This window comes from Plutella xylostella, chromosome 14 (genome assembly GCF_932276165.1).
Source record: "Plutella xylostella chromosome 14, ilPluXylo3.1, whole genome shotgun sequence".
Lineage (NCBI taxonomy): Eukaryota > Metazoa > Arthropoda > Insecta > Lepidoptera > Plutellidae > Plutella > Plutella xylostella.
Genome location: NC_063994.1, coordinates 9,609,550 through 9,681,638, shown reverse-complemented (window position 1 = coordinate 9,681,638; position 72,089 = coordinate 9,609,550). Strand labels below are relative to the sequence as shown.

The 72,089-nt window shown below is 38.9% G+C and overlaps 1 protein-coding gene across 1 annotated transcript; it reads right to left on the bottom strand.

Annotated features, from left to right (window-relative positions):
• Positions 1-45,990: 45,990 nt before the first annotated feature.
• Positions 45,991-65,149, bottom strand: LOC105381008. Its single transcript, XM_048625446.1, has 10 exons — positions 64,903-65,149; positions 58,734-58,858; positions 58,108-58,217; positions 55,514-55,682; positions 54,869-55,070; positions 53,245-53,415; positions 52,748-52,869; positions 52,268-52,434; positions 51,681-51,852; positions 45,991-46,396 (listed from the first exon to the last, which is right to left on the bottom strand). Exons 1-10 carry the CDS (start codon positions 65,053-65,055, stop codon positions 46,099-46,101), a joined length of 1,689 nt encoding a protein of 562 aa, XP_048481403.1. The 5' UTR covers positions 65,056-65,149; the 3' UTR covers positions 45,991-46,098.
• Between the last annotated feature and the right edge of the window lie 6,940 nt (positions 65,150-72,089).

The following is a 72,089-nucleotide window of genomic DNA, read 5'->3' as shown; positions in this document are numbered from 1 at the left end:
AGGTGAAAATAAAAGAAAATTTAAAAATTTACCAATAAGTAAATCATGTAAAACTTAGGGAGAGGCGGTTACATTAGGAGCTATTTAGCTAATGTATAGGTACTGCCTATGCCAGTCTGGTTTTACCACATATATTAAAATAATACGGTGACTTTGAAAGTAACTTTTGTGAGCTTCAAGAACAGCTTTACTGAAGTATGATTTGTTTTGTAGCCTGATTAAGTCATTATTCTAAATTGGCAAATCCCATTATCTGGAGGCCCGGCACGACCAAGAGTTCCCTCGTTGCGGAAAAGGGTTTCAGGTGATTTAGCCCGTAGTCAAATATATTTGCCGCTATTTTTGTACCTATGTGTTAGTATATAAGCTATGTTATTTATTTTCTTGTTATATAGAATAATATTCTATCTATCTATTCAATCTTTGACTACGCCCACTGACCGTCACGCCTAAACCCCCCAAAAATTCCCATCACCGTTGTAAACCGGCTGTAAACGACGTGTCCTGTTCTCTAGTGTGGACATTTCGCGTGAAGTAATCACGGCACATTCCTTCAAATGACCGCCATTATGGTCAGGGGCGCTCATATAGACATTGTGTTTTAGAGGTATGTCGTAGGCCTATGCGGGGGTCAGTCGGGTGCTTACCTATGTAAACGTTATGTTTAATTTATGTATAAATATAATTTATGTAGTTAACTTTATCAGTATTGCTGTCTGTGTCAAATAAAGTTTTTTTTCTTTCTTCTTCTTCTTCTTACGCTTGAAATGTAGTACAGTGGCGAGCAATCAAAATGTTCCACCTGTCATTGCCGTTCTATATGTCAGTGGAACTTTTTCATTGCTCGCGAGTGTAGTAGCAAAGAGAGAACTCTCCGACCGGGAGCCAATAGCAAATGAGAGTGAATAACTCAAACGCAGCCAACGAATCTTTTAACAATTAAACAAAACTAAACTTATTAGTTCTACAAGTTAACCGATGGTAGGATTTCCAACCTCACAATGTACTAAAATGATTATTATTTTTCTTTTATATCTATACAAATTAATCTTCATCTAATCCATGACTCAATCTACAAAATCATCTGTTCTGTAATCAATATTCATCCATAACTTACAGGTACACCTACAATGCAAACAGGTTCTAACCTAATTTTCTTTCAAAAGCCAAAAAATCCAACACCGCGCACCGTCATCGCTCCAAAAAAAACCTTCAAACATAAAAAAATAGCTTGCATAAAACCCCGGGGTTTAAATAAAACCCCAAAAAGTGCCGTGAAATGACCAAACCAGAGCTCTCATAACATAATTGTCACATAACATGGTGCCGTAAGTTGGCATTCTCATGCAGTATGCAGAGGTTATGCTAAACTATGCATGCGCGACGGACTGCGGAGAACATGTCATTTTGCATGGGTTTAATTTGAGTATCTAGCTGGCTAGTTGCGAATGAGAATTAGATACGATAGTGTTGATAAAATATGATTGTAAAGTGAAAGTTCCTAATAAAGCCTCTAGTACGGGTTTTGCAATTTACGTAAACGAAAAAAGTGTAGGTTTTCTTCATCAGTACGTCTAGTACGTACTGACTTCGCCTGTATTCGTTCATTGTGTCCTTTTATAATATTTTTATTTAGATGCCTTTTTACGAGCAATGCATTCAATGGTTGCATGTAGGTACAAATATTTTTTTTTGTTAGCACTTTTTCCTGTTGCCTACCTTGCGTTGTATCATCCGAATCCATGCTGTTCTATGTAAGTATTTCTACAATAAACACGAATTTTAATGTTTACATTTTGACTAATATTCAAAACTCAAACTACACCTTTAACATCTTTACCATAAATAGAAATGTTACTGACTGAAATTTCACTGGCTTGTTTTCACACTGTACAAACAAGAGGAGTACCTATATTGTAACTAATTACGTTGGTCCACAGTGGAAGATCCAAAAAAAACCAAAATTTATCTTAGAGATTTATTCCCAAAAAGTTACAATTAATTCTTAAGTCTAATTATAAGTTGACTCTAACAATGCAAGTATAGAAGTGAAGCTAGGTAATCGCAATCGCGGTGATTCCGGGGAACGAAGCACGTTTTGCAATTCAGCATACTCGTGACCGCGGGCGACGCATGTCGAGGTATCGAGGGCATGCGGCGTCAGCGCAATGCTAGGTGAGCGCGAGCGTAACACCTCCCCCCGAAGATCAGCAACTATTTGAGGGTGGTTCTCGAAAATGTTGCTGTCACGAAGTGTGGATCGACTTTGGCTTTGTCCTGGATTTCGGCGTATATCCCTTCTGATACATTTGATGTCTCTGGGTTATCTTTTCTTTCAGCAATCGTTGCTTTGTTACGACGGTTACGAAGAATAAGTGCAATGATTAGTGCACTTGCACTGAATAGGATAGCGTAGATCGGTATAGTGGTGTGGTACAGGCTGTAGTCCGTCACTTGTTCGGGTTGAATTGGGGGTTGCAACGACAGTTTCGTGTTGGTTGCTTGTAGGGCTTCCAGATTTATCGAATGCAGTTGCAGAGTTGGTCCATCTGGTCCAGAGGTATTCTGGTTTTCTGGGAATATTTGGCTAATTTTTATGACTTGTCCTTTGATTCTATCGCATCGGTTTGAGATTGTGAATTCAGGAGTCTGTAGATAGCAGTTCTGTGGTATTGTAGCCAGATAGCTGCCTTGGAGGTTGTGGAATTCGTCTTGGCTGCAGGATGTGTGGACTCTGGTTGGCCTTGGGAAACTTAAGGTGTAGTGTTTCTCGTCGAGTTGCTCGTGGGCTTCCATGGTCAGGTTGATGCGGGTTGGCTTGCAGGTGTCGTAGATTCGCTGCTCCGCGAGTAGGTGGCGGATGCAGTCGGGTTCTTCCCGTAGTTGATGGTTGAACTTCTCCTCGCAGAGATACCATGGATTGAACTTCGGACATTCTGTCTCCATGTACACGTAATCTTTCTCATGAATTGCTACATAGGGTAGGGGTGGAATAATGGATTCGTGGAATTTATTTGGGATTATGGATAGTTTGAATAGGGAATATACTTTAGGAGAGACAATCGGAAACTTAAAAACTAGTATTACTTCGCTATTTGCGTAATATGAACCTACTTTTATTAGGTCATAGTACTCTCTAATATCTACGTCTAATAACTCATCTAAATTATATAAAGATTTTAATCTAATTAGCATTTCTTTCAAAGAGGCTCTGCTCAGTGAAGAATGGTAAGTGCTCGATGCACGAACAAAGGCTAATATATTATCAATTCTAAGTAATTCAAAAAATAGCTTATCTATATTATCCCCTAAAATAAGTAAAAACTGAGCAAAGTGAGCATACCTCACGAGTTCATCATCATGATGGTAATTACTAATCATGATGGTGTCTAGGACCTTTTTTATTTTTGCCTGATTATTAGCAATAGTGTTAAGTATATTTGAGTGTCTGGACATCCACTCCTTACTTAAACTTATATGATTATTAAACTCGGAAAATAATTTGTTCTCGTTACTTGAAAGTATTTTTAATGCAGTGTCGTAACGCAGAGCGTCAGTGTAGTCTAAATTCCCTGATATCCCCTTTATAATGGAACCCAGACCGTTAATGAGTCCTCTCTTGGCTCGACCCGGTTCAAAAGTCAACAGCTGTTCAGATACTTTTTGCAACTTATCATTAAGATAATCTAAGTGGGGTTGGAAAAGAGATAATGTTTTATTATTTAATTGAGGCTGAAAACTATTTAATTGATTTTGTACTAGGTCTATTTTAGATTGTATGTCGGCTAAGTTTATAGGTTGGAGGAACGAGTGATAGTGGGATATTATACGTGCTGGTCCGATTTTAAATGGTAGTAGTCCCGGTCCGTTATCCAGTCGATCAAGTGTTATCTCTTGCCCGTGGGTCTGGTGCAGGAGAAGGGTCAGTAGTATCCTGTAACAATTTAGGGTTCTTAGGTACCCGTTTTAAACGCGATTTAGCGACGGGTCCACGTTTCTTTTTAGTATATATATGAATAGGTAAATCGGCTAGCACCGTGTCTTTAGTGAACCGTGGAGCTAACTTTTGACGCGCAGCGAGGGGGTTTTTGACAAAGACTGGTTGGTCAGGGTTGTACGTGGGTTCAGGTTCCCTGTTCTTGTTAATATTTTCCATTATATTTTCTCGGCGTTCGGTACAGGAATCGTGGATTAACTCATATACTTTAATCATTTTGTCTCGGTGCTCCTGGGTATACTGTTGTAACAATAATTCGGATAGATCGATACTTAGGGGGTCGCGAGGATCGAAGTGACCGTTAATTATCTCAATTGGGCGGCATTTTGTGAAGCTATGGATAGAACTATTGTATGCGAGGATTGCGTAGGGCATAAGATTGATGACAGATTCATCTTTCCGTTCGAGTTTCAGTATTCTTAGATGTTCTAGTATGGTTGAGTGAAACCGTTCAACTATACCGTTTTCATTAGGGGCGTGAGCTAGTATTTTATGGTGCTGTATCTTATGAAGCCGTATAAATTCAGAGAACAGCTGGTTGGTGAATTCCGTACCGCGGTCCGTAACCACTATCATAGGTACTCCGTGATGAGTACAGTACCCTAGGAGAGCTTGGATTACGCTAAGGGCTGTACCATCCCTCAGGTAATAAGCTTGGGCGTATTTAGAAAACGCGTCGACAATGGTTAGGTATTTTTCGTTGTGAGCTGTAAAGAGATCTAGGTGGACAATCTCAAATGGTTTCGTAGGTGGTGGCACTACGTGAAACTGTTGCCTTACTGGGTTTCGGTCGTATTTAACCTGTCCGCAAATAGTGCATTCATTTATGTATTTGGTTACGTGATCCTTCATTTTCGGCCAATAGTATTTTTTGGATAGGGCCAAGTAGCATTCAGTAATGCCACGATGATTGGTTTTACCTTCGTGGTACTTCTGAATGATCTCCTGCTGTTTTAGGTAGTCTTTAACATTATCAAGTTCAATTTTTGTTAATACTAAGTTCATAGCTGAGCTTTTGAACTGTTCCTGTATAATGGGGATGATAGCGTACATGGCTAACGGTGGATTTATAAGAATGCCTGTTTTTACTTTGGGGTTGACGTACTCCTTTACTGCGTTCACTAAGTCCTGCTGTAAGTTTGATTCTGAAAGCTGAATGTTAGTTCTTGTGTGCGTTTCAAATGGTTTAGATACGGTCGGTCGACTTTTAATGTCACCTACTATTGTAAAGACTATCTGACGGTTGAATTTATTAAGTGGCTCGTCAGTTATGGGAACCTCTAGTATTGGGTTCTCCTCACTTGTATGGGCGGTCTGTGTAGTGGATCCTATAACACTTGGTGGTTTTTCCGATGGGTTGGCTATAATGGAACTTATTTCCTCGTTATTGAGTTCTATTCGGCTCAACGCGTCAGCATTCGTATTGTACTTGCCCTGCTTGTACACGACCGAGAAGTTATAATCGCTTAATTTTAGTCTCCAACGAGTGAGACGTGCGTTTGGCTCTTTTAAACTCATAACCCACTGGAGTGGTTTATGGTCAGTTACAATTTGGAACTTACGGCCGAACAGATAAGGTCGGAAATACTTAGTAGCCCACACGATCGCTAACAGTTCTTTTTCGATCGTACTGTAATTGATCTCGCTAGTGTTAAGTGTTCTAGACGCGAAGGCTATGGGACGATCTGAACCTATAGTTCCTTGCGACAACACAGCTCCGATAGCCAGGTTGGAAGCATCGGTTGTAAGCACGAAGTCCTTCGTGAAGTCCGGGTATTGAAGGATTGGGTCGTTAGCGAGTAGGGTTTTGCATTTTTCAAAGCAATTGACATATTCCTGATCTAATGTAATTTTTGAGCCTTTTTTGAGACATTGAGTCATCGGTTTTGTTATGCGGGCAAAATCCGGGATAAATTTCCTGTAATAGCCTAATAGACCTAAAAATCTTTTGATTTCGGTGGAGGTTTTTGGAATAGGGTAGTTCTTTATAGCTTTTAGTTTCTCCGGGTTTGGTTTTATGCCTTCCCTAGTTATAACGTGTCCTAGGTAGGCTGTTTCGAGTTTTAAGAACTCCGACTTATCTAACTGGATTTTAAAGTTAGATTCGCGTAGTCTTTGGAAAACCTTCTCAAGGTTGCCTATGTGTTCCTGTAAAGATGTGCTGAATACGATAATATCGTCCAAATACACTAAACAGATCCTGTTCTGAAGATCCCTAAGGACGTTGTCCATTACTCTTTGAAAAGTCGATGGAGAATTTTTTAATCCCATCGGCATCCTCAAAAATTCAAAGTGTCCATGGTCTACATTGAACGCAGTTTTTGAAATATCGGCCTCATTCATCTCGACCTGATAGAAACCTGATGCCAGATCTAGGGTTGTAAAATACTGACAGTTGCCTAACTTGTCAAGGACTTCCGTGATGTTGGGTATAGGGTATTTGTCATCGATGGTTTTCTCGTTAAGTTTTCGGAAGTCCACTACGAGTCGCCATTTCGTTTTTCCTGATGCGTCAGCCTTTTTAGGCACCACCCAGATGGGTGCGCTCCAAGCGGAATCAGAGGGACGTATGATTCCCTGTTCTAACATTTTTTTTATCTGATCGCTAACTTCCTGTTTATGAACGAACGGGTAACGATAACTTTTTGTATAAATTGGAACTTCGTCGGTAGTCCGGATAGAATGTTTTATTTTATTTGTGAATGTCAAAGGTTCGCCTTCAATATAAAATACGTCAGCATATTGAGAACAAAGCGATTCGAGATTCGCGCGTTCTTCCGCGTTAAGGTGGTCGGTTCGCAACTTAGAAAGTACCTCTTTCGCTCGTACTGAACCGCTATAATCGGTGCGCGTGCACTCAACATTATACAGTTCAGCTTGCACTGGTCGGTCCATTGAAAAGATGACGTCATTATTACTCGTGTTTGATACCTCTAAAATACCACGGTTATTTTTTACATTCGTTACACAGTCTTGTATCTTGCAGTTGGAAATTATTTGTTCCGAAACGTATGCGTCACCGTTTTGAATGTTCACCGGTATTCTTATTAACTTGGAGGAATTAGCGGGAATTATTTCCTCGTATAAATTCACGTTTCGCGAGTCGTACATTTTGATAGGTATTTTAGCGTTTTGGGTTTCGAGTATTTTTGTCTTATAGTTGATGTTGCATTCGAGTCTGGTAAGAAGATCTGAGCCGATTAGACCATCGAAATAGTCATGAAAGTTATATACGAATAAAGTTAATTCGTTCGGGTCATTTAATTCATCGAAGCTAGGAATCGTTATTGAATAATCATTTTTCGTAGTGGCGTGAACATTGGTTACTTCGAAGGGGTCGTAGTTTAAGGGTAGGTGTGGAAAATGCGTATTGACAGATTTTGGACTGATAAATGACTGGTTCGCGCCGGTATCTATGAGTAGCTTCAGAGGTGGCTCAGCTATTTCTATGTAGGGTAGTTGACGTTGGGTTTGTAAATTTATTTCTATTTTGGTTTGTCTGATCGGGAATTTACGCGAAAATCCTCTTCGTTTTCAGCGTACGTGGCATTATTTTCGGAGGCCTCATCGTGGGAGGTCTCGGTGTATTCGATAGACTCTTGAACGTAGTCTGATGGATATTGCGGTTCGTAAGGCTCTGCCTGATAATAGCACTCATAATAAGGATCGTAAAATACGGGTTGCTCCTGGTTATAACTATAACAGTCATTAAAATTCATCTCGCGAGTTTTAAAATAGTTACTCGGGGGTGGATTACCGAATTTTCGCCAATCGTGACCGGTGGGTGGTAATGGTTTAGTTGAAAAGTGACTGACACCGCTCATCGGCTTGGGTCCAGTAAAATTTTGAGTGGGCGGATTACGCGGTTGCATGCGGAAAGAATTATTCTGTTGGTTATTGTTATAACTGATGTGAGGTGATAAGAGAAACAACCGATAACGTTTAGCTCGTGTATTCGACTGAGGTTTCGCCGCCAGAGGGACGCAGCCGCTCTGTCTACTTATCACACTACCTACTTATAGATATAACATCCCTCCCACAATAATTAAAAGAACTGCTTATAATTAATCAAATTACGAGTGCGCTTAGGTCGCTGTTGAGGAGCCACATCGGCAGGTTCATCCTCACAGTCAGCCCAGGGCTCGGCGCCCTCGGCGCGCGTTGGCGCGGCGCTAGGCTCACACGCCGCAGCTGGTACAGCTGATGATGATGATGACTCAGGGTCAGCGCTTGCCGGGCGAATAGGCATAGAACTACTACTAACAACAGAAGATGGCATAACAAATGCCGGAATAGGAACTTCCTCACTATTAATAACATCTTTAGAAGTACAATTATTCTTATCATCTAATTCCTCCCCCTTATATTTTAATAATTGGTTTACATGTTTTTTCTCGGTACACTGAAGATCATTGATATAAACTAAGTATAATGACGAACCAATTTTACTTTTAATAACACCTTTGGTCCATTGAGACTTTTTGTTTTTATACACTTTTACAAGCACTGTCTCATTCACATTGAAATTGACGTCACGCATTCCGTTATAGTTCTCACATTGTAAGGACTGGTTTAATTTAACATTTTTGTTAAGTGCTGAGTCAGTTGCTGAAGACGATGTACCCGGTGTAATGAGATCTAATCTACATCTCAAGTTATGTCCGAATAATATTTCAGAAGGAGACAGGTTGGTTGTGGAATGTTTGGAATTTCGGTATATTAGTAAAAACTCTTGTAATTTTAAGTTTAAATCCCGTAAGTTGGATCCAGATAAAATAATTGATTTAATTGCTTTTTTTATAATTTTAACGTAGCTTTCAGCTTGGCCGTTGCTTTGAGGATTGTAAGCTGGAGATGTTAAATGTGTAATTCCATTTCGATAACAAAATTCCCTGAATTCCGAAGAGACAAAGGATGTACCGTTATCCGAACAAATTGTATTTATCAGACCAAACCTAGCCATTACCTCGCAAAGCTTTTCAATAACAACTCGCGATCCGAATCCCGTAGAAACGTCAAAACACTCCACCCACTTCGAATAGGCATCTACTATTACTAAAAATGTTTTGTTATTGATCGGCCCAAGAAAATCAAGATGAACGCGGTGCCACGGATGAGGCGGGAACGGCCAGGGGGTGAGCGGGGCGCGCGGGGGCGCGGGGCGCAGCGACGCGCACACGCCGCATGACGACACACATCGCTCAATATCAGCTGACAGCCCGGGCCACCAAAAACGATCTCGTGCTTCGGCTTTCATCTTAGACATACCTAAGTGACCACGATGTAATTCGCATAAAATATCATTTCGCACGGACTGTGGAATTACAAGTTTATGTCCTCTCATAAGACACCCGTCCTCAACAGCAAGTTCATTACGACACTCATAATAGGGCCTCAGAGTTTTATCTAACACTTTAGTAGGCCAGGAACTTGAGGCGTATTGCAATACTCGTGAAAGATCAGAATCCAACAACGTAGCACTATGTATTTGTTGAATAGTTAGAAACTGATTACCCTCACATATAAACTGAATGTAGGTTGCATTGTCGCGAACATCTGTGTGAGTGTTGGCATGTTTACCTGCGTATTGAACCTGTTTGCTACTTTCATGGTCAAGGGCTAATGACACCGAGCGACTTAAATAATCAGCTGAATTACGGGCGCTCGGTACATATTCAATAATGTAGTTATAGGCAGACAAAAATATAGCATAGCGCTGAAGCCTGTTAGCCGATACTTCGGGAATGCCTCTGTCGGGATTAAAAATCGACAATAATGGCTTATGATCCGTTCTCAGAGTGAAAGGATCCGCACGACCGAATAAGTATTGGTGAAACTTCCTAACGCCAAAGATAATGGCCGTTGCCTCTTTCTGTATCTGACTGTACCTACGCTCAGCTGTAGTTAGTGAACGAGACATGTACGATATAGGTTTCTCCTCACCATGTTCCACCTGCGACAATATAGCGCCTAGACCTGTCGGAGAAGCATCTACAGTGAGGATTAGTTGTGCGTTAGGATTAAAATGAGCTAGCGTAGACTCTGAGGACAACTCACGCTTGATGGTGGCCACAGCTGACTCATGCTCATTGTTCCACTGCCACGGTACATTTTTTTCGAGTAATTTAAACAATGGGCTTAAAATCGATGATGCGTTTTTGACAAAATTACGATAATAATTTATCATGCCTAAAAACGACTTGAGCTCGCTTACATTTTCGGGAGTCTTCGCATCTAATATTGCTTTAACCTTCTCAGGTGACTTATGTATACCATGACGGTCTATTATAAATCCCATCCTCGTCGCCACTTGTTATAACTGATGTGAGGTGATAAGAGAAACAACCGATAACGTTTAGCTCGTGTATTCGACTGAGGTTTCGCCGCCAGAGGGACGCAGCCGCTCTGTCTACTTATCACACTACCTACTTATAGATATAACAGTTATAGTTAGGGGGACGCGCCGCGAACATCTGCTGAGTCCTGGTTGGGCCCTGGTTTTGATTAAAATGCATAGGCATCGGCTTCCAGTTAGGCTGGTACATCTGTGGCGGGGCTCGCGAGGGTCCCGGCGGCATGTTATATATGAATGGTTTAGACATGGCATTCATAGGGGGCTGGTTAGGCATAATTTTAAATCCCTGATTAAATGAATTATCTGCTCCTGTGGATTGTGGCTTCCTTTCAGGAAAATGTTGGCTCCTCTGTTGCAAATAAAGGACATTAGACTCTTCCTGAACAAACTGAAGAGCTATTTCGATTGTTTCGGGTCGCATACAGCGAATGCGGGATCCCAGGGGATCTTTTAGCCCGCGCAAGAATGATTGTAAAGTTAATTTCTTATAGAGGTCGCGTTTTGCCTCGATAGTGGTGGCCACATTTTCATGCAAGGAAATATATGTCATTATAGTGCTAAAAAGACTCTGACAGCGTTCGTAAAATTCATGGGGGGTGTTTGAACCTTGGGTCAAAAGAGACAAATCATTATACAGTGCGGTCTCGTCGCGATGATCTGCAAAATTATTAATAAGTGCACTGCGAATGCTAGCCCAATTTTCGGCAATACCATTGCTATTAATCGTGCGTGCGGCTGGTCCGGTAATCTTATTTAAGATTCCGTTGATAAGACAAAGATTAGACAGTTCATAATCTGGGCCTGGTTTAATATGTGCCGCAACGAGCTGGTCACACAAATGTATAAAGCGAGTTAAGACGTTCGTGTTACCGTCGAACTCTGGGAGAAGTCGTAGTGACTTATACACACCATCAACTTCGGCATTGGCATTGGCCATAGTGACTGGTACTTCTTCTTCTTCTAAGATCCTAAGCCTGTCTTGCGACTGGGACCTATTAATATTCCTAATATCTAACTTAGAGCTAGAAGCTCCCGACTGTCGTGGGTGAAAAATTTTGGAGGTAAAAGTTAACTAGGATTAAAAGAAAGGAGAGCAAACATAAGATCGATTCTGATGTACTCACAATATCATTTTGGTATCTCTGGGCGTATCAATGTCCGGATACTCCTCCACGTGTCCAACTCGTAGATTCGGATAAGACGGCGTGATCGATGCTGGAACCACTGACTCGACTTATCCTACCGACTGCGCCAATTACGTTGGTCCACAGTGGAAGATCCAAAAAAAACCAAAATTTATCTTAGAGATTTATTCCCAAAAAGTTACAATTAATTCTTAAGTCTAATTATAAGTTGACTCTAACAATGCAAGTATAGAAGTGAAGCTAGGTAATCGCAATCGCGGTGATTCCGGGGAACGAAGCACGTTTTGCAATTCAGCATACTCGTGACCGCGGGCGACGCATGTCGAGGTATCGAGGGCATGCGGCGTCAGCGCAATGCTAGGTGAGCGCGAGCGTAACAAACTACTATAATAATAATAATAATAAAAAACACCCTTCCAAGCAATTTGCGCCCGTAGAAAGTTGTTAAACCATAATTGCTTATTTAAAATGCAAATGTCTGACACGTCGCTGAACTAAAGTGTGTGTAGATTAGAGCAGCGGCGATGTGCAGATTTAATTTAATTTCTAGCTCATCCGTTGGCACCTAGACTAGATCTAGTCCTGAAAAGTTTGACCGCTAACTAGGAATGCGGGCGTTTTAAGGGAGCGAAAATGAAGTTAAAAGCGCACGGAATAAGATTATTTGGATGAATAACCTATGAGGGCGACTAAATACATTTAGCGTTTGGTGAAATTCCATCTTAGACACATAACAAGCTGAAGCCCAAGAATTTTTAATAGTCGTAAAACAAAAGATATTCAGAACCTCGTTAATCCCCTTTCGTCTCCCTCTATCATCGGTCTATACGTCTAGTACAGGTTACATAGTTTGTCAAAAACTATAAATACATACTAAAGTTTCAGTTTTTTTTGCATACAAAGAGGCGCCTTTAGCGGAAACTATCATGAAACTTTTGACAGATACCTAATGTATGCAGATGACAGAAGAAAACCAAGACTTTTGTCTTTTTCTTACATTGCTAAACCCGTACTAGAGGCTCTATCAGAAACAGATCATACGTCACTGGAGGAGGCTCCTTTGACCTTCACGGCACTTCAGACCTAATGAAGTAGGTACGTAATTCAATTTACGGGACTTACGCTAATTAAAAACCAACATGCCGACAGCATAATTAAAACCTGTAATGTATGAAATTAAGCGTAATAAACGAAGGGTTTGAGCTATTGTTAATTTCACCCATGAGTGGGAACACCCTGTAGATTAGAATCCGATAGAGCGGATGTTTCCGCTACATACGACAATGTGGCTAAAGGTGAGGTTATAGGCGGTGAATAAGAGTTTTTATTATGTAGATAAAGAAATAAATATGTGGGGGGATATCTCACACACGGCTAGCCGGCTCCAAGCTAGGCAGACCCTGTGATATGAGTGTCGGACAGCTGATATATATACATAGATACTGTGTGTGTATGTTTGTTACTCTTTCATGTTAAAACAACGTGTTCAGAACTAAACAACTAACACTACTTTTCCCAAAACTTTTCGGCTGACTCCAACAAAATTATTAAGAAACATAAAATGCACAGTAACGTCAGGACTATTTACAGTCAGACCCCAAACCATATTGAGCTTGGCTCCCAAATATTTAGCAGCCCTGTGCCCCAGCCCGCTACCTCTTATCAACACGCTCGCTACCTTACAAGCAATTATTCCGTGGCTTCTAATTACGTTGGCCGCTTGTCACATTATTACATATACAGGGTGATGCTATTTATACGCTAATGAAGTGTTATTCACTCCACTAATAGTTTACAGTATAATTGAATATTAACTTTTATGGCCGGACCCACTGGATTGTGGCTTTTGTTTAGAAATGTAAGGTTTAATAGCGGTTCGCGGTTTTGATAAATGTGCCTAGCAGTCGCCCTTGGAGTTTCAGTTTTCATGAATTATGTAAAATATTTCGTCACGATTAAACCTTAGGGCGATTAGAAGCGGTGCTAGCTCAGTCTTGTAAGCGCCCGCTTCGCACGCCAGAAATGCGGGTTCAAATCCAATGGGTTCATGTAAAGACAGAAAAACATCTTGGAGAGTTTTGTACTTATCTACATAGATTTAGCATATCTATATCTATCTAACACCTTGACTAGTTTAGCGTTTTCTCAATGTACAAATTAATATTCCCTAAAGGGCAGTTCTTGGTTTGTTTTATTAAATTAAACGGTTCGATTACATCGGGAATGAATATGCTAATGTAATTTGTGGTCTCGTTTCAGGTAAAAATTATATGATTCCTCTGAGAGGCTGTGACAATTAATCAGATTGTCCAATCGAGTTAGTAGAGGTATTGCGGAAGCATGGCATTCTATTATGTTCTTATTCTATTCTATTCTTGGAGGGTAATGGTACAGGATTTCTTTGAAGTGAAATATCTATACAACAACCTGTAAAAAAAACCTGTCCATCTTCCTAGTGCCTACGTTATAATTATCAAGGGTTATGAATTTGTGAAAAAATAATAATATAATATAAACACTCACACCTTGTACTAATCTACTCCCTTGCGGGGTAGGCACGTAGGCAGAGGTGCATTGCTGCACCCACTTTTCGCCTGTGTTTATGTTAGCCCCAATGTAATTTGTGAAAAAAATAAATATCAACATAATAGGTCACAAAAATAAAATAATTGTGATTCTGTTAAAATAGAACAATGAATATACAGCAGTCACAATCAAAAAAAACATTTTACAAGTTTACACTGTCATGTCATACCAATATTAACGATATTGGCAATTAATCAAGTAGCTAGGTACTTTTAAGATAGGTACATAGTTTAATTAAAATATTTAACTGAGCTATAGTTTATTTATTAAACTATCGGGTTACTTTGTTATCTGAAATGGGATCGGAGGGTCGAATTCCGAATAATCCAATCAATTGTAAAATTATATTGATCTAACCCTTGGGTATGAGAATTATGAATTAAAATTAGTTGAGCCTACATTATTACTAACAAAGTGCTTAATACAAAAGGTAATTAATACCTAATTACTTTGTGACACACAAAAAATCGGCCACAAAAGTGAAAGTCGATATAAAAACGTGGTTCAGAATAATTGCCACCTAACCCATATTTCGGTTAACAAACTCATTTTTACAATTACTGAAAAAAAACTTACCTACTTAACTTAGCTTAAAATCTTTTCGCAGCTGTAAAATTTGTCACAAAGAGCATTGTCGTTTGAAACTATCGCCCGGTTCCCGAGGCGCCCCCTACCGGCCTACTTGCTAGTTGTCACATAAATTTTTGTCTAAAGCCCAATAACAGTTAAGAGGCGGCACGTTAATTAATTTCTACTCCGGACGCTTCTCGGCTCGTTTTAGGGAGTTACAGTGCCTTAACTGGAAAAGTAATGAAGGTTTTTATAAAATAAAATTACGAATTTTGGAGATGAAAACCATAGCTTCATCCTATCGCGAATTCAAAACGAGATAACATACGAAGTAATAATGTCAAATGGAACTCATTTTGAATCCGATTATAGTTATCCAATCCAAACAACCTCGCAATAGGTAGAGAAGAGAACTAACAGTTCGACAATGCAAATCGTCAAAGCATGGACAACAGCATGCAGCGTCTGTGAGAACAGATCATGATATACAGGGTGTTGCAAAATTGGTATACTAAGCCGAAACCTACATGTGCAGCATGGTATATCTAAGCCGGCTTAATATACCCTTTTTGCAACACCCTGTATTTCATCGGAGAACACAAATAGATAGAGAAAGGATGCTCAGGGGGTCTAAATTGAAGGGCGAACGAACGAGAATCGTCACTCAATCGGTTTAATACAACTACTTAGAGAGAGGTCGTGGTTTTGAGTGTGACCCCCCAGAACCGATGACCACTACGCTACGTCTTCAACATGAACACAGTGGAATATCTACAGGGTGTTGCAAAAAGGGTATACTAAGCCGAAACCTACATGTGCAGCATGTTATATCTAAGCCCAAAACTGAAATCAGAATTTGAAAATTCGCGAAAAAAAAAATCATTTTCCATAGAAACTTTGTTGGTCACGTGACTTTTACTATGGAAAAAAAAATTTTTTTTTCGCGAATTTCCAATTTCGGATTTCAGTTTCGGGCTTAGATATAACGTGCTGCACATGTAGGTTTCGGCTTAGTATACCAATTTTGCAACACCCTGTATACTATACCACCGTTACAGATAAACCAAGGTTCGCAAAATATGAGTCGACGGGTACAGCAGTAACAGAACGCCATGACACTTGCTGCTTTCCTATCACGGAGAGATGTGGGACGACTAGTCGGACTATTTGGAGACATAGTCGGTCGAATAGCGTAGTGGTTAGTGGCCCTGACTGCTATGCCGAAAGTCCCGGGTTCGATTCCCGGCTGGGGCAGATATTTGTTTAAAGACAGATATTTGTTTAAAGACAGATATTTGTTTAAGACAGATATTTGTTTAAAGACAGATATTTGTACTCGGGTCTTGGGTGTTGATATTTATATTTATTATGTATCTATCTATGTATTTGTGTAGATATATCAGCTGTCCGATACCCATAACACAGGCTCTGCCTAGCTTGGGGTCGGATGGCCGTGTGTGAGATGTCCCCACATATTATTATTATATAGAAGCTTCGTTTCCAGTAGGCAACCTGATCGCCGACAACTCAGGGATGCAGCTCGAATCCCGGCGCTGACATGTACCAACGAGTCCTTTGGAATTTAAATACAATGTATACCAGCATCGCACTTAGAAGGTCGACGGTCGTCTTTCGGTGAAGGAAAACATGGAGAGGAAACTTGTATAGATTAAACACATCTACATATTGGTATATGCACCCAGTCGCCAACCCGCAGTGGACCAGTAGTGGAAAATGGTCGAAGCTTAGGCAGGCAGTTTAGACCTTGGGGATATGCACAAAGGTTCCACTCGAGAGAGCCAGGCCGACTTTCACCCTCTCAGAGAATAGAATAGAATACCTATACTTATATACGTAGGTATATGTAAGATATACAAAAATTGCTCATAACCAATGATTTTCCTAATATCATCCACGCCACGAGTCACAAAATAACAGAACTGAAACTGAAAACCCTAATCAACGAATTGCCAACAGCAAATCAAATGAATATAACCCAAGATTCTGAATTCAGTTTAAACCTCTTTACTTACTAAATGGCTCAGCACTGCCTACTCGCTGCAGGCGTTGGCTAAACTCGGGTTTAAGTCCCAAGATTTCCGGCAGTCGCGGCGTAGAAGCATAAATATTTAGTTAAGACCGCAACTGAGCTTTGCTAAACTAAGTTAATCTTGGATGGTGTTGCTGACCGCGCGAGCGAAATTGCTTCAAGATATTAATAGCATTATGATTTTATTTTCTTGTGTCTCACTTTAATAAGGCACTATGGATTCCACATTCATTTGAACTTGAATCCATCCAAACGGATCCAACCATCCGAGTTGGATTCAAGTTCTAAAACAAAATAAATAAATCAACCTAAATTATGTAATTTAAGCTTTTAAAACTAAAATTTTCCTTAGATTTTGTGTTTTGTTTTCATTAAAGGTAGAAGATTATAATACAACCTGAAACTATTTTCTATATTATTACAAACATTTAGGTATTACATTTCATGATAATGAATGATACCTAATTACGTTGATTTCAGAGTTTTTCCGCAACAGTACAAGCAAGAAAAAACCCTGTAACGCTGTAAGAAATGGTTTTCTTCGACTTAACTTTTCATCCGGGCTAGGTAAATAAAGCCGTAAGCACACTGCGATCTAATACGTACCTCCATTTGATCCCGGTGTGTTACCGGCTTAAGGGTGCTTTTCCACCAGAGATGTGCTATGCTACGATGCTATGGATGCGTTTGATATCCACCAATCATATTATTGGTGCACATAGCTTAGCACTGGTGAAAACGGATTCAACTAAGATATGTTTTTTGTATGCAATGATGCGTGCTATGGATGTGTGCTATGGATGCGTGCTATGGATATGTGCTATGGACCATCGCGAGTGGTGTAGCTATGTATGTGCAGAGCAGACCTACGGCAGGACGCGTGTGCGCCTTTCCCCTCACCGCGCCGCCGCCCCCGTCGTTTCCCTACTATCGATACATAGCATAGCTCGAGATGCGCATCTTTCTCGCACAGCTACCTAGCGTAGTATTGGTGGAAACGGTCACATATTTTCGTAGCGTAGATATCACATCTTCGCAGCATAGCTGCATAGCACATCTCTGGTGGAAAAGCACCCTAAGTCGGCTCTAGTTTTACTGATATGACTCCCAACTTGTTGCGACTATGATGTCGGCCTACATTTTATAAATATACCTACGAGTATATACAGGGTGTTAAATTCACTTTGAATTTTTTATTCATGAAATGGCAGATAAAGATATGATAATAAGACATTAAGCCCCTGTTCCACAATGTCTGCTTAGTCGCTACCTGTCGGATAAAATACATGCTGTCACTGTCTAAAAAATAATAACAGAGAGTGACAGCATGTATTTTATCCGTCAGGTAGCCACTAACCAGACATTGTGAAACAGACCCTTAGACCCAAACTTATTTTGTTTTATTAGCTAATATGGACAAAGGGGACTCAAGAAACTCACAATAAGTAGAAGAGGTAGTGAATATAGTATTTAGTGTGCTTGTTACAGTATCTTAATCCGAAAATGAATAACAATTTTTAAATAGCCGTATCCTATTGAGGATTAAAAAACCGGCTCATTGCAATTCAGTCTCGCACTTCCCCAAAATTACAATTTGGGTCACCCCCTTTCGGCTTATCGACTATCCTACCACTTTCACACCACCCTGTATAGAGCTTGCGATAAATTCGGAGAACGCTAAAAATATTCAAAGTTCTGCGAATGACAGGATTTCAAGTGTTTCTTTTGTCGAAATAAAAGTTAGTTATATAAGAAATCCGACCTATTTTTATTCCTGTTACCTACTTCGAATACCGTAACGATATTTATTTTATTCCTTACACAGATCACGTGTGTCTATATTTAAATAATAATAATATACTAAGTGAAAATACATAATAATAAGGGTATCTAACCATCTTATTAACTTATACAATCCAGGCACCATGCATATCGCAAACTTATTTAGAAAATGATTTTCGAATTGAATTTGACACTAATCACTTCGTAAATGGCCCCTGTCCTTTGATGATGTGTAATCTCCAACAAAGCATATAAGTACTTTCGGCTAAAAGTAATGTTAGTAGTCAATAAATAGAGTATATTGAACGGAACCTTGCAAATTGTCTGACGAGACCAAAATGCTCAATAAAATACTAACTTAATCTGTGATCATAAAATCTTAGTACCAATATAAAAGTTTAAATATTTCCTCCATACATAAAGTACAATGTCCGTTTACGTTCTTCCAGATGATAAAGCAGATAATAGAATTAATACTACGCTTTTCTTTCGCCTAAAGATATTTTATGGTTCGCTGGCAGAAGTTCCGATGCGGAAGTCTTTGACCATCAAAATTTGGTGAAGTATAAAAGTGCCTACCTATACAATTACTTACATAAATATGTAACTTGGAAACGTAATAAATTATAACTTTAATGTCTGAATATTAAAAAATACACAAACCAGCCGCTCTTAGGTTACTTTATTTTGATGAATCAAATAAGTGGTGATAGGATACCAGCATAATACTAATTTACATATGTATGGCACAGAAACTTTATATGCAAAAAATTCTAATATTAATAATTTTATTGATCTATATACTTATGTTCATTTTTATTGCACAATTACATTGAGTAATTGAATCATACACACATCGGCATCGGTATGTTAAACTCATATTTATCTCAATAACATGTAATTAAAGATAATTTTAAGCATTATTCTGGAAAATGAAATGGAAGAAAATCCTCCTAACAAGATGTCCAATGAGGCCTCTAAATAATAATTAACAGAGCGATAAAATTTCCCAGAAAAAAGCATTTTTATTTCCCATGTAAACAGGGAATCGTTATTCTACGAAGTCAAAATGTCTGCCATTTCTCTCGATGTATTTTCGGAGCAAAGTTTGAGATTTTTCACATGTAGCTTTTTAACCATCGATGCAGTAAAATCGAAGTTATTAATTAATATTTAGCGTTGTAGCTGAGCTATCGAAATGGATGAGCCAATTTTAAGTAAGTGTGTTCTCATTATTTTGAGAACTTTTCAGTTTAGAGGTAAAAAGAAAGATGCAAATGAACCTATAATATCTAACAGGGTTAAAGACAAGTGTACACTGTACATCTGAAAAATAGTGACAAAACTCCTGATTCCAAACAAGTTTTGTTCTCAGAGCTCCAATAATTCGCGTATTTTTGGGCCACATGACTTTTTTACTTCGGAACAGAATTTATTTTCACGAACGCGTTTTCAAAAGTCGTAAAACTATAGTTGTTTAGAATGACGAGTTCTACGTTTATACCTACCGGGAGAGCAATTTAACGTGCAACACCCTGTATTTTATTGTTAACTAAATGAGCACTCTCACAAAGATAATACCTGCAGAGAGCCAATAAAGAATATCCTCGGGTGATTCCACCATCAGATAATATGAAAGTTGACAGTCCACTGAAACTGAAACATACAAAGAGCATGCACTTACAGAGCAAACCGGCTGAAATTTCAGACGCACATTGTGTCTTCTCTCGTGTCCTATTGAAATGCGATTACGTCTTGTCCCGGTCGCTTTTCAGTACTGAAATTGTTAGTTTTCAAAAGAATGCTATCATGTGTTCAATGTTCAGTTTTGTACTAACATTAAAATAATCACATACAATAGAGTGTGACTTAAGTCAATAGTAATTCTTCTTTCTATAGTTTACCTATTAAAGAGATTCGCACACTGAATACGAGTACAAAATTTATAATTTCCATCATACAAAAATCTTTATTAGTTGTCACTTGAAGTATCTGTCGAAGAACTTATAATATACTAGCTGTTCCCGCGCGCTTCGCTTCGCCTTAAAAAGTTTTCCCGTGGGAATTCCGGGATAAAAAGTAGCCTATGTTTTTTCCCAGGGTCTAGACCGTATGTATACCAAATTTCATTCAAATCCGTTCAGTAGTTTTGGCGTGAAAGAGTAACAGACAGACAGACAGACCGACAGACAGACAGACAGACACAGTTACTTTCGCATTTATAATATTAGTTAGGATTAGGATTATAGTGTCCTCCATCGATCATCGTGTCATACTAGTCGGGAGCTAGCCTGGCTGAGCTGAAATCAAGGGGATATGTATAAAAGTTCCACTCGAGAGAGCCACGTGCAGGAACTTCGCCCACTCTCAGAATAGAATAGAATAGTGTCCTCCATAACAACTGCAATTCAGAAAAAAAAACATATTAACATATTTAGAAGCTGTTCAAATATTTAAGCTACTCATATTACTAGCTTTGTTCGAACAAAGAGACTAAAGTTATTCTGTGTACTGAGTTGTGCAAATAGCCAGTTAATATTTGAAACATCTAGAATTATTACAATTATACCTAGGGCAGCCACAAGTCTGAAGTCTAGACTGAATCTGCGAGGTTATAATGTTATTTTGCCACTGAAATTTGGGGTTATTTTCATTTCAATATGATATTATGTTTATTTTTATCGTTACTTGCTTAAGTAGGTATAAAGATAGGTACTTACAATTATTTTATGGATTTGTTGTTCAAAATAAAAGACTAAATTTACTTCTAGTTATACAACACAGTTATTATAATATGAACAGGAGTATTGGAGTTTTTAATTTTTTTTGTACAGTACTTAACTACAAAGTAATAACGAACGCTACGCTATAAACATCAATGTGACCCAAAAAGCAAAATACTTTGTAGGTTGAGATTGAAGACACTTACTTTTAATGTAGAGTAATTACCAAAAAAAATATGGACGGAAATAAAACAATATTCCAAAGATAATTTACTGAAATAATATGAAAATAATATTAAGAAATTAAATATTTTTCCAAATGCAGTGATAACGAGACCAAACAATCCTCTTTGGAAGCCGAGTGGCGAGCTCCGGGCAAATTGCGGTATCCTCCAGTCGCACACCCCAGCCGGCACTCATTATGCCCGCAGACAGACGATACTGCCGACTTTCACTTTCACTTTAGTTTTTAAATTCATATGTTTATTTCTTGTAAACCTGTGTCTAATGGTGTCAATAAATGTAATAATGATTTAATTTGATTTTATTTGATATATGTTTATAAGTTTATAGGTTTGAATCGTTCACTGCCGGACATAGGCCTCTCCCATGGAGCGTCACAATAGTCTATCCTCTAACTTCCTCATCCAACCATTACCCGTCACCTGTCTAAGATCGTTAGTCCAGCTGGAGGGCGTCCCACTCTACACTAACCCCGCTCGAGTACTCATGCATTTCATAAAATTATATTCCTATTTATGAATGTTATGAAATCACAAATTCCAAAAATACCAAACCAAGCAATTCAGACACGAACAAGATTTTCCTACCCTAAAGTCAGAAGTCAAGATAAGCAGAAAAGTGCTTTAACAATCTAATAATAAAGTGCAGATTGCAACGAGCCGCGTCTAATGCGGTTGTCTGCCGCAACGGCGACGGCTGCGACTAATTAGAACATTTCATTACTGAAACCTGAAGGCTTAGTTAGGTGATTTAAATATCTATAGCTATCACCTCAATAGAAAATATACGTTTAACTGCCAGTTTAAATAACTCTATCTACCGATGACTGGTAGTTACTGTCATACTATTTTGACAAATTTAAAGCTACGACCTGTCAAAATCGTATGAAAGTAACTACCAATCATCGGTAGATAGAGTTATTTAAACTGGCAGTAAGGCGTTCCGCCAACTACACGAGAGTCGTGGCGACGTCGGTAAAGAGGCGCGAATTCCGTATAATTATTTTATATGCGAGCCGGTCGACTGAAACAGTCGAGGTGGAGTCGCGGCGCGGGCGAGGCGCAGGCGGGGCGAGAACTTGACATTGTAAATGAGAAATTCCCTGCGCCTTAAAGTTGATGCGACGCCACCGCGACGCCACGTCGACGCCGCCTCGACGCCACCTCGTCTTTAGCAGTGGGCGGAGTGCCTCAAAAATTCATCGACGGCTATTCAACTCATGTCAAAGTATCAGCCATATTCTGCCTTTTTATTTATAACGGAGAGTAGTTTGTAAAAATTGACGTTCATCAGAAAATTGTATACTTATACGATGAACAAAAACATTTGATTTAGACTTTGACTTTATCATAATAAAGTAGTACTATGTAGCTTTAAGATTAAAAGTGATCGCGATAGATATTTAAACTAAAGGATAGCGCTTCTGAAGTTATAGTACGCGACTCGCTATGATATTTGTTCATCTTTGGCGCCGAGCAAGTTTGCTTAAGTGCTTCTCTGCTTCTAGAATCTAAGACACAGTTGCCAATCTTAATTGTTTGCAGTTTGCTACTTGCATAAACATACAGAAATAAAGCTAAGGTAACATGTTTTTTTCTCAACTTAAGCAACATTGCACTTCTTCTTATCCTGTCGGTGACAAATACTAGAACTGGCCCTGTAGCACAGGGCGCTATTAAGACGTGATAAGAGTTCTCCGTCGCGCTCGCTCTTGAGGCAGCGCGATATGAGTAAGCGCGATACAAAACTCTTGTCACGTCTTAAATGCGCCCTGTACTAGCCCTTCTGGAGTATGTACATAGTTTGTCGCTGACTAGAGAACGGAAAAATGCTAAATCAACCTACAAGTATTTGTTTATGCAAAGAAGCTCACCTTTTCTCCGCGAAAGAGTAACAAATATTATTAATGACAGATTTATGAGGTTTTAGGGCCAACGCGAGGGTGTCATTTTCTAGAGCGGTTGGGCCTGTCCTTACGCTAGTAATATATAAGTCAATGGTCGCTAGTCACTAAATATTTGAAGACGAAGACGAAAAATGACGACGCAAACAAGAAACGACGGAAGAAGTAATGCGATGCTTGGTAGCATGGTGTCCAACGACAAATTCTGCGGAATTACAAAATTCAGTGGAGAAGATAAGACGTATTCTTCGGCGAAGTGGGCCGCCGATATTGAAGATAATGCCGAGATATTCGGATGGAGTGCCCGGCAGAAACTGGACACCATTATCCAAAAATGGAAGTGTGTTGGAGCTCGTAAATTTCCATTTGTTTTTAAAAAAAAATCCGAAACGCCACTTCCATTACAGTACGCCACCACCTGAAGGTTCTATCGATTTCCAATGTCCACAGCTATCTGATGGTCATGTGAAAATGTCGGGTAATTTTAGATTTAAACACGATAATCGTATAGGAATACTCGACATGATTATTTTACAATATAAAAAATATCTCGTATCGTTTTATAGCCGAGACGACGTTTATTTCAGCTTTGGAAACTTGAAAATGCTATTCTGCAATAGATATTAGCTGATTGGTAGTATATAAGGGGGCAATATAATAAATTTCTGCGTAGTATGCATATCGCTATGATATTTCCCACCATTGAAATCTAAATTCAAGGAAATCTAAATTATTATTACTTGTGCTAGGTACTTATGTGTAGTTCGATAAAAAAAAATTGGAACTGTTTATTTCATAAAAAAGGTTAATTGGATAAATTAGTAATTCCCGGGTTTAATCTTTACATGATGGATGGAGGTAGCTTTGAGTCATGGCTTGCTATTCCTAGTGTTCCTAAAATAAGCTAGCATCTAGCTCACATCGAGTGAATCGTAAGTCACTTATTACTTAGCAAATTGAACGAACATCACACACCTCGAGTGCGCAGTGAATGCAATGCTACAGCACATGCTGAGCTGTTGCATTTTGACTCTTGAACTCCAGTTGTAATTTTAATCTGCGTTCTGTATTGTATTCTTTGCTTTATATTACGTTGTTGTCTGTTAGTCAAATAGGTGCATGAGCTACAAATGGATGTATCAAGGTATAAATTACAGCAACCCTTTTTGGTCAGAGGTTAAAAATCAAAGAGCATAACACCGCAACTTTAACACAAAGTACCACAATAAGGGTGTGAAGCTAATGACCTATAAATAAACGAGGCGCAGATTTACACCGCTAATGTTATTTTAATGACACCCTGTATGTATTGAACTGTCATTTACGTCGGATTTATGATGTTTTAGCAAAGTTGTATTTTAAAAATATGACACAAATAATACATTTATATACACATATAATAAAAATGACTGACATATACTCTTCGTACTGCGCCGGTCTGGCTGTGCGGAGAGGAGTCCTTGAGGTATGACAACATGCTCAGAGAGTTGCTTGAGAGTGTTCTCAACGTGGGGATGTCAGACCTCCAGTGGTCTCAGGCGGCACTACCCATCAGGCATGGGGGTTTGGGCATTCGTCGCCTTCAGGACGTCGAGCTGCCGGCTTTTCTGGCCTCGGCGAGCGGGGTGTTGGAGTTAGTCACTCGTATCTTACAAGTCAATGGTGATGACTTTAGCATTCCGTTCGCTGAAGAGGCCTTGAGTCTCTGGCGTGCTCGTTGTCCTGGCTGTGATGATCCCGACTTTCCCGAGCGACAGCGCGCTTGGGATGAGGAGATCTGCCGAGTATCCCTCGATGGCCTCCTAGGGCATAGCTCGGGGGCTGAGCGTGCGCGTCTGCTGGCTGCTTTGCCATCGCCGCACTTAGGGACTTTGTTAGATGACAATTCCTTGCGTGTGGCGGTGGCACTTCGTCTGGGCTGTGACGTATGTCAGCCGCATCGCTGTGTCTGTGGTGCAAACGTTGACGTGCAGGGGCGCCATGGGCTTCATTGTGTCCGAAGTGCAGGCAGAATCTCACGGCATCACGCAATAAATGATATCGTTCGGAGGGCTCTCATTTCTGCTGACATTCCGGCGGTTCTTGAGCCGCCGGGGTTGAGTCGCAGTGATGGGAGGCGTCCGGACGGTCTCACCTTGATACCGTGGGAGAAAGGTCGGTGCCTGCTCTGGGACGCCACATGCGTCTGCACATTTGCCCCGTCCCACGTGGGGCACACTGCTGGCACGGTGGGTGCGGCTGCCGAGGCGGCTGCACGACAGAAGTGCGTCAAATACGGCCAGTTGATTGCGGGTGGCTATATTTTTGTGCCTCTTGCCATTGAGACCACTGGGGTTTGGGGGGAACAGGGGAGGCAGTTCGTCAGGGAGATTGGGCGACGCTTGAGGAGCCGCGGTTTTGACTACCGCTCTGGGGCGTACCTGGCACAGAGGATCTCCCTTGCCGTGCAGCGCGGCAACGCAGCTAGCGTTATGGGGACTTTTGGGTCGGGTGCGTCCTGGGGTGGTTTATTTAGCTAAGTAAGTTGTGTTTTGTTTGTTTGTTTATTTTATTTTATTTTGTATTTTATTTTTGACGAAGCTAGGGTGGATTTTATATTTAATGTTATACACATATTAATACATATAATAATACATATCATCATTATTAGCTTGTCATCGTCGGACTCTAGCTTGGGAACATATACATTTGTTCTATTACGTTGCATTAAACTTATATATTATTGAATGCTGATTACAGTATTCCCGATAGTTATATATTTTTTTCGAACTGCAATAACCCTCCTGGAGATCTGTATACATGTCTATAGATTGGCAAGTTTCTTGGCGACCCTCCTTGCGGGGTGAAAGACGCGGAGGGGACGAGGTACCCAAGACGACAGCGGGTAGCGGGAGGGTAGCGGGGAAGGGCAACGCGTGCACTGCATGTTATTGTTACGGCAGTCTCGGCCGCGCAGCCGAGGCGGCCACATGTCTTATATAGTCTGTCATAATTTGAGTGCGACCCACATGAGATCATTGATCCTGAGACCATTAGTCTTAGGAAGAGTGTTGAGGCCTTTTTGATATTATCATTATATTATTATTTATTAGGTATCTATAATTCGTCAACAAAATAACGTTAAAAACAACAAATCGTATAATGTCTCAATATGTGACAAGGGGCAAGGGGCTTCTTGTAGAACAGCGTACCGGATCAGTCATGCTACGCGGCTAAAGGTTGGTACTGCGCAGTCAGATACAAAAAAGTAAACAACAAAGACGAAGAGTCCATATGACAGTGCGTCAGTTGTCAGTTCTTGTAACTAGGAAAGCAACCAAAATTTATGTGATTTAATGAAAGTAATTAATGAGCAAAACACAGAGAAAAAATACAAAATTGATGAAATTTTGAAAGAAAATGGTCATATCGTGCTTCGCCTATCCCCATACCACCTGGAATTAAATCCTATTGAACTTGTTTGGGGGTACGTGAAAGGCGAGCTCGCAAGAACGTCGATTGAATCTAACTTAGATAAAGAGATAAATGACTTTGAGTTGCTTTTCTCTAATTATTCGCCTGAAAAGTGGAGAAATTGTGTCGACCATGTCATAAAAAATTAAGACGAATATTATAAATCTGATAGAGTATTTGACGATGTATTGGACAGGTATGTTATTGTTTAATTTTAATTTAATGTAAATTAAACATTAAAATATTATAGGTGTACACTGAACTAATATGACTGGCGTACTCTAGTACATTATACTTCAAAGTAGGTATAATGTTTTTTGGTTTTTGTCTTAGATTTATAATTGAAGTTAATTAAAACGATGATGAAGATGAGGACGACGACGACGATGAACAAGTTCAAACAGAGAGTGAACATGAAAGTGACATGGAAATTGATTTATAAAATAAAACACTTTTACATAAATAAATTCAAATTGGTAGATATTCTGAAGGTAAACATCCAAATTTTAATGCTGTCAAACTATAAATTTTAAGCTAAATATGACATTTACGGGAACACTCATAGAATAAAATTTTACTTACGTCAGAAATAGTTACAAGCTATCGCGAGATTAATCCGGGCACACTTTTCTACGTGTGTAGCATGTCGTGCTACCTCGCCCCCGCCACTTCTTTCACCCCGCAAGGAGGGTCGCCAAGTAACTTGCCACACTATAGTATAGGTTTGATAGTTAGCTGAAAAATATAAAAGTTTACGTTTTCTCGCATACAAAGTGGCGCCTCTATTGGAAACTCTCATGAAACTTTTGACATGATAATGTGTGCAGATCACAGATGAAAACCTAAACTTATTTCGTTTGTGTGAATTACAAAATCCGTACTAGAGGCCCTGGATTAAAAAGGTTGAAGATTTGTTCTCCGTTCTCGGCGTATCCAAACAATTCCAATTTGTCTCAATAAGAGGAAGAGCGACGGGTAATGAGTAAAGTTTGCTAATTTTTTATGTGGATTATTCTTACTTAGAACACTTCCTTGTGCGTCCATCATTTGAGCCGACATCATTTGTGAGAGGAAATTGGGAAATAACGGTGTTTTTTAGACGGCCGACTGGTGTAGTGGTTAGTTACCCTGACTGCGGAGCCGAAGGTCCCGGGTTCAATTCCGGCTGGGCTCGGGTATTGGGTGTTGATATTTATATTCATAATATATATCTATCTATGTATTTGTGTAAATATGTTAGCTGTCCGATACCCATAACACAGGCTCTGCCTAGTTTGGGGTCGAAAGGCCGCGTGTGAGCTGTCCCCACATGTTATTATTATTATTTCTATAATATTACACTCGCCAGCAAATTACTCCTAAAGTAACGTGACCATTTATTTTTTTTGTCAGAGCGGGACACCTGCGGATTTATGTTGCCAAAAAATCTTATTGGTATTCATTACAATTTTTATGTAGTCTATGCAGGGAATGAAATCTCGTACGAGATTTCCACCTAGCGAGATCTCGCGAGACCTGGCAAATTACTTACGGAATCTCGCGAGATTGGGAGAATCGCTGTTAAAACATAAATGCAAATGCTTATTTTTAGTAGGTACTAGTAACTGACATAATGTTGCTTAGTTATAAAAATAAAGTGACTTTTATTTAAAAAATTAATGAAAATATTAATATGTCTCTAACTCCAATTAATAAAATGTTTATGTCTATATTTAATACTAATCAGGCTAATCAGTTCAAATTTATGCAATATTGGTAAAAAAAACATTATACCTTTATTTAGTATTTTGTAAATTTATTACTTTACTTTCAACCATTAGGAGTAATAGGAAAATTAGTAATAATTTACAATAGTAAATAAAACAAAAACTTAACTTCACAAGTTTAATAAATGTTGTGAGATCGTATTAAACAAATAAAAGAAGTTCAAAAGAGAAGTCAGATCAAGTTATCAAGGTACGGAAAGGCAAGTTAATTTTTGTGAAAATTATTTCGATTCTGAAGACATAGCTAAATTCTAATTTTAGACCTGTCAAAGACCTTATTGTATTTGTTTAAAATTCGACTCTATGTGTGTTTCCGTAATTGTCATTTTTTTGTGCTTTTTAGCAAAATTTATAGTTTGACAGCGATAAAATTAGAATTTCTGCCTTTTGAATCAACATTCTGGCTTCTCAAAAAACTCATCATGTCGAGAGAATCATCTGATAGACGACTTCTGATTTTGCATGAAATACACGTCGTCACGCTGCATTTGTCGATCTCGTTATCTCGCGAGATCTCGTACGAAATTTAAGGAGTTTCAATCTCGTTAAATATGGCCAGGATCTCGGTGGGACGAGATTGCATTCCCTAAGTCTATGTGAGAGGTAAGAAGATATATAGCTGTCTCAAGTGATTAATGCAAAATGTAGGTAATTTAAATTATTGTTTGGCCTGTTTAAGAAAGCGGGACATTTATGCCCTCGCGGGGGACAGCGGGACGGACAGCTTGAAAGCGGGACTGTCCCGCCGAAAGCGGGACGTATGGTCACCTTATCCTAAAGGGAAAAGACTCCGTCTGCAATTATCGTACATTTATCAGGGCATCGGAATTTGCCAAAAACGTTCATTTGTATTCAAATTTTTATTATAAGAATAAAAATATTAAGGCCATTAAAATTTAGTGTCGGTGTTTTGTTAGTGGAACTTTTTCATTGCTTGTGGGTGTATATCAGAGATATGTGTGGTTTACTTGTCTAAGGTGTATATTACTTATACAGAGGCAAAAATTATGTTTGACGTTCCAGTGGAAAGGTCAATGTACTTGTACATGATCACGCAAAAATATAACATAGAGTGATTGGTGTCACAAAGTTCGTTGTAACTTCTCAAACTCACCTTTTCCGTCTTAACAATTTAGATTCCAGCCGAGAAAATTCGCCAAGTCTCCATAAATGTCAACAGAGACTACTTGACTACTATTCCACTAAACGCACCTTTTTTATTAAGTCTGAATGTGTTTTTAATGAATGAATGATATTTTTTTTCGCGAAGTCATTCTGATTTCATTTTCAAGTTTTGATATGACATAACATGCTGCACACGTAGGTTAAGTAAGACTTAGGTTTTGGAACACCTGTAGAATGTAAAAAGGTGGGCTTAGTGCTAAAAGCATATTCTACCTAGCTGGTACAGGAGGTACAACAAAACTATTAAAAAAAATCTAGATATGTTTTAAGGTTTTTAAAACACAGTTAGTAGAACCGTTCCTTGTCGTAGCCTCGGTGTCTCGTATATTTTTGTTTATCACGCAATAAGCACGAGGGATCCGCTCTTATTAATGTTGCTCCTCACTGCGCTTTACTTATGTTGGCTGTGCCACTTGCTAATTGTATTTTACATTTAGCACGGTTCTTGACTTGGAAGACTTTTTAATTTGGTCGCATTAATTTTTAAATGATTCATTTTTTTGTATAATATTATGTGCTTATGGCGTTTTTCTTAGCGGGTTGATTTAATTCAAATGGCAACGTTTCATATCATACCTTTCCGATACACGCTTATTTTTCATGACCTAATGTACATATGTAAATTTGATTTTCATACCATGAAAACTACCCTATTTTATTGACAGACCATTCCCAAAAATACTCCAAAACAAATGAACACGAGCAACAAATTATAATGAACAAAATGTGCTAGCACCGCGAGTACAGGCGAGTACAAAAGCGGAGAATATTTTAAACAAACACACAGAAAAGTGGATAATCCAGCTGTACGGGGTACAGTTGCGAGCAAAACGTTTTATTTTTCATTCCACTGACAGCCGCAACGGTTTTGTACTGAGTGTTGCAATGTCGGTTCGCATTGTTTCGCGCTTTGAAAATTGTTCGTGAAAAACACTCATTCCATACAGTTAGTTTCGATAATTTGTCGTCCTTTTCAGGCAGTTTCAATAGAGACGACATGAGGCTGCAGGTTTTTTATGTACTTATTTCTATGCGCTTTTTTAAATCAGTCAGGTAGGATTGTACCTAATAAATCTCAGAGTAATACTAAGTAATTTTTAGTTTTTATTCTGTAATGAAATTATTTATTCCTGTTATTTATTAATGTGTCTAATTTTATTTTGAATTAAATTTGGTTACGTTTTAAATTTGATAATGTTTTCATGGATAAAAAATATAACGAAGCCAACCATAGAATCACGTACCGTAGGAATGTGCTTGTGCCAAGACCAAGACTACCAATTATGCCCCTAAAACTAGATAGAGAAGTAAGCCTGGGTATTGAAGCTTAAAGGTTTTGTATAGAGTAGTAAGCTAGAGGTCACTCTAGTTCTACAAAAACCAAATTTTAAACAGCCGCCGCTGGGCAAACCACGGCCCTATCTCACTGCAGTAAACGTATCGATTGCTTGACAACTTTTTCGCATTTGTTTATCTACAGGGTGTTGCGAAAAGGGTATACTAAGCCGAAACCTACATGTGCAACATGGTATATCTAAGCCCGAAACTAAAATCAGAATTTGAAAATTCGCAAAAAAAAAAAAACATTTTCCATAGAAACTTTGTTGGTCACGTGACTTTTGACTGTGGAAAATAATATTTTTTTTCGCGAATTTCCAAATTCTGATTTCAGTTTCGGGCTTAGATATACCATGCTGCACATGTAGGTTTCGGCTTAGTATACCAATTTTGCAACACCCTGTAGAGTAACCCTCCAGGGATGAATGCGTATAAGGTATAATAGTGACTGTAGGGCAGCCGGTATCTCAACCGAACAGACGCCATTAACTCTGTACGCTGTGAGTTTAGGAGACGCGGACAGCGAGAAGAGAATAATAAGAATGATCTTCCCTTTATTATAAAACGTAGACTAAATTATAATATACTCAGTTCTGGTGTAGAATCGATTACAGTCGAGATTAGTAGTCTAAAGAGGGGTTTAGTTTTTGTTTTATTATTAAGAGGGAAACTATTTAATACAAGCGCAAGAGCGAAGTTATAACTAACAACCTACTTTACAAATGTTTGCTGTCGTAAAAATAATGTTTGGGTTAAAACTAATGACAATCATTGTACCAATGAATAGAGTTACAAGTCTCTTAACCGAACTAGTTCAAAATAAGAGCTCAGTGTTAGAAGTGGGGTGTTATTAGTCGAGACGTTTTCTAACTGATGCTCTGTTAAAAATGTAGGTACTTCAATGTTGTAGAAGACGTAATTAAGCTAGCCTTTTCCGTTTAGAATTAATTTTCTCAGTGGAACCTGTAGGGTATGCTTAGTGAGTTACGAATATTGATTGAGGGTAGCATATGTGTCATTCATTCTGGAAATAAAGTGCGCTCGGTGAACATCAGCTCCCTGGTTTTATTGGAAGATATCCCCCAGGATAGGGACTTCACAGTGGCGACGAAGAAAAATCGGTGCCGGGACATTTGTGCGCGTGTAACGAAAAAAATTCGCGTCGAAAACAATGTCGGTCGGCAAATTAGCGGAGTTCCAAGTGCGCGGCGGCACGTGGTCGTCATACGTAGATAGACTCGAAATGTACTATAAAGTGAATAAAATAAGTGCCGACCTAAAACTACCTATATTAATTGCGAGTATGGGTGATGAGGCCTACGAGTTACTGGTGAACTTGGCGTGTCCTAGTAAGCCGTCGGACATAACCTATGAGGCCGCGTGTGACCTACTACGTGACCATCTGCAGCCTTCCCCGTCGGTGTGGGCGGAACGGTTCAGGTTCAGACAGAGGCGGCAAAGCGCAGAAGAAAACGTTTCGGGTTACGTGGCCGCACTCAAAAAGGCGGCACGTCTTTGCAACTTTGGAGATAAGCTGAACGACAACCTCCGGGATCAGCTCGTGTGCGGGCTGAGGAGCGACGTCATTCGTCAGCGCCTGTTCGCCGAGGACGACACATTGACGTTCACGAACGCGGTGAAGCTGGCCACGTCACTGGAAGCGGCGGAGATAAACGCGGCAGCGGTGGAGGCGCCGGGAGCCAGTGGCGGCGGCGGCGGCGGCGGGGCGGCCAGCTCCGGGGGCGCGGTGCATGCGCTCGAGCTGGCGCAGCAGGGGCGCGCGCGCGGGCCGCAGCGGGGCGGCGGCGGCGGCGCGGGCGGCGGTCCCCACAGCAGCCGGGGCGCTGGTAGCTACAGCAGCAGCGGCGCGGGTGGAGCGGCGTTCAATGGAGCCGACGGTTGGCGTCAATCGCGGGGCCACGAGGCAGTGACGGCAGCAGGGCCCGGCCGAGGGGCATGTCGTGCTTGTGGTGCGCGCAACCATTCGGAGAATAGTTGTCGTTTCCGGGTCTATGTGTGCAGCCGGTGCAGGGAGACGGGCCACCTGAGGCGGGTGTGCCCGCGTGCGGCGGGGCGCGGGCGGACCGCGGGCGGCGGCGGCGGCCGCGCCCCGGGCCGGGTGCACTACGGAGCGACCGCTGCGGAACCTGACTCCTGGGAGGAGAACCTCGGCGAGGGCGCCGATCTCGAGGAGGCGTTACACAGCTTGTGTCTAAACGATTACAGAGCGGTGAGTGTACCTATGTGTTTAGACAACAAAATTGTAAAAATGGAAGTTGACACAGGAACAGCTATATCCTGCATTAGTAAACAACTGTATGAGGAATTATTTTCACATAGAAAAATTGAGAAAAATAATATTTGTCTCAAGTTTATTGATGGCTCTAAAGTTCGTCCTTTAGGTATAATAAAACCTTTAGTTAGGTATAAAGATAAGGAAGCTATCTTAGATTTATTCGTAATCGAAGGGGCAACAACGTCTTTATTAGGTCGTCAGTGGCTGGCAGAACTAGGTGTAGTGATACCTAGTTTCAATTGTAACAATGTTAGCGGTGACTCACAGCCTTTGAATAAAGACATATGTGTTTTGTTGGGCAGGTATAAGGAGTTGTTTTCGGGCGGACTGGGTCGGTACACTGGCGGCGCGGCGCGGCTGCGCGTGCGCGAGGGCGCCCGGCCCGTGTTCCACCGCGCGCGGCCGCTGCCCTTCGCGCTGCGGGAGCGCGTGGACCGCGAGCTGGACGCCATGCTGGACGCCGGCGTCATCGAGCCCACCGACTGCTCCGACTGGGCTTCTCCTCTGGTACCCGTTACAAAGGCTGATGGTGGGTTAAGAATTTGTGCTGATTACAAAGCGACCTTGAACCCCGTCTTACTGGTTGATAGGTATCCGTTGCCTAGGATAGATGAGGTACTCGTAGGACTCAATGGGGCGCAATATTTCTCAAAAATTGACTTGAGTCAGGCTTATAACCAGGTAGAACTCGATGATACTAAGAAATACACAGTAATAAACACTCATAGAGGTTTATTCACGTACAATAGACTAGTGTACGGCTTAGCATCGAGCTCGGGCATATTCCAGCGTATTATGTCGACGTTATTAAGCGGTATTCCAAACGTAGAAGTTTTCCTTGATGACGTCATCATAGGCGGACGGACGGAGGCGGAGCATTTAGAAGCATTAGACGCGGTATTCCAGCGGTTGCAAAGTAAAGGATTAAAACTTAAAAAGTCTAAATGCATTTTCTTAACCGATGAGGTGTCGTATTTAGGTTATATTGTTTCAAAAGACGGCATTAAAACGGATCCTGCTAAAGTTTCAGCTATTACTAAGATTCCCCGGCCGGAAAACGTTTCCGAATTACGATCGTTTTTAGGTCTAGTAAACTTTTATGCAAAATTCGTCAGAAACATAAGTGCTACTTTAGTACCGTTATATGATTTATTAAAAAAAGGCCGTGAGTGGCGGTGGGGCTCGGAATGTGAGCGGGCATTTAAAGAAGTGAAAAATTTATTGGTCAGTTCGTCGGTACTAGCACATTACGACCCATCAGCTGAGCTGATAGTGACGTGCGACGCGAGCGCCAAGGGGGTGGGGGCGGTGCTGTCGCAGCGGGGCGCGGGGGGCGTCGAGCGGCCGCTGGCCTACGCGTCACGCACACTCACGGACGCTGAAAAAAATTACTCACAGATACACCGTGAGGCGCTCGCGATAATATTCAGTATGAAGAAGTTCCATCAATATATTTACGGGCGTCATTTCATTCTGCGAACCGATCATAAACCCTTGGTTTCTATCTTCGGTTCCAACGCCAGTATCCCGGTAATGGCCGCGAGTAGAATGCAACGTTGGGCTATTATTCTATCAGCTTACGATTACGATATAGAATACGTACGGACGGACGTCAATGGTGCTGATGGTTTATCGAGACTACCCGTGTCTAGTAGTGAGAATAGTAAAAACTGTATACTGCCGGAGCAGACATATTTACATTTTGCTCAGGAAGCCTTGTTATTAGAATATAATGAAATTAAATGTCAAACTGCTAAAGATCAGATTCTAGGTCGGGTTCTAAATTATGTTCGCAACGGTTGGCCTGACAGTTGCGACATAGTGGGTATGCAACCCTATTTTAATAGGCGAAACGAGTTGTATGAGGAGTTGGGTTGCGTAATGTGGGGACACAGGCTAGTAGTACCAGAAAAATGTCGGGAAAAAGTATTAAATATGATACACGAGCCCCACATGGGCGTCGTGAAGTCGAAGGCGATAGCTCGCAGCTACGTGTGGTGGGCAGGAGTGGACGAGGCGGTGGAGCGGGTGTGTCGCGCGTGCGCGGTGTGCGCGGCGCAGGCGGACGCGCCGCCGCGGGTGCCACACTCGCCCTAGCCGTGGCCGGCGCGCCCGTGGACGAGGCTACACCTCGACTTCATGGGACCAATATTCGGAAAGACTTATTTAATAGTTGTAGACTCCACTTCCAAATGGATCGAGGTGTTTCCGGTACCTAGCACAGCAGCCAATTGGACGATAGACAAGCTCGTTGAATTATGGGGACGATGGGGCATTCCTAAGCAGTTGGTCAGCGACAACGGCCCGCCATATTCTAGTAGCGAATTTGCGAAGTTTACTAGATCATACGGCATAGATCACATATTTGCGGCACCGTATCATCCATCCTCCAACGGGGCAGCGGAAAACGCAGTTAGGACTATCAAACGAGTTGTCAAAAAGGCCATGTATGAAAAACAGTCGATAGATAGGGCTTTGCACACATTTTTGTTGTATTATAGAAATACGGAACATGCGACGACCGGACAGAGTCCCAGCATGCTGCTGCAGGGCCGGCGCCTGCGCACGCGCCTGGACGCGCTGCGGGCGGACGTGGGCGGCCGCGTGAGCCGCCTGCAGCGCCGCCAGCTCGGGGGCGCCGCCTCGGGGGCGGCCAATCGCGAAATACACGCGGGGGAGGATGTGTGGTATAGGCAATATCTTAGGGGCGAAAAGTGGGAACCGGGAAAGGTCATTAATAAATTAGGTCCTAAAAACATGGAGGTTAGGGGCATAGATGGTTCTCAGGTTCATAGGCACGTAGACCAGTTAAGACGGAGATCTAGGAATTCGCTTGTTTTCCCAGCAAAAGATAAACAAGAGAACCCAAACGTTGTGAACACTTCTGACACAGCAGATGTTGTAACGGTGGGCGTTTCGCCTCGAGGGTCGGAGGCTCAGTCGGAGCGGGGCGCGGGGTCCGTGACGCCGGCGCGGGCGCAGGCCCCTCCGCCGGCAACTCCGTCCGGCTCGCCGGAAGAATCAGCTGATCAGTTCTTATCGCCGGAGTCATCGCCCGCCAGTGTGCCGCCCCAGTCTCGTCCTATACGTACTTGCAATTTGCATAAAAACCCTAAATATAGATTTTAGAATAAGTCAATTGTTATTGCTATGTTCAACGTGTATAGACGAAGAATACTTACATGTAATTATGTGTTTTATTGGTTCTTAGATTATTGTGTAACTGATAACAACTAAAGTTAAATAAATAGGTAATCAGTATTGCCCAGTATAACTACAAACGTTGCTTATGTTTTTAATTTTACGAATGTTAAATGCTATATATATAGGATTAACTTACGTCTTTTGTTTGATTGTTAATGCATTCCTTTGTTATTGTTAAAGATAAGACAAACGCTTTAAATTTAGAATTAGTTGTGTAATTGGTGTGGGGGTATTGTAGGGTATGCTTAGTGAGTTACGAATATTGATTGAGGGTAGCATATGTGTCATTCATTCTGGAAATAAAGTGCGCTCGGTGAACATCAGCTCCCTGGTTTTATTGGAAGATATCCCCCAGGATAGGGACTTCACAGAACCTTTTCACTGACACTCCATCTTGTTCGTGTATCGTTAATCTAAGGTAAAAACGCTCTCTCCTACATTCTAAAGCCTCTTCCAGTGACTCTGACGGGGCGTAACCAACATCGTGATGAGCTAATGACGCTGACGCGCGCATCGCGAGCGTTCAGACGATAGAAGAACGAGTGCGCAAAAACTTGACGTTTTTACACAAAAAGAAGAGCGGTGGTAGCTCAGTCGGGTAAGCGCCCGCTTCTCACGCCAGAGATGCGGGTTCGAATCCCGGCGCTGACATGTACCAATGAGTTCTTTTCTGAATTTAAGTACAATGTATACTATCGCTCTTACGGTGAAGGAAAACATCGTGAGGAAACCTGCATGTCTAGATTTAGCACATCTAGATATGTGAACCCACCAACCCGCAGTGGACCAGCGTGGTGGGGAAATGGTCCAAGCTTAGGAAGGCAGTTTAGACCTTGGGGATATGCACAAAGGTTCCATTCGAGAGAGCCAGGTGCAGGTACAGTTACCCCCACAGAGAATAGAATAGAATACACAAAAAGAAAATGCATAAGTCAACTTAGTTAGCAGTTTCCACTTCCAAACATAATGCCCCGCGTGCCCTTAGGGTGTATTAAGTTTGAGATTCAATTGGTATACTTAACGTTAATTTTATATAGGTAATATCAAATTTCAAGCTTCGCACATTCCATGAGGCAATTTTATTATATTAATTAAAGTTATAAGCAGGTACTATTTTTTTGTATACAGATAATGAAATATACTATCATTTATGTCATACCTAATTTGTGTTAAATTACCCAATACTTTCGATCATATCCCATTACCGTCAAAACCTTAATGCTAGGATTAAAACCTACATATTAAGATTGGAATAAAAAAAGGTTTATTTTAGGTTAGTGTGTGTGTCTCGTATCTTCAATCTTGTTACAATAGAATATATATTTTTGTATTTCGTTCCTATCAGGCAATAATTTTACATGCACTCCATGGAAATTATCTAGTATTATCCAGTTTAGTTTTATGAAAGGAATTCCATTAATCGATTTATTGGAATTCGCACAATGCCTGGCCCGCCATTGTTAACGAGGGTTTTAGAAACCGGCCACAAATTTTGATTCTAAACATCATTTAGCTGGCTATTTGTAGTATGTTTTAATTTAGATTTCCGGATTAATTAACTATTTAAGAAATTGTATCATACGGGAAAATTGCTTAAGGCAAAGCGGAGCTTGCAGGCAACTTAGTCCTTAAATATTGACTGTTATAAAATATCTGGAAATCGAGTATCAATATTTCTAACAAGTAATTTTATATATAAATATAAACACTCACACCTTGTACTAATGTACTCCCTTGCGGGGTAGGCAGAGGTGCATTGCTGCACCCACTTTTCGCCAGTGTTTATGTTAGTCCCAGTGTGATAGGGAGCGGGTTTATTGCCATTTTACGGGCACATCCAAGACCCGAGAACAAATATCTGTGTTTAAACAAATATCTGCCTCGGCCGGGAATCGAACCCGGGACCTTCGGCACAAGAGTAAGTAATTTTATACACATCAAATAATGGTGGTCATAAACAGAACAGAATAGCTAATTTATATCTATGACAGAACCATAGTTTCAGGCGGCAATATTACGATCCGTTTTACGCGTATCCCTAACTTGGCCTTCCTCCAATCACCATCCCGTATCACCTAACTAACCTATTCTATGCCGTAACAGCATAGAAATAAGATCCCTAAGAAATTATCCCGTCATTCTCAAGTACAGTGTTGAGTATCATTATGGTAATGTTATCGGAAATTTACAAAGATTCAATATAAACTGAGGTTGATTCGAAGGGAAATTTCGAAAATCCCAAACATTTTACTTCACAACATTTGAAAACACTAATAAAACGGAATGGCAAAAACAGTAAGAGCAAAAGACACGGCATGAATGAAAGGTTGCAAATTCCCTTAGTCAAATTTTGCGTCTATACTACGTCTCATCATCATCCATCATCACACCCCATAAGGTCCACACTACTGGAGCACGGGTCTCCTTCCAATGAAGGAAGGGTTTTAGGCCTAGTCCACCACGCGGGCCCAGTGCGGGTTGGTGGGCCCCAACACAAGCAAGCTTTTGCGTCTACCCCACTTTATATTAAAGGTGTTGGTAAATTTCCTGTTTCAGTATTCCTCTGGGTTTTAACATGTCTGACAGACTCTTAAGGTGTTTTGAGTGGCTCATTAAAACAGCATCTTTGGATTCGCTGCGTTGCGTTAAGGCTCAAGTGTATGTTAGCTATGGGGAGAACACCTCCTCTCATTCACTGATGTCCTGGTATTTACATAATGGTATAGTTTGTGCGATTATGGGGATTAACTTCGAGAGTATGCGTAGTGTTTAATATAAAAATATGTGATATACTTAGATAGATATAGAAAGGCTAGTACGGGGCGCATTTAAGACGTGACAAGAGTTTTGCATCGCGCTCACTCACATCGCGCAGCTTCAAGAGCGAGCGCGACGGAGAACTTTTGTCACGTCTTAATAGTGCCCTGTGCTACACTGGTAGATAAGGTGAAAATTTTTGTTTTTATATTTTTTTATTGCCACAGTAAGACAAGACGCCGTAGTGATCACATAATAAAATAGCTGACGTTACTCGTACTAACGTATTGATAAATACTCCAAACAATACAATAGAACTAAATTAATAATGTAGGTGTGTAAATAATCAAAACAAACTAATTAGGTAGTTATTGTATTCAAACTCCAGTACAGTTTTTGAAAGTGGCCATCGAACTTTAAATTATTCGTTGTTCCTAGATATTGTTATACCAAATAAACAAAACAATGCAAAAACCATTCGACACTGCAATAATGTTACTTCTTCTTCTGTTACAAGAAAATGGTGCGCCATCCATACCAGATGTCAACGTCGTCAGCCACTCTTCCCACCGCAACCAAGAGAAGACTGTCGCTAGGAGCTACCGGCAGGTGACCCGTGTGCTGTGCTGGGTGCTGACGTGTCCGTGGAACCATCAGGCCAAGGCGCTCCATGTGAAGAGGACTTGGGGGAAGCGGTGCAATGTGCTGCTGTTTATGAGCAGTCGAAGAGGTGGGTGTCAATAGTGAAATTCCACATATGCACTCATATCTATGAGAACCGGGCGTGCCAAATTTGAATAGGACACTGATAATGACAGCTGGACGGAACTAAATGTATAAACCAAAAGTTTATCATAATGATCAACCTTTTGACATGTCCTGTACGTGTACACTTGAGGAATCTAGTGTCATACGTGTCTGTTAAAATTAACAATCCATAAGGCCGTGTATTTTATGTTAAAAAAAATCGATATTTTTTCCGCAAGTGCGGATACTCCTATAGTATTCGATGTGTTACAGAATTGCGAATTAATTTCGCGCGGAAAAATATTCGCGGTCCGGACACGGCCTAAGCAGCGTCGCTCGCCTGTCAAAGATCTGTCAGATCCATACAAGTTACTTCAGATTTAACAAGCGACGCTGCATCATCACAGCCCATCAGGTCCTCACTGCTGTGGCACGGGTCTCCTTCCAAGGAAGGGTTTAGGCTTAGTCCATCACGCTGGCCTAGTGCGGGCTGGTGGACCTCAAGACATGTAAGTTTGTGTTGAGAGATTAGTCGGGTAAGTGGGCGACCCTACTGTCAGATGTTTTCAAGCTCCCCGAGGCGGGGCGCTGCTAATGTTCGGTGGTGGTAACCCCACAGATGTTCAAAACGTATCTCTTTTACAGACAAGTCCATCCCGACAATTGGCATCCACGGCCAGGAGGGCAGGGCGCATCTGTGGCACAAAACTAAAGCAGCTTTCCACTACATACACAAACATTACCTCGACAAAGCGGACTGGTTCTTGAAGGCTGATGATGATACGTGAGTAATTTATTTCAATAATACGAATATGATAATATTCTCTATCACTCCATTATAAAGTCACATAGCCGCACACATTTAAATTCGTTTATTAAACTAATTAATAGTTTAACGCACCAACAATCACATCGTCGTATTAATCGTGATATAGTAAGGTTTAGCTACGTCCATAATGGTCCCGTGGAGCCTGGACAGGATGTTAAATCCAGGTATTTCTTACATAGTTACTCATTTTAACACGCTCGATAAAAGTTAGCTTACTGTCCAAAATTAGAACTCATCGGACTTAGCACTGTATAGTCAGCTACAAAATTATTTACAAATAGATTCAAATTTTCAGATCTTCGTCATAAAAAAAATCTGAATAAATCTTCTAAAGCTACAACTTTAGAAGTAATTCGCAAATGCATCGATTCTTTAAAAAATCATAAATATTATGAACTAGCTGTTCCCGCGAGCTTCGCTTCGCCTTTAAAAGTTTTCCCGTGGGAATTCCGGGATAAAAAGTAGCCTATGTTCTTTCTCAGGGTCTAGACCATATGTGTACCAAATTTCATTCAAATCCGTCCAGTAGTTTCGGCGTGAAAGAGTAACAGACAGACAGACAGACAGACACAGTTACTTTCGCATTTATAATATTATTTAGGATAAAAGTCTTTGCTGCTGACCGTACCTGTCAAGCCTCGTACCTGCTTACACAAGTTCCACAAACAATCCCAGGTTTAGTGCCTCACTGTTTCAGTCTCACATTGACAGATCTTGGGTCTAACGGGGGTTGTTGTTGCTTACATAACGGGGACTTAAGGTGGCCTTACGGGGGTAACCAAAATGTTAGTTACTTGGCTCGGTAAATACAGGTTTTGCCAAGCAAACGAAGAGTCTGCGTCACCTGTATAATTTTGCTGTCAGTTGCTTGCTTAGATTAACAATATACGAACAAGATGGAGTGTGAGTGCAAAAGAAACGTCTCAAAAATTAACACCCCTCTTCTACCACTGAATTTTGATTTAGTTCGGTTACAAGATTTGTGACTTTGTGATTTATACAATAATAATGGTTGTCATTAGGGTGAATTTGAAACAGTTAGACAGTAAACAAAATGCGAACAGTAATTATTTAGGCAATAATTATATTTGACACTCGATCTCGTTCGTATAGTTAATCTAAGGTTGCATCCCTTTATCGTAGTTTCCGGTTCCGGTAAGTTAACACGTTTAGTGTAAATACAGGTTTCATAGATTTTCTAACCTGCTAAAACCTAGAACCAGTGCCGTTAGTATAAAGTCTTACTATATTAAAAAGTGATTTTCATGATTTTCACACTAAATTTTTCAGGTATGTCGTAGTAGAGAATCTTCGTTACATGCTGCTTGGATATGATACCAACAAACCCATGTACTTTGGTCATCGATTCAAAAAACTGGATAAGGTATTGTACAATCAAATAATAAAGTTTAAGTAACTACTTATCTAACGAAGCATTAGATTGTCTCCAGGTCGATCACTTATAAAATTGTACTCTGTTTTCAGAAAGGCTACATGAGCGGAGGAGCAGGTTATGTGCTAAGCAAAGCGGCTCTAAAAGTTTTTGTCAAAAACGAAAAGAAAAAATGCTCTTTTGTCAACAACCAAACCGTCGAAGATGTATCGATTGGTACATTGCTAACTTTACTTAGTGCTAATTTCTCCATAGTTGGTTAGAGCATAACCAGGAATTATTGCTTGACTTTTGACACATCTGTCAAGAATTTAATATGGAGATGACGTATAATTGATCAATCTTTCTCTGGTTACAATCTAACCGACTATGGAGAAATTGGAGCTTAAGGTGTCAAGTTGCTCAATTAGAAATGTTCAACATCATAGTGGTTCAACGAGAAACCTAAGTTGCTAAATAACCATAATACTGGGCCAGATAATTGTTTAAAGACAGATATTTGATTATATCGTTAGGAGAGGCCTATGTCCAACAGTGGACTATATAAGGCTGAGAGAGAGAGATTTGTACTACGGTCTTGGCTTAATATGTGTATTTATTTATTTTATTTATTTATTTAATTCTTTATTGCACAAATATAAAAATACATGTACAAAAGGTGGGCTTAATGCTAAGAGCATTTTCTACCAGCCAACCTACAGGAGGTGCAGGAAAACAAGTACAAAGATGTGCAAAAAATATCTATTATCTGTGTAGATATATTCTGACACCCTGTATTACCCACATAATGTAGTCCCCACATAATCATTATTAGGTATATATTCAACTGATTTTAGGAAAATGCCTCAATCATCTTGGTGTGCGTCCCATGGACAGTCGAGATCTGTACACCCGACAGAGATTCCTGCCGTTGTCTGCTCACGATCACTTGAGGAATATAAACAGTTCTGATGGCTGGTTCCAGAAGTTTACTTACTATCCAGTTGCTTGGGTAAGTCTCTGGGGGTCACTCTATATGAGGAAAAACATAAGTTTCCGAGCGTAGCTGCGGGAGACACGACTGAATCTCGCTGTTCGATTGTTTTTCGTCAGTATAGAGTAATCCTCCTGATCATATTTGTTAGCTGAAAAGCATGAATCGAAAGTCTTATGAAAGTAAAATGAGCTGAAGTAAAAACGGAGAAAATAGTACTTTAGTGTCTCTGAAAAACGCATGTAGGTTTTTCTTGAACGTTATTGTACGAAGAATTGCTCAAAATTAATTTTACCTCCTTCTTAAGCAGATTTTACATGCATGCTTTTTCGTCTGGATTAGGTGATGTACTTGCAACTGTTGCTAACCTCGTTACATCAAATCAAGTTCAACCTAAAAGCTCTATCTATTATGGTTTTCAGGGCATAGACTGTTGTTCCGACTACGCCATATCGTTCCACTACGTGGACCCAGGAGCGATGTATCTGTATGACTACTTAATCTACCATCTACGACCGTACGGCCTTGACTACCTTCACCACCCATCTGATGCTTATGAACAGTAGTCAGTCATTATAGTTACCTTTTATCTGTATTATAGACTGTTTTCACGAATGGTAGGTAAATAAAAGTGCATTTTCCCAACAATTCCTTCCACCTTTGTATGTATTTATGCTTTTAAAATCCGCAGTTTATAATGGTCCAAATAAGTGTATTAAATTTTAATTAAATTTACTTATATAAAATGTATTAATATACTTAGGGTGCTTTTCCACCAGAGATGTGCTATGCAGCTATGCTGCGAAGATGTGATATCTACGCTACGAAAATATGTGACCGTTTCCACCAATACTACGCTAGGTAGCTGTGCGAGGAAGGTGCGCTACGAAGATGCGCCGCCGCAATGTAGCTGTGCGAGAAAGATGCGCATCTCGAGCTATGCTATGTATCGATAGTAGGGAAACGACGGGGGCGAAACGACACCACTCGCGATGGTCCATAGCACATATCCATAGCACGCATCCATAGCACACATCCATAGCATGCATCATTCCATACAAAAAACATATTTTAGTTGAATCCGTTTCCACCAGTGCTAAGCTATGTGCACCAATAATTATGATTGGTGGATATCAAACGCATCCATAGCATCGTAGCATAGCACATCTCTGGTGGAAAAGCACCCTTACGCAATATTTATTTCGAAATATGATAACTGTACTCTCAAAGAGGAATCCTATACAGAAAATTAATTATAATTTTATACAATGGTATTAATTTTAATCAAAGAATACACAAAACTACGTACCAACTATAGTTGGAACTACCCAGATTTTCCCCAAATAAAGGGTAAGAGGCTGAAAAAAGTATTTTAATAGCATAAATTCCTTTACATCAGCCGGTAATTCGGAATGCTTGGGTATTCGTAGACATTCTGCAGAATTCAGCTTTCTACTGCTCTCATTAAGTTTAACGTCTGTGAGCTGGTGAACAGTATAGCGAGGGTGAGGAACTTCAGACACGACAAATGTAACAAGCCACAGATACAACTCTACAGTAATCGTCATCAGCGAATAATCATCCACTGCTGGACATAGGCCATCTATACAGTAATAAAATATAAATAAACTCTAACACATAGATATTTGCACCAACCACGTTACTCTATTTTGGTTTACATTTTTGAAGAGTGATCATTAACTCGACACTATAGCTCGCCAATTATGTTCGACAAAAAATCGTAGTGCGCGCAGGCCCTCACAAACATTCTTATCGTGACCATAATGATATTCAAATGCATGCAAACATCGTTAGAAAACTAAGGAATACCTACTTTAGCTATAGCATTGTACTACCAATCACTGTCTTGACATCATCAAAAGTTAACTGGTAGAGAATGCTACTAGTATTAAGTTTGCCTTTGTAATTTTTTTTATGTGCAATCATTTTGATAAAATATAATAATAATAGGCCTATTTCACATATTCACACCTGTACCTCCGCTATGAAGATTCATTTTCGTTTTGAGTAGATAATTTTCCTTCTAATTAACTCTTGCTGAGTCACGGTGGACGCCGGTTGGGGACGTGTCTCAATTTTAATAGTTTTAATTACAATTGTGTTTGTCTTGCGTCGCCAGCAGGAATATTAACGTTTGGAGGTCCCAGCTTTTGCTTCTGGTAGCCAATTCTCAACTCCACGCGTTTAGGGCTGTGTCTCCAGTTAGCAAACTGTTTACTGCCGACTGAGTTAGTGGGGCATCAGTTCAGTACGCCCTTTTTTAAAATTGAGTGTTCAGAGTTTGATAGTTTAGGGCTCACTCTACGCAAACACTATCTCAGTTTACGGCAACCTTACGTTGTAAGTAATCTGCCGACGGAAAACTGTTTGCCAACTGTAGACGCAGCCTAAGGCCTAATAGCGTGTCATGGAAATGTAATAATGCAATAATAATAGTGACTATTATCTTTGCGTTATGTCACTATTGCCATCAGTAGTGGCTATACTTACCTATTATGATTTCAAGCCCTAAATGATTGCGTTTTTCATAATTCCTGAATTCTGAAATTCTTATGTATAAGGAATTTACTTTGTGAAATCATTGAACCAGTATTGTAGTAGGTACTTTAAGATAAATAACGAGGATGATTAAAATCGGTTGTAGGTAGGTTACAATATAAATAAAAATGCTCTGTAAGTAAATATTTACTGTTTATAATCACAAATTTTCTTACAGTTTACCTATATACATGCATCACAAAATAGCTTAATTAAATAAAAGTTACAAAAAACAAAAGAAAACTTAAATTGAGAACTGCACCCGTTTTTTCATTAAAAGAACTCCAATCACTAACCAAAGAGAAACAATCCAAATATTTTGGAACAACATTTCAAAATGCGTTCTAAATGTGACCAAGTTGCCGAAATTTAACGGAAAAGATTTTGAAAATAGAACATGGCCAGAGAGAACGACCAGTGACGTCACGCCGACGGACCTCAGAACATTCATTTCAATGATTTTCATGTACTCCACTGCTACATAGAATACTACGAAGATCAGCATCGCTGTTGTTGAAAGCAGAATGAGTGTTGATAACGGCCTGAAAAGAAAAAAAAAACATTTAAGTTGATATAGTTTTTTGCGATTGTTAAAATAACCAAAAGGTTTGGTATCTTTTTCATTTTTTAAAGGATATGGAACCAGAACCAGATGATACAGGGTGTTAACTAGAATGCGTTTGAGCGGGAAATGGGGGTTAGTATTAGTCTAACCAAGCACGTTTCTAAGAAAAAAAACATCAGAATCTCGAATATTTATGTTTAAAGTCTAAAGTAAAGTGGAAAGTTTTACCTTAATCAAAAACATGGTCACCCTACACAAACACATAACCAATGAGACATTCGATTGCAAAAGAACACACACTATAAATTTGTTATCAACTTCACTTTTCATAATTTATTTGATGTAACTATGATTGTAATTAATTACACAGTAGGTAATAACAATTATTAAATAAAATTGAAATTATTCATGGTGATTAATGACATACTAATCAACAATTAAACAGCTGATGTGCATAAAGTTTCATAGATCGTACAGAATATAATTTATGACTTTCTAGGAGCTCAGAACAATAATTAAACCTTTTTACTCAGAATAAGGTAAGCGTTTAGTATTCACCCGTGATACTCACCACGTTTTATTTTTCTTTTATTACCTAAAGATGCGTACAGACCGGCCCAACGAACGCCCACCGATGGACATTTATCATACATAATACAGGGACAGATTGAGCAACGAAGGTCAACAAAACCCGTTCGTTGGCGTTCGTTTGGCCGGTCTGTACGCAGCTAAAGATAAAAGACCACAATGCATAACAGGATGATAACAGGGTCTACTTCAATGACGAATTGGTTTACTTACACTCGCTCATCTCGATTTGTGTTGTGTACTTGCGATTGAGACGTCTTTGATGACGAATAGTACGGAAATCCTCATAATAAGTATGGCCTCACTTTGAATACCAGTAGAATAATAACAATCTCGCGTATCATAACCATCGAGTATTTATGATAGTCATTACCTTCTCTGTGGATCTAGTCTGTCAGTCAGTCATTGTTGTTTACTTGTTTACAATCATTTTTTACAATTATTACCTAAAAGGGAAAAGGTACCTACAATTCTATCTTTTGATTACCTTGCCTAAGCCTAAGCCTTGTTCCTCATCTCGTTTTATGTTGTGCTGTGCTGTGAATACGTGTGACCTATGTTATGAAGCATAAAATGAAACTGTTCTGTATTCATAAAAGATAATTATTGTGTATCAATAATGTGATACTTATGGAGTAAAATGAAATGTCTACAATGGATTGGGTACTTTGAGTACCCAAAATCTCGGTAGGTACCTTGACGATGTGGCTCCAAGTGTGGTGCTGATGCACGCATACTTTTTTATTGACCTTGGCTTTGATTATTTTGGCCTTGACCTTGGCTTTCAAGTTCATGGTCATTCTGTCAAACGTACCTAAACATGAATAGGGTGACTATGAAATTTTAAAATGAACTAAATAAAACTGTTTTATGTTGGTCAGCTTAAAGCAAATAAAATACGTTTTTTAATGTCGTATCGTGTTCAGTATCGTCAGCTGTATCTACCATTTCCCGCTCCAACGCAATCAAGTTAACACCCTGTATATTATGTACGTAATTAGCATTGTGTTGTACCTATATACGTTAATAAATCCATGTTTATGATCTGGATGCAATTATATTGATCTGTTATGTTATTCATTTAGTTATAAATATTCATATTATAATTATTTTTTTATGACAGATAACCACAGGTAGTTATTACTTTTAGTGCCTTATGATTATGTGAAGAGAATCAGAAAACAGTAAAAAATCTTCTAGGTACAACTATATAGATGTTTCTAGAAATCCATCTAATCTTTTGTCTCGTGTAGAGCTATACCTAATTATTACAATGAAAGACTTCCACATAAAAAATGCCGACAACAAATGACCCCAATATTTTAAAACATTTATAGTTGCTAATAATCATATGCGCTGTTAAATGTACTTCAATACAGACGGCGTCATTAAGCAAGCCTTTTCCGTTTAGAAAAACCGGCCAAGTGCGAGTCGGGCTCGCGCACAAAGGGTTCCGTAGCTTAAATCAACCTATCTCAAAAACTATAAGAGATACTTTGATCAAACCAAAAATCGTTGAAAGAGTTAATTAGCATGCATCACCTCTATTTTTTTTAGAATTTTATACCCCGTAGTTATAAAAATAGAGGGGGGGGACATACTTTTTACGACTTTGAGAGCTGATATCTCAAAAACCGTTCACTTTAAGAAAAATGATTTTTAGAAAACTTTATATCATTTTAAAAGACCTTTCCATTGATACCCCACACGGGTATGTACATCGAAAAAAAAAATTTCATCCCTCAGTTACATGTATGGGGGGCCCCACCCCCAATTCTTTTTTTTACTATTTAGTGTCATATTTTTGTAGCGGTTCATAAAACACATATTCCCATCAAATTTCATCACTGTAATACTTATAGTTTCCGAGTAAATCGGCTGTGACAGACGGACAGACGGACAGACGGACAGACGGACATGACGAAACTAGGGTAAACTACCCAATTATTGACACTTTAAGACGAGTTGTCTGCAAAACTGGCCATAAATACGCATAAAATATTAGTATTGTGGTATTTTTTTCTGTAGCGGTTTCAGGTGTATATTCATTTATAATATTTTTGACAAAACAATGACTCTATAGTCTTAGTTTTTTATTATCAGCTATAAATTTGAAAGAACCCCTATTTCCCAATTATTGACACGCGTTTTCCAATTTATGACACCTCCTGTACCAATTATTGACATGCTTGATATTAGGTAATAAAAACCGTTTTGAACAGGAATTAAACCTTTGGGAGGGTACCATGGGTCCGGTTCTCTATTTGGTATATCACGGTGATATATTGAAACACCATAAGTGTCACATACCATAAGTCGTCAGCTAGTTATCTGACATACCATATGTACTGCATCTAATACTGATGCTAGCAGTAACTAGTCCCACTGAGTTAGGCTGCTTCGTCTCATGATCTCCTGGGCATTTCTCAAAGGTTCCAGCCAGTGCGTCCTGCTGCTGATGCCATATGGTTCAGAAACGTGGTCACGGCTGGGCTATCAGGTCCACTGATATAAAGTCGTAATGCGGACTGAAATGGGGTAATCAATCCATCAGAGAACCAATGTGAGATGCCAATAGGCCAGCCACCCAAGAAGAAAGACAGTTGGAGTAATCGAGTTCTCGAGTGGAGGTAACGAACAGGCAAGCGTGACATAGCACGCTTTTTGGCCATCAGGACCAAGGCTGATCTTAGACATGTACCTGGTAAGTAGCTGCTGGAAGAGAAAGGCCAAAGAAAAAGTGTGGTGTAGCTTTGTCACATCTGTATTGATGAAGACATCATGAATCATGAATATGCCTCTGATATCTCCAGTTTATGCTCGCAGAACTACACGTAGCATCCTTAAGGGTTGGCCTGTAGATAAACATGTTCAAGACTAATTTTCTAAACATGTCCAGTGTCCCAATCGAAACGAACGATACCGCTGGATATCATTCAATTTTGTGAATCTTAACACCTATCTTGATCATTGTTTACCCGCCGGGTCAGAATCCCAGTTTTAATAGATTACGAGGTGGATTCAGCTGGGTGGGAAGTGTGCAGGACACTTTTGGACAGGCAAAATGATGACAGGTGGACGTAGAGCAGTTGGCAGGCCACCAGCCACTGATAGTCAGACGACTTCGTATAGATTGCAGGAAGGCAGTGAGAGGTGAAGCAGGAAAAGTTATTTTTTGAGTGTCATAGTATAGTAAGCTCCCATAAAAATATTTATCGTTTATGAGACTAATTATTGACACTTTGCCTATATATAGACATGTCAATAATAGGGAAATAGATTACTGACACTATGTCGATAATTGGATTTCACTGTATTGACACTGTGTCATGAATTGGAAATTCGTGTGGGATAAATGATTAAATAGTGTTAACATGATCATTATAGGATATACTACCGGAAAAAGCAAAAATATTAACATGAAAACAAAAAACATTCCTTCCAATTATTGACCCAATATGTCAACATTAGGAAAATATACCAAAAGTGCTACCTATAATTGACACCACCTAAATTCGAAGTTATAACCGAAAATAAGTGGTTTTTGAGGTAAGAAATGGAAAAGGAATTTTGTTCACTTTTCAGTCCAAATAACAAATTTATAATTTTTTAAAAGAAATACTAGCAAATTTCTCCTTAAAGTAGCCACTGTCCTTTGCAAAAAGCGATCCAAGATGGCGGAATTTGAAGAAGCAACGGAGAGGCACGAATTGTCTATGTTTTATTGGTCAGCCATTGCTGTAAAAAGGACTGCCGAGTGTTACCATTACAGAATAACTATTACTGCTGCATTCAAAGATAAATATCACTAAATAGAACGAAGCGTTGTCTTGTTTTCTTTAATTATTCCGCGCTGTGTCAATAAGTGGAGGGGTGTCAACAATAGGGTAGTTTACCCTATAAGGGTTCCGTTTTTGCCATTTTGGCTACGGAACCCTAATAAAATGGTGCTTTTATCACTGGAACTTTTTCATTGCTCGCTCTTGTATTATGTATAGTTATTGAAACTGGCAGTAAACAATTTATACCTTCCTCTGACACACTGAAAGTAATCTATGTCATTGAGTTCTCGGAAGTGCTTTCACTGATCATTAACCTGGAGCACACTCTGTGACTCTCATAAAGGCAGGTTTCTGGTCATCAAGCTCCGCGTTAAAGATAATGCCTGTGACACTTCATTTAATACGACGGTAGTAGGTTCTACTCGTTGGAATAAAACTCTTTCTGTAGTCAATAATGAAATCTACCGTGTTTAGAGTTGGCAAAAAAAAGATTTAGGAAATCAAACTTTACTCGTAATTTTTACAGTGACGGTTTCACGTAGGTACTTATATGATACTTAAAATGATAGGTGTAACAGTTTGTTACTTTTATATGCCTATAACTCATGTTTATTTCTTTCAAACTAAATAATATTATAATAAATAATATTATACCATCGCCACAAAATCAGCATCCCTTACATAAACTGTACCAAAAATCCTTTATATTTAAATACATTAGAACCTCTACAACTCCATAAGTTTCCAAGAAAACTCTATTCTTGGAAACTTATTTAGTTGTCGAGGTTACATACTCGTATAAAACTTTTTGCCGCATCACTTATCTAATATCTCTATATTTTTGGATATCTTGAACTCCTACCAACTCTAAACATCACACTTCACACTCACCACAAGTTAAACTGGAACGGCACAGCCAGCCCAGCGATGACCACCCCTCCGGCCGCGAACAGCGTCGCCCAGATGCCCCACAGCATCAGCCGGTCTCCATGGTCGCTGTGGTGCCGGTACACCGCGCCGGCCTTCAGACCCATCATGCACTGGATGATGGTGCCGAGGATACCTGGTGAGGAGATGTAGGTGTTTTTATGTGATTAGTTACGAGTGTTCTTCATTGTTTGTCATAGAGATATTTTAAAGAGGAATTAGTATTTTTGTGTGTAAGTACGTAGGAACCTATGCAAATTCTTAAGCTGGAGTTTAGGTATACTTATCACTGTTATAGTGCTACATTATCCCTGAGTGCTATAAGGCTACTTTTATCCAAGATTTATAACGGATAAACTTCTGAAAACCCTTTGAAGGCAATACGAATCGAATGGTAGACTTGGTCGAAGTCATAGAGTAATAGCCCTCCGTGGCTTATGATCAACAATGGACAGTATACGGGCTGATGATAAATACACTAATACAAACTAAACCAGCCCCAAACTCCTCGGAGGAGTAGCGGTAGTGACAAAGAAGTAGAATAAACTTACCTAAGAAACCCTTAGAGAATCCATAGTAGCTGTTGACAAAGATGATAGTGGTCGGGGTGGCCATGAAGACCTGGTTGACGAGCCGGGTCATCTCGTAGTGACGGGTGCAGCTGTTGGACTTGTCCGTGATCTCCAGGTCCAGGGTTGGGTTCTTGAGACCGAGGTTCCTGAAACAGATGAACAAGAGTTTGAAGAGCAAGAGTCTGGATAGCAAATGTTTGTGGTAACCGCAATGATGAATAATGAATCTAAATCTGAAAAATATGGAAATGAAAAGGCAATGTCCTGACCTTTATCACTTGAGGGTTTTGTCATATTCTCCATGCTTGGTAAGCTGGTTGGAGATCTCTTAATAGGCCGGGATTCGAATCTGGGTCCTTCGGCTTAAGACTCAGTGCTAAGGTACTAACTGCAGCGTCATTGTTTGAACAACATCTCATAAAAAAATATGTATAAATCGAAACGAATGTATAAACTTACGATTCACAGTTGAAAGAGAGGAAAGTGGAGATGGCGATGACTTGCACGGCGAAGAGGAAACCGGTGATGATCCAGCACCAGATCAGGGACACCACGTTAGCTATGGCCTTGCACAGGATACTCTGGAGAAGGAAGTTTTTAATTTACTTGATAGCAAAATTTAGGACGAGCTGCTGGCTTCTCTGTTGGATTTACGTTTAATCTCACACCTTACTATGTGGTGGCTGAAAATTACCCAGGATCAGGAAAATATTAGTGACGTCAATTTGTGTTGCAGTGGATGTGTATTTTCTACTAATGATGGCGTAGATTCAGATGGTGATAAATATCATCACCATTATTATCATCAATAGCCCGTTATCGTCCAATGCTGGACACATGCCTCCCACAACACTCTGTCCTCGGCCTTCCTCATGCAACCATTACCCGATACTAGTCTATGGTCGTCAATCCAGCGGACTAGAGGGCATGATAAATATAATGGTGATAGTTCTCACCTTCGAATCCATTTCAAACTTCTGCACCGTGACGGCGTATGCAGTAGCAGTGACCAGGTAGGCGATTCCCATCCTCTGCAGCGGCCACCAGAGCCCCTGAGTGTCCGCTGTCAACTCACTGGCCACTGTCGAGTTGATCACTGTGCCTATAAGAATTAGGCAGAAGGACCTCTGGAAAAATAAAATAGATATATATTTACAGGGCGTTAAAAAAAGGAGCAAAAGTCAGGTAAAGTTGTGCAGTATGACTACCTCCTCGCCTTAGCCTCTTTCGGTTTACTATACCTACTACTTTTTCAATACCTTGTATAATATAAATCTATCTATGATTCTAGTATAAAAAAAATATGTATAAAAGTAAATAAATTGCACCTATATTCCCTACAGACAGTTTAAAAGCTGTTGCTGCAACAGGGTATTCCCGCTAGATTTAACTATGTAGTTATTTTTATAAACCAACTGTGAGACCAAATTAGTGCGACCATAGCGAGTTGTAATGATTGCAAATTGCAAAACTGTGTCTGGTTTTTTGCTACAGAGAGCTAAACTATGTGGTTTTCATTTTTAATCCTTACCTATAAGGTTGCCTGGAAGAAACTCTAAGTCACCCTTTCAGTATATCACAATATATCTTTAAAGAATATTCTATTCTATTCTATATCAGAGGAAGACAAACGCACCTGTTATGTAGATTTTTGCTATAGTTTTAACATATACTAATACACTAATAGTGTATTAGTCTATGGTTTTAATGAAACAGAAAGTCATTTTGTTTGTTTGCATCCTTTTTGCATCTTAAAACAATCTAGCACTGAAAGCCATCTCATTTGCATTCGTTCAGAATTATTTGCAACGCGCAGTTGTAAATTATTACAACCAAGTTGCAGAATCAAAGCTACAGACTTGGAGGTAGTATAAGTGCTTTATATTGGAAATTTCTAGAGGCAATTCGAGTAAGTTTGATTTGATTTACAGATATAAGTATGGATTGAGTGTGTCGACGAGAGATTGCAATCTTGAGTTATGACTTGAATGTTTGTCTTGCATGTGTGTTGATTTCATCAATCTTGGAATACATACAGACATAGTATGTGAGCTAGAGTTGAGGTGGATTATATTTGTGCTCGAACACAGTTTTGAGAGTATCAACATACGGGAGTATCTTAGAAACATAATTAGGTAGGTAATTATTCTAAACCGTAATTATAGTTCTCCAGAGGTTATAAATAAAAGGCTGTGTAAGATTTTTACGACGACAGATTTTATACCATTACCCAGGCATTGTGCAGGTTTATGTGAATAAAATCAGTAGTACTTCTATAAATTAATATGCAAATAGGTACTCACCGTATCATATTATAATAAGAATAAAAGAATGGCCATATGGCCATCTGCTCATGTTGCATTTATGAATTAATTAGGTACCTATGTAAGAAAATAAATAACTTAAGCTCCTATACTGAGTGCCCTGTCTTCACGAGGTAATAAGTATGACACATTCCACTGGTACCTAAGAGTATCTTCAATGATTTCAAGATTACTAAAGTTACTCATTCAGAAAGACACACGCCCAGCAGGGGACAATTACGGGCTGATAATAAAAGTTACATTTCTAATGACTTACCTTCAAGATATCAGTAAACACGTTGCACTTAGTGTACCCCAGTGCATACGCCTGGTCCACAGTGGTCGGGATCTTCACTCCCACAGTCCACACGTACGCGTAGAACAGACACTCGGCTAGTGTGTAGCCGAACCAGTCTCGCGTGAGCACTGTGTAGCCGCCGCCGCCCGTGGTTAGGAAGATTATTGTGGATAGGAGTAAGCTGGAAGGTAAAGGAAATAGCTGTGAATAAGTGGCAGTGTAGTAGGTATGATGGTGAAAAAAAATGTCATAGAACTTTGCCTAACAGGGTAGAAATTAGTCAGTGTGATTCTGGTTGGTACCTAGGTTATTGTACCTGACATACTGAGCACGACACATTCTAAGTCGAAATAAGGGGTATTGTAGAACAATTCAGATACATTAGTAGCTTTTTCCAGAGATACCACCTCAAATTCTAAAATACATAAAACATGTTGACTGCGTCATGGTAATTTCAAAGGTAAGCGTCCAACTTTCATCGTTGCGTCTCACGCAACGGATGGATCGCATTCAGTATTCATACGTTTATAAAAATCCGTTTGGTCCAATACGTACGTTACCGACAGGTAGACGCTTACCTCAATCCACCTAATTTAACACCACAAAAACAGCTGTACAACTCACCCCCTAACCACATACAGGGTGGGCATCTTAACGACCTCCACAGTGGGCTTGATGGACTTCTCGTCTCCTTGCTCCGGGTCCTCTGCGCTCCGGCGTCTGTTCAGCATCACCCGCGCTGCCACAGCCAGCCCGTAGCCGGCCGCTATGAGTAGGCACCAGCATACTAGCGCTGGAATGGGGGTTTGAGGTTAGATGGTGCGTACTTTACATTACAATACACTTTATTTGAACGGAGAATAAAAAATACAAAAGCAAAAACTTAAAAATCAAACAGTAGGTACAAGGAGGCGGCCTTATTGCTTATAGCAATCTCTACCAGACAACTTGTGGATTGAAGTAATTAATATGTTTATTTATTAACTCCCGATAAAAAAGAGCGTTTTGTTGTATTGTGAATCAAAAATTGTATAAAGTATAAAGAAACCATTTATGTTACTGGTCATAGGTCCCAACCATATTTTACAAGGTCCGGAGTCAGTCAAGGCAGTAACCTAGGGCCTTTAGAATTTATCATTATGATAAATGATCTGCCGCAAGAAGTAGCTAACTCGATCTGCCTACTTTTCGCTGATGACCTTAAACTTGTAAAAGAAATTAGGGAAGAGTCAGACTGTCTCGAACTGTAGGCTGACATTGATAGGGTAGTGGCCTGGAGTAACGCAAACCAGCTCTTTTTTAATGTAACCAAGTGTCAGGTCATCTCTTTTAGCCGTAGGCAATCGCCGCATCACTATGATTACCGTGTGGATGGAGTCACTATGCAGCGCGTTACGGAGGTGCGTGACCTCGGCATTCGATTCTCCGCCGACTTATCATTTCGCGATCACATTAGAAGCGTGTGTAAAAAAGCTTTTAGACACCTTGGCTTTATAATGCGTCAATCGTATAATTTTACTAACATCACAGCCATTCGGGCTCTGTACGAGGCAATTGTTAAAAGTCATCTTGAATGTAACTCAGTCATCTGGAGCCCACATGAGGAAAAATATAGACTTATGTTGGAGCGTATACAAAATAAATTTGTTAGAGCCATCTATTTAAAAATGTACGGGGTATATCCATTTTATCCCCTCATGTACCCTACCTTGTTCGTCTTGGGCATGGTCGGGTACACCCAACTGGAGGTTAGAAGGGAGCTTGCACTAGCCACGTACGTTATGCAGTTGTTGCGAGGTACGCAGTGCAACCCAGGGGTGCTCCGCATGGTGAGTCTGAGCGTGCCGGACCACATGGTGGGGCGGCGGCGGCGCGCGGGGCTGCTGGCCGTGCCGCGCGCGCGCACCAACCTGCTGCGGGACGCCCCGCTCACCCGCGCCCTCCGCGTTCTCAACTGTATCTCAGAGACAGTTGACATATTTTGTTGTTCTCTGAACGAATTTACTAAAACGGCACAGTCGGCTTTATGCTACAATGATAAATTAAGGAAAAATAATTTTTATAATATGTAATGAAATGTTTGTGTGAAAATTGCTTTTATGTTGATTTTAGATTTATTTTATTGATTAGATGTAATTTTTATTGTATTATTGTGTATGTGATTTGCCATTGTTAAAATTAATTATAATTATAATAAATTGAGCTTGCTATCGAATTAGGTTACTCTGTAATGATAGTATAAGTTTTATAAAATAAATAAATAAATAAAAAAAAAATAAATAAATAAAATACTTTCCTGTTAAGCAGGAGATAAAAATATAGAGTACAGACTAGAATACATCCAAATTTTACTACCTAGGTACCTTCTAAAAATTTCTATAAATCTTACGAACAGCAAAAATACATAGTTATCCACGATTCGTGTCTCTTCTTACTAGGCCTCAGATATTCTTGAGATATAAAATATGTAAAATGCATTACATAACATTTTAGGGGTACAAAAGAAAATGTTATTTTTACCCTTTCGGAAGCCACAGAGCGTAAAATCGAAAGAAATTTCCGCACAAAGATAATAGTTTCAAGGGACGGAGCGAAGACCCAAAACTTTAATGGAGGTATCGACAAAAGGAAGAAAAATGATTCTTGTCTATGCACGAAGGTAAAAAAATATATTTTCTTTTAGCTAAAGATGCAAGTTTTGACATTTTTTTTTAATTTTTTTTCTCAAGTAATATTCATAACTAAATAATGTTAGCTTTGTAATAATAATGTTAACTCGATATAAATACTAATACTCATAATAATAAGTAATAGCGAAACCTAAAATTTATGTCATGTATACCATTGACCATGAGCATTATTGACCATCCACCTGTTGGACCTATTTGTTGGAAATAGACATTCTTAAATAGTTTTATCTTGCTTCATCCCGCCCCGAAATGAAATCTACCCAGAACATTTTTATCTGCCCTGACCGGAGCTCGAATCCGAATATTTCTATACTGCATTTCGCCTACTAACCACTGCACTATTTAATTGTCCATTAGTATTAATATTAATATTAATGAATGTTAAACAAACTGGACCGACGATCTTAGGCGGGTAGCCGGTAGTGGCTGGATGAGGAAGGTCGAGGACCGAGTGTTGTGGCGTTTGGGAGAGTCCTATCTCCAAGTGGATGATTATTGACTGATGATAGTGATGTATGTAAAACTCACGTAAATATATGTTGATATGGTCGAGCGCCGGCACCAGGTTGCATTCTCCGATATCCAGGCGGTACACTCCATACTCCCCCAGGGTCGGTCGGAACTGGCAGATCAGGCCACTAGAAGTAGTCAATATTATAAGCGAACCAAATTAAATAGTTATTCGATATGTAAGATAATTATGGGAGGAATGAGCTTGTTAAATTGAATATAATTAAAAAGAAAACATTTATTCGACATAAAAACAGCAACATTAACATTAGAAAATTTACAAAGTGGGCCTGTCTCTGAAAATAAAATACGATAACACATTCTGTTCTCTCATTTAGCTCCCTCATTTATCGCAATGGTAAATGAAAAAACCACGTTCCAGAAAAAGAGCTCTCATTATTTTCTATTATATGTCATTTATTCGCTAAAATTGCATTAGATAGACACAGACAGAAACCAAACCCCAGTAGTATATTCAGTTGGTGGACCGCCGACCCGTTGGTCCGATGACATTAGGAGAGTGACTGGACCAAACTGGATGAGTGTAGCACAGGACCGTGGGACTTGGCATAACATGGAGGAGGCCCCTGCAGTAGGTTGACGTAGGCTGATAGTCATGATGATTAAGTAGTTAGTGAAATTACCTTCTAGCAGTGAGTGTGTCAGCGTGGGCCGTGTTCATGAGTCGCCACGTGCTCGGCACGCCGGCGTCCACCGCCCACGAGTGATTCAGCCCACTGTGCAGGCGCTGCCGGAGCGAGTAGGGGCACTGGGGGAGAGTTACATTGTTATACAGGGTGTTGGCACTAGGGGAGAATCACACTGTTATACAGCGTGTTGGCACTAGGGGAGAATCACACTGTTATATAGCGTGTTGGGTGGTTCAGACTACTGTGCAGGCGCTGCCGCTGCTGGAGCGAGTAGGGGCACTGGGGGAAAAATCAGGCATGAAATCAATAAAAATTACACATGGAATCTAAGAATTTTGGCTTTGCACGGCTTATAAAATATGATAAATAAATAAATATGTGGGGACATCTCACACACGACCATCTAACCCCAAGCTAGGCAGAACCTGTGTTAAGGGTGTCGGACAGCTGATATATCTACACAAATACATAGATAGATAGATACTAAATATAAATATCAACAACCAGGACCCGAGTACAAATATCTGTCTTTAAACAAATATCTGCCCCAGCCGGGAATCGAACCCGGTACCTTCGGCATAGCAGTCAGGGTCACTAACCACTACACCACAGCCGCCATTATACCACAATCGTCCATTGCTGGGCACAGGGCGACGGCGAAGTCACAATAATTATGGGATACACAGATAGAGTACTAATACCTAATGTCATGCTGATGATAAACCTAGGTACTTATATACGTATATGACGCAGAGATCAGATGAGAGTAATTATTAGGTATACGATTCTATTTAAGTATAGGTACTTTACTATAGTAGATAGAAAGGGACACACGCAAGATACTCTCACGTCATAATATGTTATGTTACAGAGTTGCGTTGAAGTTGGGCCATTGTACAGTCAGCTGCATAAGTAGCTGTACACTTTTGAACCTTGTCAAACTCACTAGCTGCCTATTCATTCATTCAAACATTGACGTTTTGATTAGTAGGTAGTTTAACAACGAACAAAAGTGTATGGCTACTTATGCAGCTGATTGTACTTACTTCTTGCCACTATTATTTAGGTTAGGCCTGATTGATAATTATTCACTTGAAATCATCGTAATAGGTAAATACGCCAAATTACAAATTGAGAGCCCCCTCCTTTTTATAAATTCGGTCGGTGGAAAAATTAATCAAAGTACCTATATTTACTGGAATGTAAATAGACGAAAACTTAATCACTGTTTATGTTTAAGTACACCAAAACGGGTTATATAGATAATTATATAGGCCCAATTGCTGGTATTGGGGTCGTTTAGCGGCTATGTTCAACTTGATTGCAGCTTCAAATATACATTGAAATTGCTTGCCTAAACCTTGATATGATTTTAATTACAACGGTTATATTATAAGACATAGTAGTGTCCAAATATTTTACTAACGATTGTTTAATACATCTCTTTTAATTTAATTAAGATGGCATTATTGATTATTGTCGTATTGTAGGGTAACGTAACGTACCTAGGGACATTTTCGACTACCCCAACTTTGAATGAAGCTATCGCAGCGTACAACTAAGATATTAATGTGAAATTTTCTTTATTCGGTAGGATATATAATCTATTATCACTAGTATTTGTGCTAAAGCTTTAGTGTGGCCAGATTTTATTAAATTAAGATAAAAGTAAAAATGCTTATTTTGACCCAAGGTACGTTACACGTTTGTACCTTGGGACACTGTTTCCTATAGCTTTGTACTATGGAAAATGCAAACTTCTAAATAACGCCTTATATCTCTGTTCTTATTGATTTACTGAATCCCTCTTCTGTCTAGTTTTACTCTGGCACTAATAAGAACAGAGATATAAGGCGTTATTTAGATGTTTGCATTTTCCATAGTACAAAGCCATAGGAAACAGTGTCCCAAGGTACAAATTTAATTGTGTCCCAAGGTACAAAAAAGCAATATTTAACCAAAATTTAAATATCTTTATTTTTAATTTAGGAATCTTTCAGATAATTGCCATGTCATAAAATTAAATAACTGAAAAGTTATACGTGACATCCATGTCTTTATTTTGAGCATGCCTCAATGAGATAACGCAACACAAAAAACTATACAAAAGCTACTTTTGACTCCAAAAAACTTCATATTCTCTTCACCACACACTCGATGCTGGTATGATCACGAGACTCACTAGTTTTGCCAAGCGAGTAAAATACTATGCCTAGGGTAGAATTTTAATGTGTTTATTTAGCCGGTTTTTAAAATACAACTAATGTCCCGAGGTACAAGCGTCCCAAGGTACGTTACGTTACCCTACCTGAGGATACTATGAATATACATCTTTGCTTTTATTATAGAACTATGTAATGTAGTTTTTTTATTATTTTTATTTTTACACTTAATATGTAGATACAATTGATTTATTTTAATAAATTACACATAACCAGTGATCTAACTGAAGGCAGGCCATTTAACCTGCTCAGCACAATTTTTATCATAATAAACTGATAAAAATAATATAAATAATAAAAATTTACTTTTCTATATTAGGTACCTTCTACCGATAATTTATAAATTTTATGCTTTACCTATCCGCGATATCTTGACTAAATAAATACAACACTAGACATAAAAATAACGGGTTTCGTTGGTTATTTAGTTGTGCCCTTGTAACCAGTTTGGAATTGAAAGGTGGTATAGAGAGGCAGAGTGTTAAGGACAGTGTATGTAAATATCCATAAAAGAGTTCAATCAACTCTAGGCAAAATTATACAAAGTTTTGTGCGTTTTGAAAACATGTCAAGTACTACACTGACGGGCAATGAAAAAGTTTCACTCACAAAATGCGGACACCAAACAACCCCCATTCTTTCAAACCTTTAAATTAAAATTAGAACAAAATATTACTGTTGTTTAGTTGTTAATATCCTCATGCTCCGTTAAATGTACTTCAATGTTGCAGAAGTCGTATATTTAAACTAGCCTTTTCCGTTTAGGAGTAATTTGGTGCTTTTCTCAGTGGAACCTTTTCATTGCCCGTGAGTATATGTTAGAGTCACAGATGGCAATAGATTTAAATATGTTTAAAAGTTTTTTACAAGTCACTCTAGACATTGAAAGAAATTTTGCTGTAGTACCTATTAAGGCTAGTGAGAAATATAATTTGAAACAATGATTAGTTTCGTTCGTTTCATAATCATGACAATTCCCCAGAGGGATACTTCTAAATCTAATGTAACAAGCTATAGCCATGCTCTTTAATTTTATTATTTTATTTATTATAAAATCACTTAAGACAACGATGACAGGTGACTAACCTCTAAACATGCACAACCTTCGTAGCTATTTAAAAAAATGTTATAATTATTACTTAATACCGCTCACTCAATTACATCTAAGATGTAATTGAGTGAGCAAAACTGGTCTACATGTGGGTCAAGCTCAAAGTTATTTTAGTCATACGTGAGTTTAAAAACCTTAGGTATGTTTAATTATGTAATCAAATAAAAAATGCATAATTATCTGCACAAAAATTTAAAAGCAAAGGTGATTGACTGACTGATCTACTCGTATAAACAATAAATGCACTGATTAGTGCCAATTTCGCCATAGTGGGTTAGACCATAACCAGGGATTATTGCTTGACTTTTAACACATCTGTCAAGAATTTAATATGGAGATGACGTATAATTCAATCATCAATCAACCTTTCCCTGGTTACGATCTAACCGACTATGGAGAAATTGGCACTTAATCTAAAATCTTCCACTGACATTACTGACCGGTTCGATTGTTTAATTTTCTTGTGCAATTGTAATGTAAAATATTACATGAAAAATACTACCGCACCGCTAAGAAAAGTTTTTGAAAACCAGAATTCAAGCCATCAATTTTCTTTCAGTAAGTTTCTTTCAATTTCGCCATAGTGGGTTAGAGCAGCATAACTACCAGGTAGGTATTATTGCTTGACTTTTGCTGAATTTAATATGGAGATGACGTATAATTGATCAACCTTTCCCTGGTTACGATCTAACCGACTATGGAGAAATTGGAGCTAATTCAGATATAACTAGAAGTATTGTTATCAGTTTCTGGAAAAAAATAAGAAGTACTTAGTAAGTTTATAAGTATATCTAAACAATACTAAGTATAAACTTACCTCCTCACACAGTTTTACTGCGAACAAAACAATATAGCTAAGATTCAGAGGTCAACTTTTAATAAGTAGGTACTTACATTGTAGGAAATAGTTTGTTATTTTATTGACAATAGAATTCTGTATTTAGAATTTTAAGTATCACTTAAGGCGAGTACTTTTAGGACAAAATATATGAATAACAACAACAACAACAAATATAGAGCAACAACAGTATATCCAAGGAGGATTTTTATTATGATCAGACAATACTATACCGGCAGTATGTACTTAGGGCTTTCGTTTCTTGTTAAAGTAAAAGTATTTTATTCATCGTATATATACACTCACGAGCAATGAAAAAGTTCCAGGCACCAAAACATTCCTACACGGAAATGACTAGGTTAATGACGCTGTATGAAACATTGGAGAATTTAACAACGCATCAGAAAGAAAGAAAAGAAAGAAGAAAGAAGCATTTATTTGACACACTGAACAATAAAAACAGAAACAAAAAAGAAAAAGAATACTACAAAAAATATATATGAAAAAAAAACAGAAAATAATACAATACAAACAAATAAGGTTGCTGTCCAGAGCGTCAAAAAGGCACCAGCTCAGCGTGTGCTGTGGCCAGAGAGGCCTGCATCAGAGTATTAGGTACCAACTAAGTGCAATAAACTTATGTTTTTTTTAAATATACTTATATATTTATATTTTGGGGCTATTTTGTGTTGGTACCTATTTTGAAAATGTGAAACTTTTTAATTGCTCGTGAGGGTAATATTTTTTTCTGATTAATGTCTTTTTTTAAACTACTCTCCATTCGAAAAATGGCTTTTGATCTTTGGAGATATTTTTATAGGTACAAGAACCTTGACGTGACTTAAACGTGCGTTAGAATATATCTTAATAGGTATGAAAACCAACAAAATAAAGTTATAGAAAAGTAACAATAATTCGTAAATGAGTAAAATTCTTCCCCTTAAACGTTTTTTTTATAGAATACGTAAGCATATAGCATTTTTACGTAGTTTGCACGTGTTTCTTGCATATATTATCTGAGAAAGTTGGTAGATATACAAACATATTTTATGTTTGTATCACTATCAAGTCATGATAAAACGGGCGGAAAATATAAACTAAATTTTATCATAATAACATACATTTCGAATAGTGTAACTTAGTTACTTTTACACAAAATATAATTTATTACAAAATATTAAGATTGGAATCTTATCCAACATGATAGGCTAGGCAGGCTAGGCATAACTGATTTAAATTATTATTATTATTAATTTGATAATAAATTCCATTTACCTTCTAATCTGTCATAGTCAGGCTTGGTACAGATAGGGTGCATAATTATTTTGTTATTTATTGTTTTGTATTCAGCTGGGAATTTTACGCAGTAAGTAATTCATTTATCGTTTACTGATGACTTTTGACCGCACCTACTGTTAAAAATATCATCATATTTTTTACAACACTTCTTTTATTTCATTTTTTTACTGCTGCTGTGTGAATTAACTATGAACTTTTTTCCGTTTCGGTGTAAATTGGTGATTTTCTGAATAGACCTTTTTATTGCCCGTGAGTGTAGTATTTAATTTATACATCTAAGTACTTCAATAGGTATTTTTTCATGACTTAGGACATAAATTTAAGTACAGGTGATTATAGGAAATTTTATCCAAGATTTTTTTATTTTGAAAGTGATAAATTTAAATGTGCTATTATATTTTTTTAAAACCTTTTTAAAGCATTATAGGAAATTTTATGCAAGATTTTTTTTATTTTGATAGTGATAAATTTAAATGTGCTATTACAATTTTTTAAAACATTCATTAAAAGGTTGATCAAAATGTTTACGTATTCGTTTGATAATATTTTGATATCCGCTGTAAATTATACTTCAATGTTGCGGACATGGTTAAGCTATATTATAGCCTTTTCCGTTTGAAAGTAATTTGGTGCTACGTCACTGGAACTTTTTCAATGCTCGCGAGTAAAAAAAAAACAGCACTTTGTACTTACACCGATACAATCATCAGCCAAAGTGTAAACCCCCACTTCATCCATGCCGGTGTTGGCCAAAATATACGCATGATTTAAAGGTAAGTCTGTCACATTGACACTCTCAAACACATCCTGCTTAGGGAACCCGAGACACGCCCTTAACACGTCCATGTTTTGACCCCCCGACGGAAAACTAGGGGTGTTATAATAACCAGCCACAAACGTAACTGTCAAGCGACCGTTTCATACTGAGAGGTAGAAGTACAAGGAATGTTTATCTCGGATTTGAGTCTGACCTTATGTGTTTACAGCAATTAGTAATCGATAAGTATGTATAAAAAAACGTTTAATTATTAACGCTCTACGGCTTAGGTAATAAAGGTTATAATGCGATGGTAATTAGGTAGTTAACAGTTTATGCTTATGACTTTATGAGACAGTGCATGGGTCGAAATCACAATGTTGTATGTTGTATCATTATCATTAAAGTTTTGATTTTAGTTCAAGAAGACTTATGTTTTTCTGATTGAATTTAATTGTGACTTCGCTTTAATGTTCTTAGAATCTAGACTAAGTTTAAGATAAAACATAAGGGTAAATAATATTCATCAATCGGTTAAAACTAATATTTATATTTTCATATCTTGTACATAAATTCTAGGTAAAGGCCAGTTTCACAATGACTGAATAATGGCTACTTGTGGTACTTAAATAACTTATTTCTAAAGAATTTATTGGTACATGGCAGGATTCGAACCCAGGGCTTTACTAATTCAGTTAATAGTTTCCTTATTATAATTAATCAAGTGAAATCTGAGCATAGGTTTACCATCGATAGACTCTTATTTCATAGGGTATAAGTAAAACCAAGCGTCAGTAATAGAAGTAGAAAGATGCAAGTAATCATTAATTGATAGGTTGGGTAGGTAGGAAGATAATGGATTGTTTCACAGAGCAATAACACACATTATTTTTCTTTACCTTCTATAGCATATCTTCATGTAAACAGATAAAAAATATTTTTTGAAAACTTAAGTTATATGACATAGGGTATGATGGCCTATGCTTAGTTGGCTCATGGCTCCTTTAAGCAGTCTAATCATTCAATCAGGACGGTGGCAGACGAGTCTAGCTCCGTGCAGCGAGCACTGGATTCGATACTATTTTCGAATCTACACGAAAGGTCACTTTTACCAAACGCTAAACGTATTTAAATCAAATTTTAAGTACATTTTGTACTAACTGACAGATGTATGACAGGCTACTAAATACGTTTAGCGTTTGGTGAAATTCCACCTAACATATGGAAAAAACAAATGTCACTTTTTGAACTAACTTTGCCTTACATTTTGACAGTGACAGTTGACGATACGCAACGTTAACGGAGGTTCGAAACTTGTGCTTTCGACTCTGGTAGTGTTTGTCAGTTTTGTCTCCGACTCGCGTTGAATAACATTTTGACTAAACTTCGGGAGCATTTGCTATGATTATCGACAAAATAATTACCATACTGGCTGAAATTCTGAAAAATACTCTAGCTCAAGTGATGTTTATTTATAATTCAGAAATGGTTTTACATTTAGCCAGCTTTTATTTAAGTAGCGTAGGAGTGACATCATCATAAAACTAGAATAAATTTGAATTGCAACCTCCCAATTAGAACCTTCATGCACAAGAAAAAGAAAATGAATGCTTACAACCAATGTTTATATTGTTTATCCTTACTGATTATATTCGTATTAAGCCTTTGTTCCATGTTTGAATATTCAGCAAACTATAATTAATAGTGATGTGATAATAATTAGCTTTTATGATGACCATAACAAAAACAATTAGATTCTCATCATCATTAGGTGGCCATTGAGTTGATAGAAAACAATAATAATGTTTTTATTAGATATTACTAATATTTACGGTACGTGAGTTCTAGTGATAAAAGCTTCATACTATAAGTAGTATTTTTTCTAACACACTGTATATTTGTATAAAGCAAATGTACAAATGGGCAAGAATCGAATCGATAGGATTCATAGGGTACATACCTGGTGTGTGTTTGTGTACTGGTCATGTTTGTACTAAAGTTAAAACATTCCACTTTACTTTAGAATTAAAACATAAAATTTGGAAACTTGGCCTATGACCTTATCCTTTTTTTTCTGAGAAACTTTTCTGGTTAGACTAGTTGATGATTTGAGACGTAGTCATTTTAACACCCTGTATGGGTAAGAACTGAAAACTCATCATCGCCAGACCGTGGTGCGTTTGTATAAAAACTTTGTACGCCCGAGCGGTCTGTTTTATCGATTTCGTTATTGGAGTTGAAAGAGTTCGGGTCGAGGATTAATTGTATTGATGTTTTCCGGAGGGTTACTCTATACTGACGAAAAACGAACGAACGAGAGCTGTCGTGCAATCGGCACGTTTAATACAACGAGATACAGTCGTGGCTCGCACAGCAGCGCTTCGAAACTTGGTTTTTCGTCATATAGAGTGACCCTCCCGATGCCGCCGCAGCGTGGCTTTTGTAAATACGCATCCCTTCGTGTATATTGAATCTTCGAAGCCGATCATTCGATGTTGTTTTGGGAATAATTGCCAATATCAGATGAGCTAAGAGAGTTGGGTATGATGTTATTCGGTTCGGTATCCTGTTGAGAGACATGTGTTCGAATGGGTTTTTCTTTTAATCATTCGGATAAAATGCGTGTATGTGAATTAACCCATCCAATTTTAATTACCGTTTCCGATAGAGTGGCTTATGATTGATATTTTAAATTAGCCGCAGCTTCATTTCAGTACTGATTATTGTGTTTTACTGCCTAATATAATGTGAGCAGATTTTGATTATAAAGAGATAATAGCTATGCAATGTTGGTGATTTGATCGTAACATAGAGAGACAAATAGGTAGCCATCCAAAATTTATGAAAGAGTATCTTGTCGGTGATAAACACGAACCACAGAACAATATCAGTCGTTCCTCAATCTTTGAGTACAGTGCCACAAACTTATCTGTTCCGGTGAGGGCTCGCGTAAATGTCTGATATTTCTCTACTCTGTAAGATTTTAAGTTTTCCCGTAACGGTAATTTACCCTTCCGGTTTTAATAAACTCATCTAATCTATATGTATATTATTAATGAGTAAATAATGAGATTTATGGATCAATTTAGTTCGCTCTCACCGGCTCAGATAAGTTTGTCGCACTGTAAGTCCATGTCAAATAGTAGCATAGCAGAAGTGTGAATATTCTATATACCTATAGGTATGTATGTATGTATTTGAACCCACGACTTCCGGAAACCCGCACTCATACGCGTTAACATCCAAATCCCTCAAACACAAGCAGTCGTATTGCGATATTATTTATTTATGCTTTTATGGTAATATCGGGCTACAGATAATCCGGTCTAATATTTCATAACGTCGGTTTCCCGGCCGGGGTAATCAGTCGAGACGAATTGCAATATTAATAATTTATGGAGAGAGCACTCTTTTACCCGGAACCCGGGTGGAACGCTTTTTTCCATCTTCAGAGTCACTTTAGATATTATACTGTGCAGATTCAGTATCTTTTATTGCCCTGTGGAAGTACTGGAGCGTAATAAAGGATTTGTTTTGGTTTATTTTGCGAAGTCGCTAAAAATAAAGGTGCGGTTTTACGTAGGTATATCTACAAGGTCTATCAGTAATGTTTGTGTATTTAGGTATGCAAACACGGACAAAAGTTGGAATCCAATAATCATCATCATCAGCTCGTAGTCGTATTTTGATAAATTTTTGATAAGCTCTCGGAAAATGACAGATTTACGAGTAAGTATGTAGATTCTATTAATATATTCTATCGCTATAACGTATAGTTACGTTAACTAAGCAAAGAACTATATCTCAAAAATATAAGGGCCAAGGAATAGAGGTCAAAAATAACATTTCCTTATTTAATTACTCGCTTGAACGATACAAGATAGGGTCATGTCAAGTATACGCTGAGCAATAATACGGAAACTTTGTAATGCTCTTAAAGAATTAAAGATCCAAAACATGTTCGTTTCCAGATTACATTATTCTGTCTAAACTTGTTCTGTTCTTAGGAAATCTTCTGTTGGAACTGAGAAAGCTATTTACGGAGTTTGTGCTATTCCCTCAAGCTCTTTTTGGGATAATATACAGGGTGTTGCGACCTTGGTAAACGATTTTTGGAAATTCGCGAAAAATAAATCAAATTTCCTTACCATGGTAAAAAGCACGAATTAAAAATAAAATATTTTAAATATGCCTACTACCTACTACTACTACTGTAAAGGCACCCATATGTAGATAAATATTATACATATAAGTAGGTAGATAACATTGTTGTTGGTGAAGGCATTTTGTAAGTGAAACTTTTTCATTGCTCCTGAGTGTACAATCTGGGGGCACAGCAGTGCCCCCACCAAGTCGAGCAAAAAAGCGGCACGGCCGTACCATCCTTTTCTCGAAGCAATTCAGGCCATTTTCGACCCCCTGTAACTTCGTTGTGGATAAAACTAGAAGACTGAATTTTCACTAACCATGCAGGCATTGTAAAGACACGGTATATTTCAAATTTCATTCAATTTGAAACAGTAGTTTAAGAATTATAACGGGTCAAAGTTTCTTAATTTTGTCACTGACTGACTCACTCACTCACTCACCGATCATAAAAATTCTAAAGCACTTCTAGCAGACCTAGAAGCTTCAAATTTGGAATATAAGTAGGGTTTGGCGTATGAATCAAGGGAAAACTAAATTATTTGGTTATCGCACTAAATAATTTAATTAACACGTGTTTCCATGCGATGGCCGAGTCAATATATTTATATAAAACATTTAAAAATTTTAAGATTGACATGCGTGCGTGGATAAGACTTGGTATTACATGGATCTCACAACTTTATACCTACCGTAGAACAACTGAGTTACGAGACTTGTTTTTTTTGACAAGTATTGTTTTTGATGGGATACAATACACTTTATTTGCACCAAAAACAAAAATGCCAAAAATAAAAACTTAAAAAATAAAACAGTACAAAGAGGCGGCCCTATTGCTTATAGCAATCTCTACCAGACAACCTTTGGATCAACAATATCTACAGTACAGTAAAATGTGCAGTCTCCCTCACGTTTTTTTTTTCACTGTACCTAAACGTAAGAATCTTTGTATGAATCGACGTGATTCCAAACTTAAACATCAGATCTTATTGTTATTAACATTAGAATATTTATCTTTTTTACTTAACCATAAATAGGTGGTTATCTTATCACTAACCCAATTACGGGAACAAAAAAAACATTAAACAAAATGGCCATTTAAATAAATCAAAAGTAATTGCAACAGATAAATCATTGGGCCAGGACAGTCTGAGCTATAAATTTCACCGGGGACCATATCAAAGCGGGATCTAGACTAAATGGACATTACGTAATGTGGTCTCATTGAACATTTGCATGGAGTAATTACATTCAATGTTGTGCCTAAAACAGGTACGGTCCCGTCATCATAACTTGTCATAATCAGCAACTGCTCATAGCTTAGGGTGCTTACATAGAGAATCGGGTTCCCTGTATCTACCTGTACCGTTAACCTGATTATGTGAAAGGGCTCACTCACGGAGCATTTACCGGATTTTTAAATGTCATGAGCGTTTTCGCATACTCAGGTTACCGGTACAGGTAGATACAGGGAACCCGATCCTCTATCTTCTTCTTCTTGTCGTGTAGAAGAAGAAGATTCTCTATGTAAGCACCCTTAGACTCTGATGTCACAAACACAGTTGTGTGACCATTGTGCAACGGTAAAACTGGATTCACTCCCATACCTTTATCAGAAACGATTTCTAGCAAATAAATTCTCAACATCGATAATTTAACAAAGGTTTCGTTTAGGAATAATTTTGTCACTAAAACTTTTTCAATGATCCTAACTGATATTATAAATGTGAAAGTAACTGTGTCTGTCTGTCTATCTGTCTGTCTGTCTGTCTGTTACTCTTTCACGCCAAAACTACTGAACGGATTTGAATGAAATTCGGTATACATATGGTCTGGACCCTGAGAAAGAACATAGGCTACTTTTTATCCCGGAATACCCACGGAAAAAACTTTTTAAGGCGAAGCGAAGCTCGCGGGAACAGCTAGTTATAAATATGTATGAAAGTAACTGTGTCTGTCTGTCTGTTACTCTTTCACGCCAAAACTACTGAACGGATTTGAATGAAATTTGGTATACATAGATGTCTAGACCCTGAGAAAGAACATAGGCCACTTTTTATCCCGGAATTCCCACGGGAAAACTTTTTAACAACTAGTTTTTAATGAATCAACAATACAGGTAGTTGTGGTGACAAGTTACAGTTACATAGGGCAGTACCTAGGCTATTGATCCGTGACGAATGCAGGTAGGTCCATTCCGCAGGAGGTATGTGGCAAATGCCTTAATTAATGCGCTGAGGAAGGGCGGAATACCAGACTGATGGCTTGCATGTTTATAGATTATAATTGTACAAACTGTTGCGTTGATATACAGGGTGAGTCTTTCAAAGGTGCATACCCGGAAGTATGTTACAGAGCTCTTCATTCTGAACAACTTTTGATGACCTTGGGATACAACGAAAAAAAAAGATGCTTCCCCATACAAAAAATGCTTGTTTACGTGTCATGTGTAATGTGTATGGGGAGTAGATTTTTTTTTTCGGAAATATTCCAAGGTTAACAAAAGTTGTTCAGAATGAAAATCTCTATGACATACCTACTTCCGGATGTGCACCTATGAAAGACTCACCCTGAATAGTCGTTCAGAATTACTTTTGTTCAATGTTTTTTTTGGAAGTACCTAAGCAATCCAGTGAACCCGGGCGTGGGACACCTCTGCCCGCTCTAGCGATGACTTTCGGCAATTAATTCTAGTCTAGGGCCTGGATACCGGTATTCGGTATATCCGAGTTAAATACCAAGAATAAACGAATTTTAGATAAAAAGTTATTTTTCGTAAATAAAACGGTATTACCGAAATACCGGGATACAGGTATTGAGCAATATCGGACTACCGGTATTGAGTAATACCTATACGGAAATGATACAGGTATTGAATAACTCTAATACCGTCAGGCCCTAGTACTAGCTGTATCATGGAAGGCCAAGGGCAGAGGGTTGTGTGTATTCTTCTCTTGATAAACACAGTCGGGACACA

Excerpts from the sequence above, each read along its gene's own strand:
- LOC105381008 (XM_048625446.1), bottom strand. The coding sequence starts at position 65,055 with ATGGACGTGTTAAGGGCGTGTCTCGGGTTCCCTAAGCAGGATGTGTTT. Across the intron at positions 58,859-64,902 it reads TGGCTGATGATTGTATCGGT|TGCCCCTACTCGCTCCGGCA; the intron begins GTAAGTACAAAG and ends ACTCTCCCCCAG. Across the intron at positions 58,218-58,733 it reads GACACACTCACTGCTAGAAG|TGGCCTGATCTGCCAGTTCC; the intron begins GTAATTTCACTA and ends GACTACTTCTAG.